Source organism: Nelumbo lutea, chromosome 1 (assembly GCF_056320005.1).
Source record: "Nelumbo lutea isolate HS-2025 chromosome 1, American lotus-T2T, whole genome shotgun sequence".
NCBI lineage: Eukaryota > Viridiplantae > Streptophyta > Magnoliopsida > Proteales > Nelumbonaceae > Nelumbo > Nelumbo lutea.
Window position 1 is genome coordinate 23,536,997 of NC_142684.1, and position 72,089 is coordinate 23,609,085.

The following is a 72,089-nucleotide window of genomic DNA, read 5'->3' on the forward strand; positions in this document are numbered from 1 at the left end:
GGGTCAAAACCTAGACATGTTGGGGCAGTCTGAGAATTCATCTGAGTGAGTGATCATAGTGACAGGATCAGCCTCTTTGTCAGACAATGGTAATGATCGGGAATGCACTCTCTCTGATGGAAGCCAAACTGCCGGCATTTGATTTCTATCGTTGGAATTTTGTTTTGCAAAATTAATATATATATATATATATATATATATATATATATGTATGTATGTATGTATGTATGTATATGTACGCTTCAAAAGATTTGCAAAAGGTTTTAATTCCCAGGATCCATGTGAGTAGAGAGTGCAGCACTGTTCCTTACAGCTGAGGGAGAGGTCTTCTCTTGTCGGGCAGTGCTTGATCATTAAGGGCTGAGAGGTTAAGTGCAAGACCATTTAGGATAATACCTGATGGGCTAATTTTGCACCTGCCCATAGTCCCTGGGTTTTTATAAGATGGCTTGGCCCAGGGACCACTTAATGTAAGTGTTGGGCCCATAGGGTCCATGTGATGGGCTCAAGGGGGTCACTGAGTTTTTCGGTGAATTTGGCTGGGCCTTGTAATAAAGGCTGGGCCGAACCCATGTGGCTGGTGTGTAGATCAATGCTTGGGTCGCACGCCATACAAAGAAGCCCAACTAGGCAACAAATTGGAAACTATTTAAACACTGAACACTTAATGGGCCAAAAGCCCATTTCGAACTGGGCTGATATGATCACCTATTCATGGGGCGAATCTGAGATTAATGTTAGTAAAAGAATTGGGTCTTTAACCTTATCTACTCTAGGAGACCAAATTCAAATTAGATTTGAATCTGGTAACCTCTTGATAAGATCAGGAGTGAGCTAACTTAATCTGTAGATAGGATTAAAATTATCCCCTATCCAAATACTGATTTGGATTGGGGTAACTCCCAATTATGAGGTTTATTAATCAAGAAGAAAGAGGAGAAACCCTAACAGAAATATCAGATTTTGAACTACGGTTGGTATGAAAGAGATACCTCCTGCGAATTGAGATTTGATCTCACACAGACTCTAGAGAGAAGAGACATAGTTCAGCCCTCTTCATCCCTGGATTTCTCCTCCAGCAGCCACCATTCCCTGTTGCAAGATTGGATCTTTGCAGCAATAGGAAGTCAAGAAGTCAGTTCTTGACAACAGTCTTGCAAGAAAGACAAAAAAGATTCGGTGTTCAAAGTTTCCAGAGGATTCTTGCGAAGGATCCAGTGTGTAGGATGCACCCTGTTGGTTCCGTTCCATCCACATCTGTATCATCTTCAGCAGGAGCGGATCTTGATTTCTTCTTTGGGCATGAACACCAACTTTGAGAGATATTGTTTCTCCGGATCAGGTATAATCCTTCATGTTTCCTTTTGGTTCAGATCTGGTTTGATTATAGTTCAAGTAGAATCCTTGAATATTGTATTCTAAATTTAGGGAATATGATTCCCAGTTGGAAGAAGGTAGAAAATTTTTTGAAATTCGCCTACCCATTCCACACCCTTCATGGCGTCCATTAGATGGATCCTACCCTTCTTTCACATGCTTATACAACAAATACATTTTTTATCTAAGGGAACATTTTCTTTGTTCTTTATTAAGTAGTTTATATATTATTTTAAATAAAAAAAGAAAAACTACATGGAGTCGGTTAAAGGATGAAAAAGATTGTGAGTTACTTAAACGTTGAATGCAACTTTTATAGATTTGGAATGTTTTCTTGTTTCTGATTTCGGTGTCTATTTCAGCAGTTAACAAACACCAGGAAAAGGAAAAAAAATGAAAAAAAGAAAAAAGAAAATACCACCTTACTTTAAAAGTCCTTTTGTGGCTTACAAAAGTTTCAATGTCTCTTTGTCCCCCTCCCCACCCGATCAGAGCTATCTGTCAATGGATATTGGATCCAATTACAATCCAATCCGAAATTATTGTTGGAAAATCTAATCCAATTCCTTATAATTTTGGATGTCCATTAATGGTTATTGGGTTATAAAATCCAATCCAATTAACATGATGAACTTAGGGTGCATTTGGTTTACAGTCGAAATCGTCAGAATCGGATCTATTCCCATAATCTGTTTGGTTCAGACAGGAATGGGAATGAAAATGAAAATCAGCAGGAATGGGATTTTATTCTCAAGAGAGGGGCAGGGAATCACCATTCCCTTGAATGAAGAAATGTCATTCCAATAGGAATGAAAATGAGATTCTGATTATGTCCCAAAAACAATTGAAATCGGAATAGCCCATTCCAATTCTGATTCCAAACCCCTATTCCTATGAACCAAACGGGGCCTCAATGAATTTGATCAAAATGTCCTTTCATCAACGCCTTCTGAAATTCAACTAAGAGAGCATCTAGATATTAAGAGCTGGCATGTTTCATTGTCTCATATAGCCTACTGGTAAGGAAACCTAAGGTTAGGAGGATCCATGAAATTTCTTGCGTGGCTCTAGTCTCACAATGAGTACTTCATTGGCTTTGTCTAGAGCATTCAATTAATTTGTCCGGCATGCTGGCAGCAACTGTTGAAGGAGGGAAGAAATGCATGCCCATGAAAGAGTGGTTGGTGCCAATAAATGCTAAAATAAAAAAAAAGGAAAATAAAAAGAAAATAAAAAAGCTTGAGAGGAAGCCTCAAATGAACAGTCTTAATTATCCGAGTAAATGCATAGTTGCCCTTTTAATTAGGTAACGGCATTTACCCATGTTTTTTTCTTTACCATATGTAAATAAGGTAATGATTATTTTTTGTCATAAAAATCCATTATTAAAAGATACATTTTTGTCACACTCAAATGTTAGCAACTTTCTTCTTACATGGAAAAATTATTTATCCACCTAGAAGATGGGCATCGCTTACCCGAGTAAGTGATACCCAAGAAAATAAACTTTCCCTGATCCCCATATAAATCTCAACAAGAACATGAGATTCATGGTCAATGGAAACCAAAATCCATCCCATTAATCAATTTTCCCCCCTCTCAAAATCCGAAAAAAGAATATCCCCCTAAGGTAATAATCAAACAACTGTTCCTTTTTCAATGCTTGTTTGCGAGTTCAAATCAGCCCCACACAAGATTTCCCCCCACAGCACATCCCCGTTGTGTATTAGGGACATCTCCCCATGATGGTATCATCATTTCTAGTATTATCATTGGGAGATGTTCCCAATATACGGCAGGGATGAGCTATGTGACGTTGTGGGGGGCAATCTTGTGGGGAGCTGATTTGATCTCCATGCTTGCTTGCTTGTAGAATTTTCACTAATAGCCTTGATTTCTTTGAATAAACTATCGAATTAAAATTATTTTTCCCCACCTGAATGGTAAAAAAGGAGAAATAACCAGAGGTGGGTTCATATGGTGGCTTCCCATATCCAAACCCGATTCAATTCATAGAAAACCCGACCAATAAAATTAAATAAATCCCTGGAAAATTCAGTTCCTTTTTTCCTAATTTGCTATTATCGAAAATTTCAGTTCCATGAAGCATTTTCTGATCCGACCCAAACCCATGCATGGACTTACCAACATACATGAATCTGGATGAATATGGGCGAGCCAATTGGTATAATGCAACTATTTATGTCTCTACTTTTGTTGCTTTCAAATGAAAGGGGAAAATCTTTGATGCGGAAAAGATATGGTATAAAAAGAGTTTTGATCAATCAAAATTCATGGATGAATTTTGATAAATAACACCTAATTGGTTACCACTTTTAGTTCTTTTCGGTTGAAAAGATTGATGGGCCCATCTTATCCAAAATCAGGATCTACTCCGTTAATCGTGTTTACAGTGAATCATCAGAATCTTCCAAGATTTCATGATGTTCTATTTAGGCCCACAATACGTAGGATGAAAATAACACTAAATTCCTCCTTTCACAACCATAGATTTTCTTCTGTAGGGTCCCTGGTTTGAAATTTTAAGACAGCTTTAACGTCATCATCAATGATAATAAATAACTTAATTAATTCACTAAATGTTGAAGGGCCGATAAACTTGCTTAGACCCACCAAGAAAGGGCCCAGTCTAGATCAGATGGGCCAAGAATCAGCTTGAGGAGATGCTATTCATTTGAGATAATTAACACCCAAAAGTCAACTAACCATGCTAATTTCTGACTTGGGCAGTTGGCTTTTTTTATTTTTAGGTGGAACTCGTTCAATGGTTAGTCCAATTCTTTGAACATGGGAATCTGGTGAATTTATGGGGGCCCATGTGTACGTCTGAGTGCTAGGTTCTAAATCCAAGATGCTTCCATGAAAGAAGCGGAGCCATAACAATACCAAGGACACAATATTTGGTGGTAACTTCCTTTTCTTTTTCTAAATTAAAGAAGTGAGGGTCATCTATCAATGGGAATGTGAAAAAATCATCTTTTGTTTCACCCTCTAAGGCTGTGTTTGGTTTAATAGAAAAACAGAGAGAAACATACCCTCAACATTCTGTTTCTTATTTTCTACCAAACCAAATATAACCTAATTGAAATACTTGTAAAACTACGGTTCAACCTCTTGGAATAAACTCATAAACCCAACTAACAAGCCATATCCTCTAAGCCAATTGGTTTTATAGTTAATAATCTATATATATATATATATATATATATATATATACTACTTATAAAAGTGTGAATGAGGAGGTATTGGTTTCTAACTTTTTTTTTACTAAAATACCCCTTCTCTTGAATTTAGTTCACCTCTATTAAAAGGTTAAAAATGTAATTAAAAGAATACCATTAAGTACATTTAGTTACCTCTCACTAAGTCTTACATTTAAGTCATTAAATAAATCACATTCTCTCTCATTGAATCAAATATTTATACTTTTGTTTATCATCATTAAATTTCACTAATAAATCCATACACAACAATTATTAATAGAATGAAATTTTATAATTTTAAAATAAACATAGAAATGAAATCATATTTTCATTTAGGTGGTGGGTAAGTAGCCATTTGGGTCAAATGGATAATTTCATGATGTCATAATTGAATAATACAAATTTAGAAATATAAAATATACTTTTGTTTATCATTATTGAATTCCACTAATAAATCCATACACAATAATTATTAATAGAATGAAATTTTATATTTTTAAAATAAACCTAGAAATGAAATCATATTTTCCATCTAGGTCATGGGTAAGTACTTCAACCATTTGGGTCAAATGGATAGTTTCATGATATCATAAATAAATAATGCAAATTTAGAAAATAAGAAATACAAAAAATATAGAAAAAAAAATTTGAAAAAAAAAATGGACACATTCTATTATCATATATTTTTCATATTAAAAAATAACTATGATCAAATAGACATAATTTTATTAATGATGGACATCAAATATACAATTTAAAACCGATGGGAAATTAAACCATCTTCTTATCTAGGGGTGGGTTAGTGGTTCAACCTTTCAGGTCAAATAGATTAACCCATGATGTATAATTAAAAATAATTTTTTTAAATAGAACAATACAAAAAATATGAAACAATTTTGGGCACATCTATAATATTATATACTAATAATATAAACAAACATAAGTATGAGAAATAATAATTATTTTATCAATGATATAAATGAAATGAAATTTTAAAACCAGATTGAAAATGAAACCATTTCCATATCTAGATGGTAGGTAGGCAATGATCTAACATTTTGGGTCAAATGGGTCAATCTCTAATGTCATAACTAAGTAACTGATATTAAATATATACATACATACATATTGTTGTTGCGCGGATTGGCCAAGGGCAATGAGGTAAATTTGCTCCTCAGGTTTCGAGTGTTAGCTGAGGACCTCGGGGCTTCAGAAGAGATTGAGTGAAGCCGAGGGCTGCAATCCGAGGTGAAGTATTCCTTTTGAGGACTATGGTAGCCAAGGATTGCAAGTCGAGGTGAAGTCCCTGGTGACCAAAGATACTGTAAGACAGGGAGTGTCAGAGGCCTCGGGATGGATACCCGAGGTAGTATGAGGTGTAAAGGGGGGGAGAGTGCAAAAGTGCTCTTGGAGAGAGTCCTCGGATGCACCAGATCTCCCAGAATTAAAGCTAAGTAAACAATGTAGGTGCAGGAAGTAAATGAGTGAGTGAATGTTGGAGTTACTCAGTTCCAAGCCCATCTAAGGGGCAGTTACCTCTTATTTATACTTGAGCATGCTGGGGGTAGGTCAAGATGAACACCCCAGATGAGATCCGTATGAGGTTAGGCTGCAGGTCCCTGTTGGGTATGCCAGACAGCTATGTGATTGGCTCCGTACAGAGGTAGCAGGGCTCCCTAATTGTTGTTGATGCTAGTTGGTGTTAGTGGGCTGGGCATCCTAGCCCTATAGGCTGGACCAAGATAACTCACATCACTTGCCCCCCACTCCCAAGACTAAGGCGAGGCCTTGGCTTTCGCCCGTAATGAGGGTAGTAATCGAAGTAAGGAAGGGCTCCAGTCATTGGGAGTAGTGGTCATTATGCCTTTGGATTCGTCAGCCGAGGGGTGTTCTGTAGTGGTGTCGTTTTCGTTGTTCGCATCGTTCCTCTTTGGTTTGGAGGCGTAAGCGATGTGGATGCCTCAGCTTGGTGGGGGTGTCCCGTATCACGCATGGGCAGGTCACGTTAGTGGGGCCGTCCCAGGAGTCCTGTGATGAACTTACAATTTATCTATAATTTTTGAGGACTTTAGCATGGATTTTTATGCCGGTTTTATTAATTTTTGCCTTAATTTAGCTTAATGCTAAGAATAGGTTCAGGGATAATCAATCCAAGAGAAGGAAGGAAAAAGGCAAGAAAAGAAGGTTCAAAAAGACCAATTTCAGTCCAGCCCGGTCGTGGAAGCAAGAGAGAGCACTTCGGCCCAAAAAGAGCAAGTGAATTCCTTGAGAAAACCCCAGAAAATAAAGCCTAGCTATGAGGAGAATTCGGCCCAGCAAGGAAGGCCCATTTTTAGCCCAAATAACAGCCTAGAGTGTAGCCCACATGAGCTCAAAAGCAAGCTAAGTTGTAGCCCAAATAGCAGCCCAAAGGGAGCTAGGGGCGGCAACTTCTAGGAGTTTCTTGAAGAGAAGGAGGGAGCACTCTAGAAGGTTCATGAGGGGTGTAATACACCCCATTCTAGAGGCTTCAAGAAGGGGCAAGAGCCCCCTTGAAAAACTATATAAGGAGGCCTCTAGGAGGGGAGAAAGTTGTTCAATTGCTTGAGAGAAAGGCTCTCCCACTCTTAGAGGTTCAGCCACCTTGAGAGAAGAGAAGAGAAGAAGGCTAGGCGCAAGGAAGAAGAAGAAGAAGGGCTGAAGGAAGTTCAAGACAAGCAAGCTAGAAGAAGAAGGTGAGTTCGAATTGAGGGATTGTGATTCAAAGATTTTTTGTAATAAATCATTTGTAGTTTCATTCTCTTTTGATTTGAATTCAGTTTCTTAGTTATATGTTCTTTCTTCTTTCTCCTTGTTTCCATTCTTCCTTGATGTATTTCAGCTTGTAAAATTTCAGTTCAGCAATCTAATTCTTTTTGATTCATTCAAATGATCATGCATTGTACTTGAAGTTTCTTGAATAAGGGTGTGATTGCAGATCAATTCGGCCAACTAACCTTCAAAACTCAGATCTGAATTCTCAGATCTGAGATTGCAAGATCTGAATTGCTTGAAAGAGAATTCAGATCTGCAAATTTCAGATTGGGCGAATTAATCTACAGCTTGGAATTCCTAGAGTGCTTGAGAGAGACTCTAGGAATTCAGATCTACTATTCAAGAACTGAATTGAGTGCAAGGTTAGAGATAACTTGCACAATTCAGTTGGTGATCAATTCAGATTTGAATTGATGCCTTAGAAGTGTTTGAAGAAATGCATGCATGGGGATTAGATTCTTGCTAGAGATAGAAGAACCGTCACTCATGCATAGGATGAACATGCGCTTGAGAGAGGCTGTTCATGACCTTGGGGTTTCACCAAACCAAGGCTCAATCATGATTCATTCGAATGATCCAAATTGATAGATTGCTGAATTCTGAGATTGACATTTACTGCTTACTCTTCTAACCTGAATTGAAGGCAATTGGACCAATGATTTAGATAGATTTTAATTTAGGATTTCTTAGCTTTCATTAGAGTTTTGATTTATTTGTTGATCAGATAAGAAATGTTCAATTTAGTATTGGTAATTGTTTTCTAAATCCTCGTGGGAACGATACTTCACTCACTACTTTATTACTTGAACGGCTAGTGCACTTGCTAGTGTCACAATGAGCCACACATCATCCTGTATTTGCCAGGTTGAACAGTTCATCTGATGGTCCATGATGAGTGGGCCTTTTTTTCCTTCCGAGGGCATGCACTAGAAGGTGCAATGAGACTAGTTCGCAGGAGTAGGGGGCTCCCACAAATGTTGGATTTGTGTCAATCTGAACCGTTGGATGAGTGGGCTTTGGATGTCATTTCATCTCCCGAGGGCCTACGCTAAGTGGCGCATCACAGTTGGATGGTGGGAGCGGATTGGTTTCAGTCATTGGTTTGTCCAGAAGCGTGTCGCTAACCACATCGGAACACTAGTTTATTATTTACAAAATTTTTCCGATTTTCAAACAAATACAAACGCAGTAAATGGGTGAGAACGGGTCATATCCACAAAGAAGCAAGGGATAAACCATTACGTACTTAGATCCGGGAAAGAGAATACAATTGGGAATTGTAGAAAATGATAAAATAAAATTTATTAATGCTGAACCGGTCATCGTCCTTTCTACGACCCTCAAACCCCTCGAGACACCTTAGCCATGAACTGAATGAATTCAAATCTACAAAACAGAGAAACGAACAAGAATTAAATCTAAAAGATTGCATAAATAAAAATAATAGAAAAGAAAATAAAGAGATAAAAGAATGGTTAATTAGATCCAGTGGCGGTAGTTGCAGAATGGTTGAACAGCTTGCAAGAACCCCTCCTAACAATATCTGGGCATCCTCCCCTTCTACAACCCTTGAACTCCTTAAGAAACCTTAGCCTTGTTAACTGGGTGAATTCACCAACCCCTTCTACAGGCCCTTAGGACCCTTTTTATAGAGAAGGGTGAACACCCTAGGGAGTAAGATGGGGGCGGCAGTTGGGATTTAGAAAAGTTAAGGACACCCTAGGGTTTCTAATGGATGGCTAAGATAGTTTTGGGGTAATCCAATGGCTGAGAATGGAAGGAGAGGGTGCCCAGAAGTGGAGGGTGTAGCTAAGAACATCTAGGGTTGAAGGGTTAAGATTAAAAGAATAGGTGACACACTAAATTGAATGGTTGGAATATAAGATGGAGGGAGTGGTTGAGATTTAATGGTAGGGGAACTGAATGGTGAGGATTAGTAGAATAGGTGGCACCCTAGGGTTTAAAAGCTACAAAGGAGAGCCCTGAAATGGATGGTGGATATTAGAAGGAGTGGATGGTGGAGATTACACAGTTGGGGCGGGTAGGGTTATTTAAGGAGGAAAAAAATTGGTTAAAAAGGCTCCCTAGGGTTTTCTAAGGAGAGGGGAGCATGGTAATACAATAGGATGGGTGCCAACTGGGTTTAGCACATAGGAGGTGCCCTCTTGTTCTCAGTTCTTTACAAAAACACCCCCTCTCTCAACTAGTCTTCACACCAGCTTTCCAAAAACTCCACTTCAGCCATGAAAACTTCCTACTTTTCTACATAATTTGCATAGATACCCTCAGTGATCACAACATTGCACTTAATTAGCAGTGATTTTCTTCTCCATTTGAACTTAGACACCCTTGTTCTCGAGTGAACGCAGCTCCCCAACTCTCAATTCTCTAGAACTTTTCTACTTCATCTCTTCTTCGGGACATGTCACTCTATCTTAGGTAATCAAAACATGTCATTTTCAGATTCTAGTCCTGAGTGCCATGAACTCCCGAACATCTTGGGAGGGAGCTCTCCTACAACCCCCTCTCCCCTACCTTTTCTAGGTTCTTTAGCTGTAGCCCCCCTTCGACGGGAGGTGGCCATTTTTAGGGAGAATTTAACCTCGTGGGGTGCCGAGGGCAATTACTGAGGAAATGACTCTCCCCATGAAAGCGTTGCCTCAGCATCACCGAGGGAGCTCGAGGGATCTCCTCTCTCCAAGGATGATGCCATGGAACTCATTGTCGGACCAATCGGAGGGAGTGTTGCCTGAAGGGTGGCTAACGCTGGTGTCCCGAAGGATGATACCACGGAACTCGTTACCTCGGTCTTATAGCCCGAGGGTCCCCGATGTGGGTGATAGGTCATAGACCCCCGAGCTGGGTGAAATATGTTTCTATCAACATTTTTTAGAGTCTAGCCTTAGGTTTCCCCTCCCAACCTTAATCTCCGAGCTGTTGGAGTGGTACAACATCACTATCAGCCAACTCATACCCAACGCCCTCAGGACTATCATGGCGATGATGGTATGGGCTCGGCTCAGGGGCATTGAGATGACATTAAGACTATTCCACACTATGCTCATGCCGAGGAAGCATGCTTTCAAGGCCAACATGTATTACTTCCACCCAAGGAGGGAGAATCCAGTGCATAACTCATCGTCTGTTCATGGGTGGAAGGATAAGTTCTATGTCTCCTGCTCCGAGGGCTGGCATTTCAGGTCCAACTGGGGGGAGGCCTACGTCATCATCGATAGATGTCCCCCACCACTCCAAGAAAAAAGATGCTGCAGCTATAGCTCACCTGCTTGTGATGGGGACATTCCAGGCGAAGCCATTGGTGGGGGAGGAGGTCCCCCTAGTCTTCACTAGGATAAGCCCAGCCCTCCTTGGTAGGAGAAGTTCTATGGTTAATGTGTCTTCCACATTATTTTCTTTTTCGCTAATGTACTGACTGCTTTCCTTTGCTGTTTCATAGAAGTGCCAATGGATGCCAAGCAACATTTGCTAGAGAAGGCCTAGGCGAAGCAAACTAGGAAGAAAGCCAGAGGACAAATGCCAAAAAGGCTCGGCGATGAAGCTGCCCCTGCCTTGGTGAAGGAGGGAGAGCCACAAGTTTCCACCAAGGGTAAGTTGTCGATGGTGGCATCGAAGAGGATGGTTGAGGCACCGAAGAAGCCCACCACCATGGGAGAGGCACCGAAGAGGCCCACGGAGGGGCTCGAGGCAGGTAGGAAGAGGCGCACTGGAGACACGCCAAGAGAGGAGACCCCACGGTAGCTTGGCAACACGAATATGTAGGTCGAGGAGGTGGTGCGGAGGTCCACGCCTGGGGAGCGCCCATCTAGGCCTTTGTCAGCCCCTCCATCAGAACAATGTGTCTCCGAGAGGACCGAAGGGGCTGGTAAGACCTTCCGCCGACAATGGCAGCTCCGAGAGGGTAATTCCATTCATGATAAGGGGGTCAGTCAAGAGCTGGTTAGCGGATCCATCATGCCGAGGGATCACTACCGCCTTTTGCAAAGCGATCCCAAGTCCATTTACGACGAGGGCCTATACCATTTAGGCCGAGGTAAGATGCTCTTCAATATTTCTGTTAGACAGTTTTGTATGCCCTTAGCTTCAATCAAAATGATGTACTTTATGAATTTATTGTAAATGAATAAAAGTGCATATTTGATTCATGTTCCCTTGGTATGTTTCTGTATAATACCCTTAAACTGGACACTTAATGAGACTCGTGTTAGTTTAGAATGTTCACAGCCAGTGGGTCGATCTTGGGAGACCTATCTTGACAAGGCTGACACTGTGGTGCCACCAAGTCGGTTGGGGTGGCTTGTCTCAGCTACCAAGGTGAGACCCTAGGCACACACAGTGTGGGATTAATTGAATCTTTGAACTAGACCAGATTTCCAGTATTGCCCTAGACCTTGGAGATTGATGAGCAAAACTGGAAAATTACACCCGACCCCTAGACTCGATTATGATACAGCACTAGGTGTCGGATTGGGCTATCTTTGATGTTCCAATCAGTGAGATCCTTAGTAGGGGTCAAAACCTAGGTATGTTGGGACAGTCTGAGAATTCATCTGAGTGGGTGATCATAGTGACAGGATCAGCCCCTTTGTCGGACAAAGGTAATGATCGGGGATGCACTCTCACTGATGGAAACCAAGACTGTCGGCAACCGATTTCAATCGTTGAGATTTGTTTTGCAAAATATATTTTATATGAGATATAAAAGTATATATATTATGGTTTTCGAAATGATTTGCAAAAGGTTTTAATTCCCGGGATCCATATAAGTAGAGAATGCAACACTGTTCCTTGCAACCGAGGGAGAGGTCCTCTCTTGTCGGGCAGTGTATGATCATTATGGGCTGAGAGGTTAAGTGTAATACCATTGAGGATAATACCTGATGGGCTAATCTTGCATCTGCCCACAGTCCCTAGGTGTTACAAGGTGGCTTGGCCCAGGGACCATTTAGGGTAAGTGTTGGGCCCATAGAACCCATTTGATGGGTTTCAGGGGGTGCACTATCCATAACAGTGTATTCGGCTAGGCCTTGTAACAAAGGTTGGGCTGAACCCATGTGGCTAATGTGTAGATCAGTGTTTGGGTCCCACGCCATACAAGGAAGCCCAACTGGGCAGCAGTTTGGAAGGCTAAATGAATACATAACCCTAAATGGGCCTTAAGCCCATTTCAAACTGGGCTAATTTGATTAGTCTTTAAGGGGCGAATTCTGAGATAAGATCAGCTGATAGGATTGGGCCCACACCCTATCTTAAAGGGACTTCTAATCCATATATGATTTGGGTTAGCAACTCCTAATGGGATTAGGAGCTAATCCCTTTAAGTCTATAAAAGGAAGAGGGGGCGGCAGCCTTTAGACACATCACAACAGACAACCAACAGTCTTGTTTTCAAAGCTGAGATCACAGAAGAGAGAATTCTGCACCCTGCAAATATTCTCTAGCCGCCTCCTTCCTATAGCCACCGCCTACAGCAGTTCGATCTCCATTCCTTGGGAGAAATCAAGATTGGATCTTGATTTCAATCTTTTGGAGAAAAGATTGGTAGGAGTTGTATTCACAAGCCATCCAGGTGATTCTTGGGAAGGATCAAGTTCTTAGGAAGAACACTGCTGATTCTGCTCCACCCTGCACTGCGCCATCTTCAGTGGGAGAAGTTTTGGATCCTACCTTGGGCATGAACACCTCCATTAAGAGATATTGTTTCTCTATATCAGGTATTATCTCTCCATACTTCTTTTGGTTCAGATCTGGTTCAGTTTATGATTCAAGAATGATCATTGAAAATATGATTTTCTAAATAGGGAATTCGATTCCCAGTTGAGGGAGAGAAAAATTTTTGAAATTCACCCCCCTTTTATTCCGCAATCTTGGGCGTCCATGTGATGGATTTCCTATCCCTTCAATTTCATCATGTATATATTTTTATATTTTATTTTTTGCTTATCAGCTTTGTGGCAGGCCTGTCTGCACTTCGTCGGTTTAGGGGACCGAACAAGACCGGCCATGGGTCTTGTCTACAAGGCAGAGAAGGGAGAAGCTCCAAAAAGCAACCCCTACCGCCGAGGAGAAGCACTAGAAATTCCAAAAGGCGCTTTTGCATGAACAATCACTTTAGGAGCGCCTTGAGGCTTAGTTGAAGGAGGCACGGAATGGACTCTCCAAAGAACAGATGGAGTGGGTGCGGTTGGAAAGCATTGTCTCAGAAGCAGAGAGACAAGTTATTGAGGCTAAAAAGAAGGCTATTGTGGCGAAGGCAAAGGTTTCCAAAGCCCTAGCTTCGGTAGAGGAATCAAAGAGGGCGGTGGCCGAGGCGGTGGAGGTGTATAAGAAGTCTTCTAACTACCTAGATGTGCTAGCGGAGTATGCTTCATCGTCTTACCTCGACAGTATTGAAGATATCAAGAAGGCACTCCTACTGGTGCTGCCAGATTTTGATGTCGAGGGACTACAAGTGATCCCTAAATCTCCTATCAAGGCTCACCCAACCGAAGATGTCATTCTCCCTCCTGCCAATGATGAGGTGCAGGTGTAGACTTTTTGCCCCTTTTTTGTTTTATTTGGGTTACTTTTTTGAAGGCAATACAAAATTTTGTAAAGGTTGTGCAAGACCAACACTGAATAGTAAATGAAGTCATTTTTTGTGTATAATGTGTTTCGTGCATGTTGTCTCTTCCCTTTTCTCTTTCTCCCTCTTTCTATTTTTTTTTTTGTGAGAGGTTGAAACCACAATACACAAGGCATACACAATTCAGTCGTAGTATTTATTTATTTGCACGCTCGTCTCATCTTGTCAAGATATGGAAGCCGAGGTGGAGTCATACGTCTGAGGCAGGGCTCGCCTGGCTTCAAAATCCCATGCTATCCCAGGTGAGGTCGAAGAGACATGATACCCTCGGCCAGGTCTCTTTGGCCTCGCCTAGGATAGCTCAAGATTTGGAAGCTAAGCGAGCCCCGCCTCGAACGTATGACTCCGCCTTGGCTCCCAATATCCCAACAAGCCGAGACGAGCGTGTAAATAAACTTATACTACGACTGAATCGTGTGTGCCTTGTGTATCGTGGTTTTGACCTCTCACAAAAAAAAAAAAAAAGAGAAAGAGGGATAAAGAGAAAAGGGAAGAGACAACATGCACGAAACATAGTATACACAAAAAATGGCTTCATTTACTATTCATTGTTGTTCTTTTATAACCTGTACAAAAATTTTGTATTGCCTTTAGAAAAAAAATAAAACAAAACAAAAAAGGGGGAAAAAGTCTACACCTGCACCTCATCATTGGTAGGAGGGAGAATGGCATCTTCGGTTAGGTGAGCCTCGGTAGGAGAATCAGGGATCACTTGCAGTCCCTCGACTAGGAGTGCCTTCTTGGTATCTTCAATACTGTCAAGGTAGGACGGTGAAGCATACTCCGCCAACGCATCCAGGTATTCGGAAGACTTCTTGTACACCTCCACTACCTTGGCCACTGCCTTCTTTGACTCCTTTGTCGAAGCCCTAGCTTCGGCAGCCTTTGCCTCCACTTCGGCAGCCTTCTTTTCAGCCTCGGCAACTCATCTCTCTGCTTCTGAGACTATGCTTTCCAGCCGCACCTGCTCCATTTGCTCTTTGGAGAACCCTTGACATGCCTCCTTTAGCTGAACGTCAAGGTGCTCCTGGAGTGATTGTTCATCTAGAAGCACCTTTCGGAATTTCTAGTGCTTCTCCTTGGTGGTGGCGGTTGCTTTTTGGAGTTTCTCCCTTTTCCTTCTGAAGCTTCTCCTCTGCGGCCTGCTTCTCCTTCTCTGCCTTTTCGACACAACCCATGGCCAGTCTTGTTTGGTCCCCCAAACAAACAAAGTGCAGATAGGCCTTCAACAAAACCGATAAGCAAAAAATAAAAAATAAAAACATATACATGATAAAAAAATATTGAAGAGCATCTTACCTTGACCAAATGGTACAGGCCCTCGTTGTAAATGGACTTGGGGTCACTTTGCAGAAAGCGGTACCGATCCCTCGGCAAGATGGATCCACTAACCAGCTCCTCGCTGACCCCCATGTCACGAATGGAGTCCCCCTCTCGGAGCTTCCATTGTGGGCAGAAGGTCTTACCGACCCCTTTGGTTCTCTCAGAGACATCCTTATCGAAGGAGGGGCTGATGAAGGTTTGGATGGGCACTCCCTTTGGTTCCTCTGGCTTTCTTCCCAGCCTGCTCCGCTCAGGCCTTCTCCAGTAAACATTGCTTGGCATCCATTGGCACTTCTACGAAACAGCAAAGGAAAGCAGTCAGTACATTAATGAAAAAGAAAAGAACATGGAAGATGCACTAACCACAGAACCTCTCCTATCGAGGGGGGTTGGGCTAATCCCAGCGAAGACTAAGGGGACCTCCTCCTCCACCACTGGCTTCGCCTGGAATGTTCCCATCACAAGCAGGTGAGCTACAGTTGTAGCCTCTTCGTCTTGGAGTGGTGGGGGACATCTCTTGAGGATGACGTAGGCCTCCCCCCAATCGGACTTGAAACACCAATTCTAAGAGTAGGAGACGTAGAAGAACTTATCCTTCCACACGTGAATGGACAAGGGGTTATGCACTAGCTTCCCCATCCTTGTGTGGAAGTAACACATGTTGGCCTTGGAAGCATGCTTCCTCGGCACAACACAAACATGGTGTGGAACAATCTCAATGTCAGCTCCACGCCCTTGAGCCGAGCCCACACCATCACCGCCACGATTGTCCTGAGGGCATTGTGTACGAGCTGGCTGATAGTGTTGTTGAACAACTCTAGTAGCTCAGAGATTAAGGTTGGGAGGGGAAACCTAAGGCTAGACTCTAAAAAATGCTTGTAGATATAGGTTTCCCCCTCCTCGGGGGTCTATGGCCTATCGCCCATGTCGAGGACCCTCAGGCTCTAAGACCGGGGTATATGGAACCTCTTTGCCAAGGATTTGACCTGGCACACGTCTAAGGAGTAGTCAAACTCCCAACGTGGGACACCAGCGTCAGCAACCCTTCGGTCAGCACTCCCTCCCACTGGTCCGGCAACGAGTTCCATGGCATCATCCTTGGAGAGAGGAGATTCCTCAGTCTCCCTCGATGATACCGAGGTGGTGCTTTCACGAGGGGAGTCATTTCCCCAGTGACTACCCTCAGCACCCTCCAAGGTTAACCTCTCCCTCAAAACGGCCACCTCTTGTCGAAGGGGGATAATAGCTAAAGAAGCGAGAGAAGACAGGGGAGAGGTGGTTGCAAGAGAGCTCCCTCTCGAGATGTTTGGGAGTTCATGGCACTCGGGACCAGAATCTGAAAATGACATGTTTTGATTACCTAAGAGAGGGCAAAATGTCCCAAAGAAGGGAAGAAGTAGAAAAGTTCTAGAGAGTTGAGAGTTGGGGAGCTATGTTCACTCGAGAGCAAGGGCGTTTGAGTTTAAATGGAGAAGAAAATCACTGCCAGGGCCCCTATTTAAAAGAAAATGGGTGGCCTGGATTTCTCCTGGAGAGAGTCCTCGGATGCCCCAGATCTCCCTGAATTAATGCTAGGTAAACAATGTAGGTGTAGGAAGTAAATGAGTGAGTGAATGTTGGAGTTACTCTATTCTAGCCCCTTCTAAGGGGCAGTTACCTCTTATTTATACTTGAGCATTCTGAGGGTAGGTCAAGATGAACGACCTAGATGAGATCCACACGAGGTCTATCTACAAGCCCCTAACGGGTACGCCAAACGACTATGTGATTGGCTCCATATGGAGGCAACAGAGCTCCCTAATACAGCTGACGCTAGCAGGTGTTAGTGGGCTAGGCCTCCCAGCCCTATGTGGGCTGGGCAAAGCTAACCCACATCACATACATACATATATATACCTATATAGATATATTAAAACAAGGAAGTCTAGAAATTTTCTCCATTTTCTGAATCTTTTGAATTTTTTTAATCCATGCCATTTTTAAACTACCAATTAAAAACTCTACTTTCCCCAAAAAATTCTTCCTAAAATCTCTCTCTCTCTCTCTCTCTCTCTCTCTCACACACACACACACACACACACACACACACACACACACACACGTTCCAATAACCTAAATAATCTAATATCCAAAAATTTCTCCTAGAAAACAACTCCCACTATCCCCAACTTTCTCCCAAGTTATATCTAATTTAGTAGAGAGTTTCTCTCCTAAATTATCTCTAATTCTTATTTATTTTTGCCCCCACTTTTTATCTACATCTATCTAAAGAAAGTTTGAATAAAAAATTAAATAATTATTTAAATATTCTAACAAAATTATATAATAAGTTTAAAATATTTATTAAAAAGAAAAAAACAATTATAATCAATTTATTAACATTCATATTATTAATAATTATATCTTTTTACAAAATTCATCACAAAATTTGTACAAACAATATAAATTATGATTTTTTGGATTATTCAATCTAAATGTTATTCAAATAATAAAATTCTGACATTAAAAATGAATTATTATTTAAATATTTCAATAACTAAAAATCTTAAATAACAAAATACTAAATTTAATATTTTAAAACAATTAATAGTATCTTTTAAATAGTTACTAAATAACTTTCAATTATAATAAATAGATTAAGATTTTAAATATTTAGTTAAATAACTAAAAATTCTAAATAACAAAACTAGATTTTAAAAATTTAAAATAAAAAGATTATGTATTAATAGTACTATAATTTTATGGATTATTAAATTCAATGAGCAATTAATATTTTAAAATTTAAATAATGATATTATTTCAATAAATAAATAATATTGTAAACAACTAATTTATTTATACCAATTAATAATTCTGGAAAATAACGTTCAAAAAACTAAATGTTTGTTAATAATAATTTTAAAAACTTAATTTATGTTTATTATATATTTATATATACTAAAATTAATATTTAATGTAATTCAGTAATTATTTATTGTTTTTTGTGATAAAAATATTTTCAATAATTATGTATAAATCTATAATTTTTTTGTTATTTAATAGAAATATTTTAATAATATTGGAGTTTAAACTATTGTTATTTATCTTTTTAAATTTAATTTATTGTGTATTTTTTCTATACTTTTAATAATTATTGGAGATTAAACTATTCTTCACGGGTTGGTTCGGTTCAGTTGTAGGTTGTTTGGCCAACCAAATTGACTTGGTCCAGTAGGGGAGTTGGTCACTCAAGTTATATCGGTTTGATTAGTCGGTTCAAAATATTTAAACTTAAAAAATTAAATTTTAAAATTAAGTTTAGATTTTAAAAAATTACAATGGCATTATTAAAAAATAAATTTAAAAATTAAATTTATGATATAAAATATTTTATCCTAAGAAATATTGGAAATTTCCCACTTTTCGTTATTAAAAAATATTTAAAATATAAAATATTAATATATATCTATGGTTAGGTCGTTCAATTTTAGTTAGTGTACAAATGACCAAAGTGAAACTAATCCAACCTAGTCGAGTTGTGAAATTGTTGAACCAAAGCCAACTGAAAATACTATAAGTCGGTTTGATCAATTTCATTAGTTTGATTAGGAATGACAACGGACGGGGTGGGGACGAGGAGCCTCTCCCCGTCCCCGTCCCCGCAAAAATCCCCATCACTGTCCTTGTCTCCATTCCCACTAGTGGGTGCAAAGTTATCTCCATCCCCGTCTCCACGGGGATCCCCATCCCCATGAGGATCCCCACTCCTTGTGATTCTTTATAATGTCAACCATTATGTTTTTTTTATTTTATTTAAAATATAAAAGTAAAATAATTAAAGTTTATAATCCTATTAGAAAAGAATCAAACATATTCAACCATAGTTTTAAAAATATTAACATATAGATGTATGTATACATATATACATATATAAATGTATGCGTATATATACACATATATTAGCAGAATTCCATGGGGTAGGGATCGGGGTCCTCGTGGGGCAGAGAGTGCTCTTTCCATTCCCGCCAATGTGAATGAAAATTTCCCCATCTCCATCATTGTGAGAGAAAATCACCCCCATTCCCGCCCTATTTGGGGTAGATCCCCATGGGATCAGGGAAATAGGGAAATTTCCCATCCCTAAGTTTGATAAACAATCCTATCTAAAATTAATTATTGTTATTTTTGTATTGTAAAAATTTATTAAAAATAGTATATAAAATATAAATGGTTATTAATTATTATATGAAACAATTTTATACTCTTACATGTTTCTATTGTTTCTCTTTACTTAACAAATATTGTGCATTGCACGGGTCCCCATTAGTATCTAAAAATGAATAATATTCTTTTGGAGAAAGCATTCAGTAACCCTTCTACTACTACAACAAATGGTAGTGCCTTGTCTGTTTTAGGCAACTTGGTTGAAACTATGTACACCCAATATAGGAGATCTATTAGAGAAAACAACAGCTTGATCAAATGCATTTAACCATCAAATAAATCATTTATTTATTTTACAACATTATCCTTATTTTTTACCAATAAAAAATATACAATCTTGCATGAACTTGATTAATTTGTTCAATTATTGGATTGAATTTCTTGGGTAAAAATCTTCAATCTATGGATTGCAAACTGTAACACCTCATACCAGAAAAAAATTATAATAGATGTTATAATTTTAATGTTGGCTTCTGAAGTATAGTAGTTCAGAAGCTACCAAATTAAATACAACTTAAAGAAATGAAAACAAAGATGTATTGAAAATTTTCTCATTCTACTAAATATTTATTTGGTCTATTTTTACATTATTGATCTAATATTCCTAATGAAATTTTCATTTCCCATTTTTACATTATTGATATAATATTCCTACTAAATATTTCATTGGTCATTATTAAATTGTATTGTTTATATTTTATTTAATGATATAGATTATTTATTTATATCATTTACTATTTATATTCCAGTTTATTATCCTTGAAACAAATATGAAATGTTGAAACTTAGAATTATGAATGTAAAGAAACAAGAAAGAATGAAAAATAAAAACCTTTGAAGAATACACGTGAAAAGCAACAAGTATTTTATGGGAATTTGATCCTTAATAATGCAAAAGGTGTTATAACAAAATTAATGAATAGGGTTTTTTAATGCATCATCTTAGCCTACCAATTCATGATATTGATTATTTACAGTCTTGATTTATATAGAGAGGGCACCTCATCAATATCATCGAAGTCTTGTCCTAGCTATATGAGGTCGGCTACATGAATCTTGATATGCCATTCCATTCTGTTTGGTATTATATCCCTTGCCAATTATGGGTGCATATAGAGATGAAGGCACTTATAATCAATACATTGGCTGCATTTCATGAGCTACCAAAATGCATCTAACTAAGCTAAATGAGTACTCATCAAAGAGAAAAAACATGGTATAAATGTCACATAGGTGCCATACCCATCATGAATCCAAGTTTGCATTAGACAAGTCAGTTCATAATGTGGCCAACCTAGCAGGATGGTCCTCCATCAATGGATGTTTAGGTTTATCACATCATTAATTAAAAAATATGGCATAAAATTTGGTAATTAAGAACAACTTTTTAATGGAAATGAAAGGAAGAAAGAGAATTCACATAAATGAAGATGGAAAAAGAAATCAATATGAACTATGGAGGATGTAGCACTGTTTCTCATGCATGTCTCTTCCAAGGCCAATGACCATCTATATATGTCTCCATAGCTTAATTCGTAGGGCAGTTGGGTCCTTGTTGTTGTGAGGAACCCCTAAAGAAGGTTTGGCAGGAAAAGCTTTGGAAAGTGATGCTGGAAACCAAGTTGAAATGGTCTTTCAAAGTTGAAACACATCACCGATACACAGGGAATGGCATGAGAATGCCAAAAAGGATTGTCGGGAGAAATTGTGAGGAATCACAACAAAAACAAGATAAATAGAAAAGAACTGTTTCGGCTTGCTTTTCTCATGGAAATGTCTCCTATAAAAATTATCTTACAGGGAAGAGTGGTTTTTATGTGTTCAGTCTTATGCAAAAATAACGGAGCCCCACTATATTATATATGGAGTACACGTTTTGAAGAAAATGCCTTTGTTATTTCTTTCTTTGAGTTCATGTATGCCTGCAACTTCATCCTGCCATTTACCTTGAGAGATTCTAGACCTGACCCATCAAACAATTAGTTCTGTTTGTTTGAATTAAAATGGGCAGAAAAATCTTTTCTGCTTGAATACTTAATTAAGCTACATTTCAACCACTATTACAATGAAAAATAAATTGTTTTCCTTTTTATTTCCATAGGCTCAGTTTGGAAGGAATACAAATATAAATATATACAGAACAATACAAAGTATAAGGTTTTGTATTTATACTTTTTCCAAACTGAGCTATAGCAACAAATTGAAATGGGGATAAAACAAGGTTGATTTAAACCGTAAAAGAGGCAGAAATAAAAGCTGAAATATTTCATACTGAAAAAATTTCCACCCATTTTATGAACAAATGCAACTATATTTTTCACTGCTCAAGTTCTCTAACTAGGTTTGAAGTTTGACCAATTCCTTACAGGTATTAAATCTATGGACCTGATCAATTGGACCCAGTTGTCATTGGATAAGATGTTTGTGGGCTCATACCCGATTTCACGTACCTACCCCTTGATTCCGATAAAAGCAGACCCAAAGCTGGTCATATACCCTGCAAAAAGGATAAAATATTTGAACTCCTCCCATATTTGATAATAAGGGCAAAGGATACTCTTGATTGTGGTGATATATATATATATATATATATATATATATATATATATATATATATATATATATATATATACCCCATTATCAAAACCAGGATGTGTCCAAATCACACACATTAAGAAAATGATAGCAAAATTACCAACTTGCCAAGTTTATACACACATTAAGAAAATGATAGCAAAATTATCAAAACTAGGATGTGTCCAAATCACACACATTAAGAAAATGATAGCAAAATTACCAACTTGCCAAGTTTATATATCTCTGCCAACCGATCGGGTTGGATCTTGGTTGGGCTAGATGGACCTGGACCAGCCCAGTAAAAAAATGTGCAGATCCAGTTCCGGGTCTGTAATCAAACCAAGTCTGACATGATAAAACCTGATTATAGTTGACTGGTAAGTATTTACTCTGTAATCTGATATAAAAACTACTTATTTATTAAACAGATCCATTTGGAAATCATATTATGATAATATTACAAATATATCATGAGAAATATAGATATTTTCTATGGTGTGGGAGAAAAATAGATATGAGATTGGGGGAGGTGAGGGGTATTCTCACCAAAGTGATAAGATGTGCCTTCTCCTACTCTCATTTCTTGCACATGTGCATATTTATTTTTAAATGAAATCATTAAACATATCACAAGGAAAAATTATTCTCTTATAAAATCTATATTTATTCTCTAATAATACCATTCTTCTCTCTCTCTCTCTCTCACCTTAATAGTCAGTGCTGATAACATCTTCCCTCCCCATCAAATCCCTATTTTCCTCTTAAATCTCTTTTAATCCCTTTTAATTCTATCTAATAAAGTAAGGGTGTTATTAGATGAATTATGTAGGTTAAAGGCCAACCTAAATATGAACCCTAGCTTTGACCCAAACCAATGTCAAAACCCAAATTTCCCCCCAATACATGGGGTGAACCAATTTGCTTCTTATATAAAAGTCTGAAGAAACAATTTCTCCTTTCCATGGGTTATTAGGTATTTTCTATTCTTTTATTAATTTAATGTGAATTTGTTTCATGGATTCTTCTGGTTCAAAAAAAAAAAAAAGCAGAACATGAGCCTTTGATTATTTTCTCCAGAATTCAATTTTGAAATTGTTTTTAACTTGATTGTTGATCTCATGTTAATAACATTTTTTGCTATAATTTGAAGCTCAATAACTAAAAAGGAAAAGAAACTATTTTTCTACTATTTTATATGCAAAGAACTAAAAAATATATAAAAACTTTGATAAATCACTATTACTTCAATTTTGAGTTGAAATCAAACCCTCACAAGATAATTTCCTACAACGTCCCACAGCATATCCCTGCCATGTACTGGGAACATCTGCAGATAATGCCTCATCATTTTTTATATTATCATCGGGAGATGTTCCCAATACACATGTGCTGTGGGATATTGTGGGGGGATGATTTGAACTCTTCAATTTTTCCCTTAAAAATGCATTTTTGAAAACAGCCTGTGCATCACATGGGACACCGCTAATATAAAAAAAAAAATCTATAATATCAGAAAGGTGTGATACTAGAAGGGCTTTAATCAATGAAAACATCCTGTGGATTTTGATAAATTCCACCACTATTGTGATACCAGTTGATGCCAATCAGCCCAGATCAGAATTCTCTAGCCCCAAAGTACAGGGGGAATGCATCCTGACTGTGAATTGATGCCAAATTCATGGGCAGGATGTGGTTTATAGGGGGCAGAGGGCTAGTAGTAGGGGTGGCTGGAATTCAGAATTCTGCATATACATAACGATATGTATAATAATTATACATAATGAGATCTATAATAATTATATATATGATTGATTAATTGTTTGGAGAGAATGAGAGAATCAAGAAATCATGATGATCAATTCTTAGGTCACAAGTGGGTTTGGAGAATTGAAAAAAACCTATAATGAATAGATTAATAAAATCAAAGATGTACTAACCTAGTATGGGCCTACATTCTACCTACCTGTTTGCCTTTTTAACAGTATATATGTCTAATGGTAATGAGATTGAGACCCATAGGATAGAGGCCCACTTTTGACAGGAGATGGGCCCATCAAAGAGAGTAGATGGGCCAACAATCAGACTGGACAGATGATGCAGCTGCATCCTTGCATTTTTCCGACCTTTTATTTCGGGTAAATTGTAGACTTCTATTCCGTACTCTAGGGGTAGTGAAAATTTGACAATTACCCCCACCCCCAAAGTATTGAGATTCCAACATTTTGCCCCGATATTAACGTGCTGTCAATTGATTTCATAAAAGATTCTCATCCTTGTCATGTGCATGTTTAAATATTTTTATATTATTTTATGATACCATATCCTTGAAATTCAATAAAACACAACAAAAAAACAGAAAAAAAAAATAGTGGGAAATTGAATAAAATACAAGAAATGAAAATAAAACAAAATGAAAACAGATAATTAAGGAAAATATAATGAATAAAAAGAGGAAAAGAACGAAAATACTAAGAATTACAGAAGTATGGGATTTATCACAAATTAACGGGGTTGGGGGCTAAATGTTGGTACCCCAAAAGGTTGGAATAGCACCATGACCATAAGCATTTTTTCATATATGAAATTACCAGTGTACCCTTTTGCATAAGTGTAAGAAATTCATAAAAATAATTTTAGGATACCCAAAACAATGAATTGGGTTTTAATTCTGTCATCCCGTCCTACCAATTAGTCAACTTTTTTTTTTATTTATTCTTCTTCTATATAATAATTGAATATGTGTTTCATAAATCACCAAAATACCCTTCGGTGGGATGCGCACCACATTCACATCAGAACCATGACAAAACCCAATGTGGGGTGTACTAGAATGGATCAAAATCATATTGGACAAATTACTTTTCCACGTGGCCAATTTCTAGAGTCCTCCATCAAATAGATGTTGAGGTTCACCACATCAATGTGCCAAGATACGGTTCAGACTTGGTAGGAACAACTTCTAAATGAGTGGAGGGACAGAATTTGCACAAATAGAGATGGAGTAGAAAGCAAGAAAGCAATATGGACAAAGATGTACTCTGTCCTGTCTTGTCCTTGGCCAAGAACCGTCCCAGTCTGGTCCTTGTGTGTGGAACCCCCAAATCATATCTAGGTGCAGAGTGGAAAAGTGGTGGAAACTGGAAAGTGATTCCAGAAATCAAAGTGGAAATTAGTTTTGATCCCTAAAATATTACCATGGTCCAAGCCAAAATAAGTGGAATGCCATGGAAACGTCAAAAGTAATTTTGAGTAGAAACTGCAAGGAAGGACAGAGGAAAAACAGTAACAAAAAGCAAAGGCCGCTTTTGAATTAACTACTCTGATGGAAACATCTGTTCTTTTTTCCATAAAACTAAGGAGATCTCAGAAGTGCTTTTCTGCTTTTTGTCATCTGCAATATAATAGTAAACTTACTTTTTCACCAAATTACCCCCTTTCTCTTTTCTTTTCTTTTATCTTGTTCTTTATAAAATTAAAGAATGTAAATATGATGGGAAAAGCAAAACCAAAAGCTTTTATTGGTCATCATCCATATGTGCCCTGGTCTTTTCATTTTTTGGGCCCTCTCCAGCATTTTCTTTAGGTGTTGAGTTAGTAGAATCAGTCATGCTTAAAAAATGGAGTGATCTCTACTGTCTTCATGGCTCATTGGCTAACAAATTTGAAATGTAACATAAATTTTAAGTGCTTTAATTTTTGGACCAATGAAAAGCAAAGACAGTAGGCTTACCATGGTTTGCTCAGAATGACCATTTTCCCACAAGATCATCACCCTTTTCTTTATTTGTCTTTGGATTTCACTTTGGACCAATTTCATGGATTCCAATTTTGCCTGTTTTAGGAATTTGAAGAATAGAAAATGTGGAATTGGAAGCCGAAAATATACTCATTCCTGAACCAAAAAAAAAAAAAAAAAGTGCTTTCTTGTGTTGTTTCATATGTAAAAGTGACCTAGCCCCACTATGTTAAGTGACATACTTTTTCACCACCTTTTTCTTCTTCTTTATTCTTATCTGAAACAGTTTCAGAAGAGTAGAAATAGAATGAAGAAATAGTGTTAGCTTTGGAAAATGCCAGAATATCACTTCATTACCCTTTTCCATATGCTATGTTTGTTCTTCATCTGGGTCCAATCCAGTAGATCTTATTTTGCTAGGTGTTCTAGCAATTAAAAGAACATTCATAATGTGTAATTGAAGCCTTAACATTTCCTAATTCCTGAATTCCACTGTTACTACATTGGATCTAAAGAGCAGAATTTGCAAAATAACATCAACTCCTTCACAAAAATGAATAAATAAGAATCCAGCTATGGTGTATTTGAAAATTTTACAGCACATTACATCAAAATTTCAGTCAATCACATTAAAGATAGGGCCGCAAATCAGGTCAGGTAAAGCCAGGTTGAGGCCAACCCTAATCCTAACCCTAACCCAACCTGACCTACCTAGCCCTAACCCTAACTAAATTTCTTCAACCCTAACCCAATCCAACCCAGCCCAACCCAGCCTTCTTCATATCCCTTAAAATCTCATAGAACTTCTCAATCTAAGATCTTAACTCAACTTTCACTACATACATTAATTCTATGTTTTATTAGTATTTGTTTGTTGATGTTTTTATTGATTCTTAGTATAAAATTCAGAAAATAAGTGTTTGAAGTGATTATAATTTATTATGACTTATGGCTCGATAGGTCTTTTATGGGCAGCAAACATTAGAGAGGGGATGAAGAAAATATTCAAAAAATAAAAAAATGTTATTAAAGTTTTAATCTTTTCAATTAGGATTAAGTGAAGTGATTGATTATCTTAAAAGAAAAGCATGATAATATGTGGGTGGGGCTTTACAACTATCATACATTTAAACAAATCAGTGTATGATATATTACATATATAACATATATTTATATATGATATGTACTGTAAAGTCAGATTTGGGTTACATCAGATTGTCCCAGAGGTCAACCCTAACAGAGCCCAAAATAAAGATGGATTCATAAATTTCAACCCTAACCCTAACCAGAGCATCATCCTGCCCTTCCGGTTGGGTTAGGGCCAACCCGGCCTAAGTTGCAGTCTTAGTTAAAATGTCACCTGATCTACCTATCTTTTATTTGTTTGTTGTATTTAACAGTAAAAATTTAATAACATTAATGATGTCACGGGAATTGGTTCACATCTGAATTACATTGTAGCAATGCAAAATCGTATCTACATTTTTTGTTTTTGCTCTGATCCAACAGTCCCCATATATTTTAGTGCTTGGTTATTTTAATTATTTTATGGTAGAGTAATGTTCTTTTGGAGGAATTGTCCCATTTCAGCAACATGGAGATATCCGAGATTCTGTACTCAAGGTCAATCACGTGGCAGATGCTGTTGGGTTGGAACGACATACTATGTCACCACCATTTTCAGTACAGCAGCTGCAGCTGTGGCGAAAAGAGAGAAATCCTTCCTTCTTGGCACTTCTGAAAGTGAAGAATTGAAACTGCAACCACGTACTAGTATTGATTGGGAAACAGTCCCAACACATTATGAGGTACAAAGTTGATGTGGACTTGGCATCCAACACTTCACAAATGACAAACCCAAAGAATCCATATCTCTCGAATGTACTGGCAAATCAAAAGGAACCTTGTCTGATGGTGTGTACACAAAGAATAAAAATGGATCTAAGGGTGCCAAGAAGTCAATCCAGGCTAGGGGTGATCATTTTCACTCCGGCCAAGCCCAGAAATTTCCTGGCTTGGGCTGGGCCTAATAGTTCAAGCCCAGTGCCGGCCTGGCTCAGCCCGCAACATATATTATATAATATGCCCCATTTATGTTTTATAATATATATATTTTATATAATTTTTTATATGTATTACATATGTTTGTTTAATGTCATACGCCCAAAGTCCAACCTAGACAATGGTCCCAAACACCCCTGGAAAGTGGACACTCTTAGAACCCAATAATGGATCAAACTTACATCAAAGGCCCACTAAGCTAATATTAATATACTCAAAGATGGGAACTGTATTGGGCCAAACCCAACCCAATAATGGAACAATCTTACATCAAAGGCCCAACAAGCTAAAATTAATACACTCAAAGCTGGGAAGTGAATTGGGCCAAACCCAACCCACAGGGAATTCTAGGCGAGCCCCAGCCCCAGGTAAGACTGGTCATCAGTTCTGTCAGTCAAGTCAAGACCAAAAATCATATAAAGCAATATTGACAGATATATGAGCATATATGGGTGGCTCAACATAGATAGACACCAGAAACCAGATATGAATATGGACCACATTGTTGAACTGCTGAACCCTACCTATAACTGAATCTCTTTATGTTTGTTTTACTTCATCTATGAAGTCCATTGTCTTCATTTGGTGGTTGAACCCTTCAATCAGAAGAGCTAGAACAAGACCTCGCTTACTGTGTATGAAGCCCTATATCTAGGGCTATATTCCTGACTCACAATTTGTGAGGATACAGCTTCAACATGTCCACAATTGCAACAGATCCAAGCGAGGAGAAAATTAAATGAAAATAAACAACAAACTAGGCAATGAAATTAGGGAAACAATTTTCTACTTGCTAATAATTCATTGTGTAAAATGGTAGTGCTATCCCTGGTTTTGCTTGAACATTTGAACTATTATCAATGTTCCCTCCTCTTTGTCTGGACTTGACTTAATGGCCCATAGAGAGCAAGAACTAATCTCCAACAAGGCCAAAACCTAGGTCTAACATGCTTCACCCCAGCCCCTATAAATGACCCTCTATATGGGTTACAGACACCTAACATAATCCACAATGATCCATTTAAATCTGGGCCATCTTAGGATCTGGGTTAGTAATTACCTCCAAAGCAAAACAAGCTATAGCTACAAGAGAAAATTTTATATTGTTTCTTTCATTCTTTTCCTTATTGAAAAGAAGAGAAGAACTACATATCACTATGACATCTTAGACGAATGCTATTGAGTTTTGAAAGGCTTGTAAGTCTTCACATCTGCTGCCAGGCCCTGAACTGATCCAACTGCAGCAACTATGGACACACTCAAGCAGGCCCAATTCAATATTTGGAGCAAAGCCCATCTGAAGGAAAACTTGGGTATCCTGGACTGTGCAATATACATCTCTATGGGGAAGAACACACACAAAGGCCAGTATGAGGCTGCTCCGATCAGACCCATGAAGTCGTTGAAGAATGGGAATATCATCGCGATTACAGTCATCAGTATTACATACATTGTTCTCCATACCAGTCGAAAAGAGTTTATGTAGTATTTTCCATATAATGGAACACTAACAGCACGTTCTTTGCCTATGAATCCATTGTTTGGCCATTGCTTTCTGCACCATTTTTCCACAAAAGCAAAGAAGATTTGACAAAATACCTGCATGTTGAAAATTTGCTAGATTAAAAATATCAGCCCCCTCCCCTAAAAAGAGGAGAAAACAAAAGGAGTAATTTTGTTAAAATTTCTGGTTGTAGAGCTAGTAAGATCTTACTCTTTGAGAATTTCTTTTGATCAGCCATGATAAACAGTTTCCAAAGCTAAAGACTAAGGTTGGGGTGCAACTAGGGTGGGCTCGGGTTGAAGATTGAAAAGACCATCCCAGAAACCTGGGCCCAGTGCATTGTAAAATTTTCAAATCGGGTACCCAATTTACACACCTAGACTAAAGGGTCTTCCATAGTGTTGTGTGAGAGGTTTGGTGTATTTGAGTCTACTGGGGGGCTATTGTGGTGTGGTTGAAATTACATAGTTTGAGTCGCACTACACTCTAATTCTATAAGGTGTTATTGTGGCATGGATGGAACCACAAGATTTTACTGTGGATGGAAGCAAGCGGTATTTTATGACCAAAATTAAACCATTTATGGATGGCAAGGAAGGAAAAATCTATGATGCCCGAAAACTGGTAAAGCTTTGAGCATTTTGTTCAAAACCCATGTGATTAGTTACCACTTTTATGATGCTGGTTGATTGTTTATAAAATTTTTCGCAAAACTGATTTATCATTCAAGAAGAAGAAGAAGAAGAAGAAAAAGAATTTATATTTGTTTGCAGGTAACCTGGTATGCTCCGACAAGATGAACAACAATGCATGCATTACTGAAGTCAATGAGCCAAAAGGGTTCATAGAATCCAAATCCAGTAAGAAAGTTTCCCGGTGCATCATTACCAAATGCCGCATAACCAATACAACCACACAGAACATAGAACATGGATGTGATCAACACCCCGATAAAAGAAGCTTTCTTCATTACTTCGTTCTCTGGAGGATTTGATTTTAGTGTATCCTGCAGTTCATGAATCACCATCAGGGCTTCGAAAAGTATATAGTGAAGGCATTGAACTGATAATTGTTTTTTTTTCTTCAGAAACTTGAAGAAATAGAAACAATTCCAAGTTAATTACTTAGTTGATTTTAAGAGAAACATAGAAAGATTGATTTGATTTAAATGTTGATGTGATTATCAGGGACTACTACTCTTTTCTATATGATATTTGTATGTATGTACTTATGCATTATCTAGCAATATTTGTAGTTCTAGTTTTATTATATTTCATAGTTGGATTACAGAGTGTGCAAAGAGTGAGCAAAGAGAGTTTCAAGCCCAACCATGGTTTGGACTTTGAATTGTAATAGGGTTTAACTTGGGCTCAAAGCCCAGGTAGCTTAGTAGTATCCTGGGTTGGCCCATATTAAACACAGCCCAGCCCACCCTAGATAGAACCTGGAACCTAATCTCTCCTCGTGGGACATGCTTGCCTGGTTGAGTTTGCTTTTAGTTAAGCTGCTTTGAAGAAACTGCCAAAAGAAACTTCAGAAAAGAGCTGCATAAGTAGTGAAAGGTAGTCAATTTTGGGCTACAGCTACATCCATTTTATTGATTATTTGCTTTTAACGACCAACTTGGTCTGAGCCCGTTCCAACCCATCAAATAGTGAAGAAACCATAATGAAATTATGCTGTTATTTCATCATGAACATCTATAAGCAGAGAAGGAGCTCACTCACTAGGAAATAGAATAAATCATTCATTTCAGATGAATTACACTTGGCTTGCCTGTATCTCAACGAGGACGGGAGCGAAGGTGTAGGCAAAGGCAGCGTCTCCGATGGCCTGAAAGACCCTCCACATCTTCTCAGTTGCAGTGACATCCAATCCAACGTCGACCCCTCTCAAACTAGTCCTTACATTATGGTTTTTCTCTGCAAAATGAAACCTATTCAAGAAAAATGAATCATCCTTTTTGGGTATCTATCCATTTAAGAATGTTGTTTCAGAGTTTTTATGAATCAGTTGCTAAAAACCTGCAACTTTGGCTACGGAGAGACCGATTCCTATTAGAGAATAAGAAAATGACATAATAGCTGCTATGATGGATAGCCAAGAGAGCTTGTGAAAATTGGGTATTTGAGACAGAATTATCTGAATGCACGCAAAGATGATCATAAAGGGATAGTGTGATGCGTCGCACTTGGCATGATGGCCATTCTTGTGGAAGCAGTTGGACATTTGAACTGCCCTGATTAAGAAAAGCAATATGAAATCAAAACCAGACATTATCTACAAACAATTAAAGCCAAAATTGAATGAAAAGAAGTTAAGAACAGCATTTAAAGCTTAGAGGGCACCGGATTAAATTACTTACGCCATACTGATAGATGCAGTGATGGTGTATCCGATGGTAGCCCCTACAAAGCTACCATATTGAGCTAATCCACAGAGCTGAATCATGATTCCTCCTGGGAAATAAAAGGGAAAATCAGAAACCCCATTAGGATTCCAGACATTTAAGAGAGACCCACTCGGTTTATCAATGTTTTGAACTTGAATTTTGAAGGGTTTGTTTAATTTCTCTTAAAAATTTCACCAAGAACAGACTGGTTTTAGGGACATTTTCCCTTTTTTTTAACCTAGATTGGCTTTCACTGCATCCATGTAAGTGTAGTTTCTCTTCCCTGTAACAGGGTCAGGAGACCTATAACAGTCGGCAAGTAGAACAGATGTGAACCAAGTGATGACAGCGAAGAGTATGAGAACAACAGGCCCGGCTATCCAACCCAACTGAGCTACAACCCAAGCTAGGGAGAGAACTCCAGATCCAATAACAGTAGTAAATATGTGAGCACTTGCAGTCATCAATGTCCCTTCATATCAAAACGAATCACAACTAAATAAATATATTTAACGAATTTTTCAATAAGAATCTCAGAGCTGTTTTAACAACTGGAAACAATTACCAGTCCTTTTTATGCGTCCGTCGTCGTCCAAATCCTTATTGTCGATACTTATCTCCATGATCTCTAAAGCTTCTTGGTTGTAGAAGTCGACCTTCTACAGATTTTACAGGGGGCGGGGGGGAGGGGAGAAACAAGTGTAATTAGGAATGCGCTTTTGACTGAGTTTTTATGTTTGAAAGTCAAAAATGCTGAAACAAAAACAAGCGAAGCAAATGGCTTGTAGGGTGGCATATTGACCGTGTGATGTGGAGCGTGTGTTACCGCTATTGCGGCAAAAAAAAATGTTGTGCGTGTGTTATGGGATATGTAAGAGTAAAATCAGTTAGAAGTCTATTATTCATAGAAAATTTTAATTCCATAATGAGAGTAATCTATATCTATATATATATTAAAGTGTAAAATACAAAAACCTCCCTGAAGTTTCTGACAATCATAAACATTTCATTTTAGCAAAAACTTCCTCTCTATTTTTGAAAATTTCAACAAATACCTCCCTTCTGTCAATGATCAAAACGAAAAACGTTAAAGAGATGATCAATTTTTTCAAAATACCTATTTTCTTCAACATTCATCAGCGCCTGTCCTCCGTCAAATCCAACCGTCCATTCTCTTGAAGCACCTTTATAATCTAGGCCCCCTTCCTCCTCGCCCTTGCGCTGCACACTCCCTGCAGCGCTAGCACCACCCCTCTTCCTGCCATCTTCGTTACCATCTCTACAACCACTCCTGCCTCTGTGCTGATCTCGTTACCATCTCATTACATCTCTTCTGCTGATCCTTCTAGCTTCGCCATTGTCTTCACCACCTCTGCAACCACTCCCACTTCTGTCGCCGATCCTTCTAGCTTTGCCACTGTCTCCACAACCTCTACAACCACTCTCACCTCTACTGCTGATCCTTCTAGCTTTGCCACTATCTCCACCACTCTGCAACCGCTCCCGCCTCCACGACCACGTTGCCATTGCATAATGCCAGCAAAACTTTTGTTGCAAGCTTGGCACCTGCTGGATCTTTTAGAAATCCTACCACCCCACTCATTACTAACGGCGGGCAGGTGGGATCTCGATTTCCATCAACAGGCGGATTCGGCACAATAGAACATTCAAGCAGGTGAAGAGTTGAAAGCCAAGCACTATTAGAGTTGGCACAAGAGAACGTTGAAGCAAAGAGTCAGAGACTACAGATCCGCTAAAGCTCTTCATCATTTCCATCTCTAAAAATAATAGAGAGAGAAGAGATAAGAGAAACCCTGGGAGGCAAAGAACTCTGGTTTGACGAGAAGGGTCTCCAAGGGTTTTAAAGATAAAGGGATGACCTTTTATGCTACTTTTCCATGAGAAGAACCTGCAAATTTCTCGTGCGAGACTCCATGAATGCTTTAATGGCGAAGCAGTTGAAGAAGATAAACAGTGTTTGAGCGGATTATGGAGTGCACCGCTATTCTGTCGCTGGATGTCGTAAGGAAGAAGATGAGTAGTGTTTGAGCTGAGACAGGGCTATTTTAGTAGAACCAAATGCACATTAATTCGTAAAAGGGTAAAATAGGTATTTTGAAAAAAATGATAATTTCTTTAACCGTATTCTGTCTTGGTCATTGGTGGAAGGGAGTTGTGTTAAAATTCCCCATCATCCACCAAGGAGAACAAAGGAAAATAAGAACTCAAGACCTTATATTAATCATGCATTATTATCTTGATGAATACTACCACGCAATTGAAAGCACAACACAATGCACCATCATTGGATTTATCAAGTGTTTCATCGAAATTTTCGAACATAGACTGCTCTTACATGGAAGTATGTCTATTGCCTGACCAAAGAGTAGTTACGCTATATTAACTATGAGATCTTTGTCACGTTTTGAAAATGTTTTACTATACCTTTTAAGATATTTTCTAAAGAATATTTGCATTTGCTTTTTCGATTGTGCTTTGCGATAAGCTTAAATATCCTGTTTCAAGTTTCTTTCAATGTTGTGTTTTACTTGCTTTGTGTGGTTTCTTTGTGACAAATGTATCCTGATTCCATAAATTTTTTTATACTTAGGAGTGGTCACATTGCAAAGAGTAAATTGTTTTCACACTATAAGCTTCTTTTGTTGTTTTTCTTTATGGAAAATTTACCATGATTCCAAGGTTCTTAATAATTAACGAATAGTCACTTTGCCAATGATAAAATGGCATGTACATGATGGAACGATGCAACACGGGAACCTTTCTCCTTCACAACAATTCACCTATGGCATGTACATGATGGAACGATGCAACACGGGAACCTTTCTCCTTCACAACAATTCACCTTCCTTATCTTTTCTTTTTCTCACCCTTCTTCCAAGCTTACCCTTTGCAAAAATCCTTGTGTTTCTTTTGTCTTTGTTGTTTCCTAGTTTCTTACCTCATAACAAATAGGGGTAGTTGTTAGAACCCGATTTTTGCTCGGCTCACCACCTGAACCTCCATTTTCCCCAAACACCCAATCAAACTCTTTTGATCCCTTTGAAATGCCCAAAAACCCAAATCTCAACCCCCAAATCCATAAACTCCATTGTTGAACCCACATAATACCCTTAAAGCCTAAAAACACCCCTTTTCTCTAAATTCCCAAAATACCCTTAACCAAATTACCAAAATACCCTTGATTAAATTATCAAAATATCCCTTGCTTAGATTCCAAAATAACCCTTAGTTAAATCACCTAAATACCCCCTTCTTCGAAATTACCAAAATACCCCTCACCCAAATTACCAAATCATCCCCAGTACCAAATTCCCAAAGTGCCCCCATGCCAAATTACCAAAATACTCTTCATGTTGAATACCTAAAAATACCCTCTTTTCAATTCAACAAAACTACCTCTCATGCCAAACGACCAAAATGCCCTCCATTCCAAATCCCTAACAATACTCCTAATCTCCCAAATTCCAAAAATGCCCCTTATCCCCTAATTTCCCAAAATACCCTTAACCAAATTTTCTAAAATACCCCTTCCTACAAATTTTTAAAATACTCCTTGACCAAATTATCAAAATACCCCTTCCTCTAAATTCTTAAAATACCCCTTGACCAAAACACCAAAATCCCCCTCCCTCTAAATTGCCAAAATACCCCTCAAACCAAACTCCCAAAGTACTTTCCATTCCAAAATATTAAAATACCCTTCATTCTCCAAATACCCCTCTAAACCTTTTTGTTCAAACCCTAGATTTCCCCAATCACCCTCATGATACCTAATTTACCAAATTCCCCTTCTAAATCCCAATTTACCAAATTTCCCTTCACCCAAAAATTTCCAAGTATTCTCCATCCCAAATTTCCAAAATACCCTTCAGACCTTAAATTATCAAAATACCCTTTTTGAACCTGAATCAGCTAAACACCACCTCTAGCTTGTATCACCCCCCCTCCAAAACCTAATTTACCAAATCAGCTTCCCTCTTTTTGCTATAAGTTTATTAGCCTCCCTTTCCTCCCATTATAAGAAGAGGCTCGGTAGATGAGGGGAGGGGGGAGCTCTCTCATTGTTTTCCTTTTGAAGGGTTGTCGAGCTAAGAATTCAGAGAGAGGGAGGGAGAGTTAAGATGAGAAGGGGTGGAAAGAGGTCGGATAGGTGGAGTTTGAAGAGGAGGTAAGATGAGAGAAGATTTGAGAGGGAGAGTAAGCGAAGAAAAGAAGTCTAGAAAGGAATCGTTGAGCTAGAGGGGTTTAGCAAGAGAAACAAATCGAGGCTGGCTCGAGGGAGAAGAAAACCCTGGTCAATGGTTCAGTCTTTGCTTTCTTGTCAAATTCCAGAAAAAGATCTCGTCGATTGAAAGGTTTAGCAAGAGAAGGAATCATTCTCTTCTCCATTTTTTTTCTTTGCAATATATCTGGCCATCGATGGTCTCGTGGTATGGAGTCACTAATTTCTAAAATATTTCACAAATCCAATTTCAGGAGGCCCATCACTCCCGGTTAGTTGTTTTGATGGGTTGTGACTCCTTCTGACTAGCCATGAAGTGAACTGCCGGTATTTTCCCAACGTTCACAATGATGTACAATATTAAAGACAATTTTACATCAGTTCATTAGAACACTTGCGTTTGCATGGTTGGAATGCAATTTTATTTGCACTAGTACAAATGCATGGAAGTGCAAATGACAAATGCAAATTTTCGTTTAATTTTGTTTTGTATTTACTTCATTCTGTTTCATGTATTAATTTACTTCATCTGTACCGCATCAAACAAAATAAGCTAAAATGTAAAACAAAAATAGGTCAGAATTTACACTCAAATCATTTGTAATGCAATAGTTTTGCACTAGTACAAATTTATTTGTATTGCAACCAAGCCTCAAAGAAGATGTGCTTTCATTGGGGATTGCAAGGAACTGCTGCCACCACAGTCACGCACCCGTAGCAGATGTGCTTTCAGTCCATTCATATATGACCCAATCATAAATAAATGGAACTCAGGCTGCAGTGCTATGGATAAGATTCGAATTTCAATTTGGAAAAACGGATACATATTTGAATTCCTACCTTAGAGAAGTTTAGCAGAAAACAGTTTCTAACCAACCACACATGAACTTTGTTATCCTGTTTCTGTAACTCTCTTCCCAGAAACACAAAAGTTCAAATAAACACACTGTATGGAAAGATTATTGCTTATATTGTTATTTAAAAGAAAATAGTGGTACATGCATTTCACTTCTGCTATCTAGTCTTGAAAGGCTTATAAGTCTTCAGATCTGCAGCAAGCCCCTGAACAGATCCAACTGCAGCAACAATTGACACAACCAAGCAGGCGAAGCTCAACATTTTGAGCCATGTCCATGTAAAGGAAAATCTGGGTATCCTGGACTGTGCAATGTATATCTCTACGGGGAAGTATACACTCAATGGCCAGTAAGAGAATGCTCCAATCAGGCCCAGAAAGTCGTTGAAGGATGGGAATATCATCGCAACTATTGCTGTTGCTATCACATACACCGTTCTCCATACCAGTCGGAAGAAGTTAATATGGTATGTGCCATGTAAAGGAATATTAACAGGATGTTCTTTAGTTATGAATCCATTATCCGGCCAATGGTTTCTGCAGAAGTTTTCTACATACGCGAACAAGATTTGTGAAAGAAGCTGCATGTGGTTGATAAGCTAAGTTAAATCATGAATGAATGTAGAGCTGATCAAATTTAAAGGCTATTACCTAAGGTCGGATGGACTGGATACAAACCTAACCCTTTGTTTTTTTTTTTTTTTTCTTTTTCTTTCTATATACATAGTAGCTATTCTCAGACTTGAACCCATGTTTTGGCTGTCCACGTTCAATAGTCTCTGTTTTGTACAGGAGTAAACAGCAAGATTTTTCCATGTTTTCAAGTTTGACAGTCCAAGATTTTACCATTTTAGAGCAAACTAATTCAGGGGGGGATATCAGTAAGAACCAGACAGCAAATTAAATCACATTTCAACCCCGAGAAAGAATGTTTTTTTTTTCTTTTTTTCTAGGATAAATTGATAAAACCTCCTCTGAAGTTTGATCATTGCTGAAGCCTTCCTAGAAGTTTGGTAATTGCAATCACCTCCTCTAAATTACTGAAACAGTTGCAAGTAGATACCTTATGTTAGAACATAGAATCTTCCAACAATAGGCATAAAAAAGCCCAAAATACCCATGCAGTTACTCAGTTACTATTAAGGTTGGTTTCTAGGAAAAAGGTGATACAAATTTTATGAACAACCAAAAAACAGAGTTTTAAGTTGCAGCTTTACCTGAGTGATTGATATGAAGGGGAAATTGAAAAAATAAATCAAATTTGTAGAAGAGATTGGAAGGGCTTCAGGTAGCGACTGATTGATATGAAGAGAAAACTTAGAAAATAAATATTTTGGTAAAAATAATTACATGAGTATTTTGGACTTTTCCATGCTTCTTGTTAGAGGATTTTAAGAGAATGAATCTACTTACAACTGTATTATAAAGTTTAGAAGTGATTGAAATTACAAAAAATTAGAGGATGTTTCTGCAATGGTTAGAAACTTCATGGGAGGTTTCATCAATTTACCCTTTTTTTTTTTAAGGAAAGGGATCTTTACTTTTAATGCACGTTAAATCATTTGGAAAAATTTTCCACTTGGGCTATGCTTGTTTAAGGTGTAAATTCAAATTTTTCAGTTATTGATGGAAATTGAAACTGGCTGCTTTTGAATATTTATACCAATCTGTTTGATTGTTTAAGGTGTAAATTTTGATGATTTTTTTTTTCGGAATTTGGAATACACGTCAGTGTAAATATAGCCTATAACCTGCTACAATATGTAGCTTTAGCTTATAGTCGATAGACTGTAGCTTTAGTCTACTACAACCAACCTGTAGCTTGTAGCAGACACATCATTGCTCACCGGCTCTTTACTCCATGCTTCTCTTCACAATTTGCTCTACTACAACACCAAATGAGAGAGAGTGAGAGAGAGAGTAACGGAACGAAGAACCACTGGAGAAAATGGTGGAGGAGTACAGGATGAGATAGGAGGACGTGAAGGCTGCCAGGGCAGAGGCGTCTAAGAGGTCGTTGGGGCAGCAAGGAGGAGGCGTGACCCACCCATGGTGCGTTTTACCCTTCTCTCCGACAACCATGGCTGCTGGGCAATTTATTTTAGTGGCTGCCATCACTTACTTCACCTTGCATGCGAAAAACAAGCCTGAAGCTTCCCCTTGTCGATGTGGCCAACGTCGCCACTGGGAAGGCCGACTTTGCCACCACCCAAGTGAGAAAGATCTGAGAATGGTGCCGACGAGAGTGAAACCACGAGCAAGATGGAGGTTGTTGAGACAGAGCAGACAGATAAATGGAAAAGAGAGACGTTAGAGTAAAAAGAAATTTACTGTAGAAAAGGTAAATTTTACATAAATAATTTTGATGTATTTTTTACATCAATTATAGGTGTAAAAATATTTTAAAATGGAATATGACACTGATTTATGATGTAAATATACACTCTATCCAAATCCTTGCAAAATTGAACCAGGGTGTATAATTTACCCCGATTTGATTTTACACATCAAACAAATGCGGCGTTGGAAAAAGTTATGGTACATTGGTCCTCTCTAAAAGCTAGGTTATATTGAAAGTCATGAGCCCATAGACAAAAGACAAAAAAAAAAAGACAAGGGTGGGGTGGTAGAACTTGAGTCCAGAGACATTTACATTATAGATTTGGAGCATCATGGAGGGTGATTTGGCCCGACCTCATAATAAGGGGACACGTGGACATGACTCTATATAAGTGATAGCACAGCATAACGAGTTCAGTACAACTCAATGTAACGAAGCTCGCTAACCTAATCTGATAGCCCGCCTAAAGTTGCAGCTCGCTACAAAATGATACTTCGTTGCCCCGAGCTAAGACTTCCCCAAGTAAGAAGCACCCCGAACTAAGATTCTCCAAGTAGGGAGAATCCCGAACTGAAGGCACTTCGGGTTAAGCTCATCAGCTCCCTAGCATAAGCTCACTCCTGCATATTGCTACCTCAGGGACCCACCTCGGAGAAGCACCTCAGCACATCACCAGCAGCTCAGTATAAGGTAGCTCGCTACAGAGCAGCTCGGTGTAAGGTAGTTCGCTGCAGAGCAATTTGGCATATCATAGAAGATTTTATGTCTGACAACCGTACTTGCCAAACCTGGAGACTGCACCCACGTCTCTCCTTTGGCGGTGTCGTGCCTGCTAACCCTGGAGGCTGTCAAAACCATACTCTATAGCGGTCACCTTTGCTAGACAACTCATCTCTGACAAATAATGGCCAGCCACTCCAAGTCGTTATTTGACAGCAGATCGCCACAACAGAGACTTGGAGGCAGTTACACCTGATAAGTCAGAATACTAGTATCTAAAGACCCCGACTCCCAGAGGCGAAGGTATTGCATGATCAGCACTCTTAGTTCTTTAATTTCTCTACAACTCTCTCTCTCTCCTTTGCTCTCCCAGCTTACTAACTTAGCATCGGAGTGTTCCCGCGGGGTAAGCCCCCGGGATCCTTCATCTTCTTCCTTATAGGTGTCTCTCGTCCGTCGCCAGTTAGGAGCACAACCACTTCCAGCTAGGAGTGACCAGATCACGCACCATCAATTGGCGCCATCTATGGGAAATGCTTCGAAAAGCCTTCTTCCACCAAATCTTTCAAGTTCAGTTTCCATGGCTTCCTCCAGCAACGCCGGATGTAGTGCGGACATGAATGCCTCTGGGGAGAAACCTCAGATCCTGACGGTGTGCATTGGTCAGTTCACCCTACCACTCTCTATGGATGGAGTTCCTACTCTGAACGTGCCCCAGATCATGGCACCTGGGAACGCTCCACTCCCTTCCACGGCGGGTGCAACCTTCACCGAATCATCTGTTGTTCCCCCGGTGACCGGACAAAACCAACATGAAGACCTGGTACACTGCATGCGAGCTATGCAAGCTCAAATGCAACATGTCCAGCAATTCCAACTGTATCAGCAACAAGTTCTACACCAGGTTTATCAGCAGCAGTTTCCACTACTGCCTCAGAACCAGTAGTCGGTTCCACCTCAGTATCCGACCACACAACAAGCTAAGCCTCGTTGTCAGAATGAATACCCCCTTCATCGGTGAGAGACCTCCTGAATCCAGAACCTTCTTGGGAGTCGGGTCTCGTCCCATGGAAGAAGAGAGAGACGGGCTACTCCCCCCACCTCACAGCATGTGAACAGATCGGGGGATTCTCAACCTACCAGACCCGCCTCACCTCGGCTTTCAGAGTTTGAGATCCCGCTCGTAGAAAATCGGTTCGGGGTCCTGGCTATGGACTCCATAAAAGGTCCCTCGATCCATAGCCATCGCCAACAGTCCGAGCCACTCCCCGCGAGAACGGTGCCTGACAACACAGAGGCCAGCAACACCAATGCGGAGCCGACCAAGAAGCAACAAAGACGTTGCAGAGCTCACCGAGCTATAACCCAGAACTTGCCCGAACTGCCACCACTCCTCAAAGGAAAGGAAGAGACTAGCTCAGGAGCAGTGAAAGCCACTCCACTCCTCTCTGTGCCATCCCCCTTGTCTCTCGAACTCCTAGCCGTCCCGATGCCAAAAGATTTCAAGGTACCTCCCCTGGACAAGTATGATGGATCATTCGATCCAAATGATCATGTAGATTCTTTTCAATCACAGATGCATTTAGCTGGGGTAGGTGAGTCTTGCATGTGTGTAGCTTTCTCCACTACATTTAAGGGGGTAACTCGCACATGGTATAGAAACCTCACGCCCGGGACAATCAAGAGTTGGGCGCATTTCATGCAAATCTTCACCTCACACTTCATCACCAGCAATAGGTGTCCAAGGTCCCAAGAAAGCCTTCTCGGCATAGTCCAAAGGGAAGGGGAATCTATCTGCAGCTACATCAAGAGGTTTAATGATGCATGTCTGCAGATACCTGATCTAGACCCCGTAGTGAGGCTCACAGCAGCCAAAAGAGGCATAATGCATGAAGAGTTCAAGTGGCATGTGGTTGCCAACAAGCCCAAGGACGTGACCGAATTCCTCAAACTCGTGGACCAGTTCATCGAAATAGAGGAGGAGATGAACCAGAAGAATGAGAACCCACCGGAGAAGAGGAAAAGAGAAGGTGAGACCTCAACCAATAGGAACAACAAGAGGAAGAAAGAACCAGCTCGGGGAGGAAAGCCAGACCTGTCTTTCTGAGCTCCTCCAACTGAAAGGATGAACTACACGCCCTTGAACGCGAAGCGAGCAGAGATCCTCATGGCGATCAAGGACGCGTCTTATGTAAAGTGGCCACCTTGGATGAGAGGAGACCCGAATACTAGAAATAAAAATTTGTATTGTCATATTCATAGAGATCACGGTCATAGCACCGAAAATTGTAAAAACCTCCGCGATGAGATAGAAGAACTCATTCGTCACGGGTATTTAAGAAATTTTGTACAAAGTGATAATAAAATAGGATGGTAGGGGGAGCAAGGTATAGATGCTCCCGAGCCCAGCAATAGGCAGAATGAGCAACCGCAGAGGCAACCTCCCGAAGAGAGGCCAGTTCGGGGAACCATCCAAATGATCATCGGCAGATTGATCATCGCAGGCTGCACCTCAGCTGCGGCAAGGACCTCGGCTCGTGAGATCACGAGAGAAGAGCGGAAGTCCCCAAAGCGGCTAAGGGTAGAGGAACCCATTTTCTTCACTGAAGATGATGCGCGTAGAGTCTAGTACCCCCACAATGACGCGATCGTTGTAAAAATGAGAATCAATGATTTTGTGGTAAGGCGCATCCTTGTCGACTCCGATAGTTCGGTAGATATACTCTTCAAGGCCACATTTGGCAAACTTCAGCTTCGGTAAAGTGACCTCAAGCCCACGAACACTCCCTTGGTGGGATTTAGCGGAGAGGAAGTCAGACCCCTGGGGAGAGTTATAGTACCTATGGAGGTCGGCACATGGCCTAGTATTGTGAGATTCCACCACCCCTTTCTATTGGTCGTGACTCCCTCCCCGTACAATGCCATAATAGGCCGGCCAATCACCCACGCTTTACGCGCAGTGGTGTCCACCTATTACTTGGCTATGAAGTTCCCAACGGACTTCGGAGTAGGGGTAGTGCGGGGTGACCAGCTCGAGTCTCGCAAATTCTACATCGTCGCCCTGAAAGGGAAAGCCAAGGTGGCCAATAACCTTGAGTTGGAAAGACCTACGGAGCAGCATGAAGAGTGAGCTACGCCCAAAGAAGAGACGACTGCTATACCTACTTTGAAAGATGATCTAGCTCGGACTCTCCAGATCGACGCTTCAATTGAGGAGTCTCTATGATCTCAGCTGGTAAGTTTTCTACTTAAAAATTTAGATAATGGTCCATGACAGAGATGCCCGGCATAGACCCTGGAGTCATTACTCACAAATTGAACACTGATCCGGTAGTTAGGCCCGTTAAACAGAAGAAATGCAACCTATCCTCAGAGCGTTGGAGAGTAGTCAACGAGGAGGTTGGGAAGCTCCTCGCAACCAATTTCATCAGGGAGGTCCATTACCCGAGCTAGGTAGCCAGCCCCGTTTTGGTAAAAAATGCCAACGGTAAATGGCAAATGTGCGTTGATTATACTAACCTGAATCAAGCTTGCCCGAAGAACTGATTCCCACTTCCCAAGATAGATTGCTTGGTGGATACGACCTCAAGGCATGAGTTGTTGAGCTTCTTGGATGCTTACTCGGGCTATAATCAAATCAGAATGGACCCTGCCGATGAGGAAAAAATGGCCTTCATAACCGAGCTAGGCCTGTACTGCTACAAGGTCATGCCCTTTCGGCTAAAAAATGTCGGGGCTACTTTTCAAAGACTTGTAAACCGATTGTTTGAGCCGTTGATCAGAAAAAAAGTAGAGTGTTATGTAGACGACATGGTCGTCAAAACTCAATTTTCAAATGATTTAATAAAAGATCTACATTCTATTTTTGAATTTTTATGCAAGTTTAACATGAAATTAAACCCGAACAAGTGTGTTTTCGGTGTCACCTTGGGTAAATTCTTAGGTTACATCGTCAACCGACGTGGCATTGAGGCCAACCCTGAGAAAATTAAGGCCATCTTAGATATGAGACCGCCCCAAAAATTGAAGGAGGTTTAGAGGTTGAACGGCTGCATAGCCGCTTCATGTCTAAATCGGCAGATTATTGTATGCCTTTCTATAAGGCAATTAAAAGAAGCAAGGACGTCAAGTGGATCGAAGAGTGCCAGCTTGTGTTTGAAGAGCTCAAAAGGTACCTCGCTAGCATCCTAGTGTTAACCCGACCCGAGGAGGGAGATATTTTGGAGTTGTATCTCTCTGCAAGTGACAAGGTAGTCAGCTCGATACTGATAAAAGAAGTAGATCGGGTCCAACGACCCATCTATTATGTTAGTAAAGTGTTGTAGGAAGCAGAGACGAGGTATCTAGAGATCGAAAAGTTGGCGTACGCACTAGTTGATGCAACTCAGAAACTTTGACTGTACTTCCAAGCTCATACGATTGTCGTCCTCACCAATAAGCTTCTGAGGCAAGTCTTGCTCAAGCCCTAGGTCTCCGATAGGTTGAAGAAGTGGGCCATCGAACTCAGAGAGTACGACATCCAGTACAAGCCACTAACTGCTATCAAGGCCCAAGCCTTGGCTGACTTTGCCGCTGAATGCACTTTTAGTACTAAAGTCCGCAAATCAAATGAGTTCAAGCACAATGAGGAAGCCTCAACTAGCACGGCCTCTCTCCTGGTCAGACTGAACCCGACCTGGTATGAGGAGCCCTGGATCATCCATGTGGATGGCTCATCAAATCAGTAGGGTAGCGGGACTGGAATTGTTTTGTACGGGCCAAGCGGTGTGAAATCGGAGCATGTGCTACACTTCGAGTTCGCTGCATCCAACAATGAAGCGGAGAACAAGGCGTTGATAGCCAGGCTAGCCCTAGCAAATGAAGTGAAAGCTAAGCACATCGTCATCTGCAGTGACTCCTAGCTCGTGGTCAACCAGGTCACCGGTGAATATGAAGCTCGCGAGCCAACCATGGTCGCCTACTTAGCCAAAGTTAGAGAGGCTCTACTCAACTTCTAGTCCTACTTCATCAAGCAGATCCCGAGATCTGAGAACGTTGAGGCCGATGCCCTATGCCGATTAGCTAGCACAAGCGATAACACCATGAGAACTGTGTACATAGAGAACCTGCCTCAACCTAGCATTCTCGAGGGGGCAGAGGAGGTTGCTCCTATCGTACAAGCAAAGCCGAGATGGGTTGATCCTCTCGCGAGCTACCTGCTACACAGGACCCTCCCTGCAGATCGTAATGCTGCCAGAAGGGTAAAGCGTCAGGCAGCCAAATACGTCATAATAGACGGACGACTGTACCGAAGATCCTACACGCTCCCTTATCTGCACTGCTTACGACCTTCTGAAGCCGAGCTCGTGCTCCGCGACACTCATGAGGGTTGTGCGACAGACACATGGGGGATAGGGTTCTCGCCTAGAAGGTGCTACGACAGGGATATTATTGGCCAACGATGAAGGCAGATGCGATTGAGTTCGTTAGAAGGTGTGACAAGTGTTAGAAGCACGCCAACATCCACCACTAGCCCGCTGCCGACCTCAAGTACTTCACTAGCCCCTGGCCCTTTGCACAATGGGGGATCAATATGCTCAGACCGTGTTAGTGGTGGCAATTGATTATTTTACCAAGTGGTTGGAGGTTGAACCTCTCGCAACAATCACGGTGCGAAGTGTGCAAAATTTCTTCTAGAAGAATATAGTTTGTCATTTCGGATTACTCCGAGTGCTCATCTCTGTTAATGACAAACAATTCGAGGACATTAAGTTCCAAAACTGGTGAAAAGACATGGGAATACAACAAAATTTCACCTCGTTGGCACACCCTCAAGTGAACGGTCAAGCAGAGGTAACAAATAGAGCCATTCTCTGCGAACTAAAGGCACGTCTAGCCCAGGTTAAGGGACTGTGGGTAGACGAGCTGCCCAACGTACTATGGGTGAAACCCCTTTCAACCTCATTACAGTGCGGAGGTAGTGATCCTACCCGAGATTGAGGTCCCTACACTACGCCTGGAAGCATACGATGACGAAGCAAACAAGGATGAACTACGCACCAACCTCGACCTACTTGACGAGGTACGGGACCTTGCATACATTAGGACCGTGGCCTACCAATAGAGAGTAGCTCGGTACTATAACGCCAGGGTCAAGAAGCGGAACCTCTGCGTCGGAGACCTGATTCTTCATAAAGTCATGGTACCTGAGTCTGGGGTTGGTAAGCTCGGGCCAAATTGGAAAGGACCTTACCGAGTAAAGTGGGTACTTGGGGAAGGAACGTATGAGCTCAAAACCCTAGAAGAGAAGCAGGTACCTCGGGCATGGAATATTGTCAACCTAAAGCAATATTACCTGTAATTACCAAACTCTAGAAGTTAGTGGACCACAAGTCGCTCCTCAAGCCTATGGGCCAAAGTGCCGCGCTAAACCTTGGCACCATACAAGACCCAGTCGCCTCCTTGGCATGGGCGAACTCTAGAAGTGAGTGGACCACAAGTCGCTCCTCAAGCCTAAGGGCCAAAGTGCCGATCTAAACCTTAGCACCATACAAGACCCAGTCACCTCCTTGTAATGGGCGAACTCCAGAAGTGAGTGGACCACAAGTCGCTCCTCAAAGCTAAACCTCGGCACCATACAAGACCCAGTCACCTCCTTGGCATGGACGAACTCCAGAAGTGAGTGGACCACAAGTCGCTCCTCAAGCCTAAGGGCCAAAGTGCCCAGTTAAGCCTTGGCACCATACAAGGCCCAGTCACCTCCTTGTAATGGGCGAACTCCAGAAGTGAGTGGACCACAAGTCACTCCTCAAAGCTAAACCTCAACACCATACAAGACCCAGTCGCCTCCTTGGCATGGGCGAACTCCAGAAGTGAGTGGACCACAAGTCGCTCCTTAAGCCTAAGGGCCAAAGTGCCAAGCTAAACCTCAACACCATACAAGACTCAGTCGTCCACTTGGCATGGGCGAACTCCAGAAGTGAGTGGACCACAAGTCGCTCCCTAAGCCTAAGGGCCAAAGTGCCAAGCTAAACCTCAACACCATACAAGACTCAGTCGTCCACTTGGCATGGGCGAACTCTAGAAGTGAGTGGACCACAAGTCGCTCCTCAAGCCTAAGGGCCAAAGTGCCGAGCTAAACCTCGGCACCATACAAGACCTAGTCACCTCCTTGGCATGGGCAAACTCTAGAAGTGAGTGGATGACAAGTCGCTCCTTAAGCCTAAGGGCCAAAGTGCCGAGCTAAATCTCGACACCATACAAGACCCAGTCGCCTCCTTGGCATGGGCGAACTCTAGAAGTGAGTGGACCACAAGTCGCACCTTAAGCCTAAGGGCCAAAGTGTTGAGCTAAACTTTAGCACCATACAAGACCCAGTCGCCTCCTTGGCATGGGCGAACTCCAGAAGTGAGTGGACCACAAGTCACTCCTTAAGCCTAAGGGCCAAACGCCTTCTTGACATGGGCGAACTCCAGAAGTGAGTGGACCACAAGTCGCTCCTTAAGCCTAAGGGCCAATTTGCTGAGCTAAACCTCGGCACCATACAAGACCTAGTCGCCTCCTTGGCATGGGCGAACTCCAGAAGTGAGTGGACCACAAGTCGCTCCTCGAACCTAAGGGTCAAAGTGTCGAGCTAATAAAAGAACCTCGGCACCATATAAGACCTAGTCGCCTCCTTGGCATGGGCGAACTCCAGAAGAGAGTGGACTTAAGTCACTCCCCCAGCCTAAGGGCTAAGACGCCAAGCTAACAAAAGACCTCGGCACCACCAAAGACCTAGTCGCCAGTTCGAGATAGGCAAAGTACTCTAAAAATGCCTAAGGTATAGGTAACTCAGGTATGAGCACCTATGATAGCTTGGGCATACTAGGTAGTTCAACATAGGTGAAGTAACTAGTGTGCAGACAGGTCAGGCATGCACCCTACAATGTCACTCACTTTGGCGTACACCTTGTGAAGTTTCCTCTAAGCACTGAGTGAGTTTAGGACAACAACTAAGGAACCCCCACTTCAGTCGTCTAGCTCGATGGCTTAACAGTTTGGAGAATGGTCTCCTCCATGGACTTAAGAAAGATTTCAAACCGCTCCTTACCATCCACCTCGAGGTTCTCTACCCAGCGCTCTAGAGTTCTTCTATCCGTCTCAATGTTTTCCACCTTGCGCAGCAGGTCTTCCTTCTTCGACATCAACACCTTGATTAACTCTTTCTGAGCTAGCACATCACCCTCTAGCCGGTGGATCTGGCCATGAGCTAATTTTAACTCAGTATGGGCCTCACAGGACAAACTCTTGACAGCCAGAGCCCGCTTCAGGTGCGCCTCGAATTGGAGAGTCAGGGAGTGCACGGCATTGTTCACCTGCCAAGAGTGCCAGTTAGCACCAGTAAGGCTACAAATGCAAAAACTAAAGTTTAAATAAGACTTACCACCATGCAGTGGGTAGCTGCTCGAGCTCCGAGCTGAGCAGACGATAGTTCGGCCCAATTGGAGACCTCCTCGGAACACATAGCCCCTTTGCTCTTGTGAAGGCTATGTTGCAGGTTTAGAATACTCTGGGCTGATCCCCCACTCCCCGAAGTAGTAACAATTGTCTCAGGAGTGGGTCCCGTGGTTGTCTCGGGCTCTTGAGGTGGGACCTTCTCCGGTTCCTCTAAATCGACCACCAGAGCGCCAGAAGGTTGTTCAGGCTCAGGAGTAGGAGGCCATGGAGACTTGACGTGAGCTCTTTTGAAAACTTGCTTCTTCTTTCCCTTCATTTTCCCGAAGAGCCTGTCTGCGCTAAGCTGCTCCATGGGGCCTGCAACAAAGCTCGACATTAGCAAACACTATCAAAAGAGATGACAACTATTAAGGTAAGATACCAACTCTAGACCAAAATGACCTACCAAGGCTCAAGCCAGATTGTATGAGCTTATCCTCGGTGATATAGTCCTTGTAGTCAAACTCGAGATCCGCTCAAGATTAGAGCATCTCTCTTGTTTTCAGGTCCAGCCTAATACCAGAGTTCTGAATAGCCGCCCTCTAATGAGTAGGAAAGGGCCACCCCGTGGAATTGCGGACTATGAAATAATCTTGTTTCCAGGCCGGGATTTAACTAGGAAGCCTGTGCAACAACTTATAGTCTGGGAGAGGGGACAGGTAATAGGCCCGCCTATGCTCGAGGAGAACACTAGAGGCATTCTTCTTTATGGATAAAATGGAGCAGAAAGTGCCGAGATCGAGGGGTAGGGCGTAGTCGAAGCAGAGAGAAATTGTCCCGACCAAATTCCGAATGGAGTTCGGGTGATGTTGGTCTATGGTGACGTTAAAAAACTTCAAGACCTCTATGATTAGGGGGTGCAAAGGAAGACAGAGTCCAGTCACGAGTTGTTCTCCGAAAATCATGATCTCGTCACGACCGTGTTCCCAAGGGAAGTTGCCTATGGGAAGGTTATATGTATATTCCCTTGGAAGGTTATACTGACGTATTAGGTTCCTAAGTCTATCTATAGTCATAGTTGAGGGACCGAACTTGTCCGGTAGCCGAACTCGATGAGAGGTGGACGCTGGGTTATCCGAGGCCTCCCGCACCTCATAGGTTGATTGTGCCTCAGAGACACCTACTTGAGCTGAGGTACCCACCTTAGGCTCATCTAGAAGACTATTGAAGCTTTGGTTTGACATAACTACGAACTGAAACGAATTGAAAAAAAAGGGAAGGAGCCAGGGAAAGTCACCAAGGGAAAACAACTGAACTAGGAAGCTGACGAACTAGAGAACCCGAGTTGAGGAGTTTAAGCGCGACCTCAGAGTAAACGCTAGTGAACTTATGGCGGAGAAAATGACTCGGGTCCCCCCTATTTATAGCTGCTATATCCTGGAATCAACGGTCAAGATCAGGACGATCCAATGACTCTCAAGAAAACCGGCTGTGTGACCCCCGAGGTGAAATCATTTTAGCATATTTTTTGGCATCCGCAGAACCTATAGATCGCGTGACGTTTGCACGTGAACTGTACTTAACCTGGGTTTTCCTTGATTGAGACAAGCAGCGAACTGTTCTGACCAGCGAACTGTCTGACTAGACGACCTAGACTTCGAGCCAAATCCACTCGTCGCATCATGAACTCCCCACACTAGGTCAGGACCCCTGGCCCGAAGAGTGAGGGGTAATTGATGGAGGGTGATTTGGCCCAACGTCATAATAAGGGGACACGTGGACATGACTCGACATAAGTGATAGCTCAGCATAACGAGTTCGACACAACTCAGCGTAACGAAGATCACTGACCCAGTATGACAGCCGGCCTAAAGTGGCAACTCGCAACAAGATGATACTCCGTTGCCCCAAGTAAGAAGCACCCCGAGCTAAGATTCTCCAAGTAGGGAGAATCCTGAACTGAAGGCGCTTCGGGTTAAGCTCGTCAGCTCCCTAGCATAAGCTTGCTCCTGTCTAAGGCTACCTCAGGGACCCGCCTCGGAGAAGCACCTCGGTGCATCACCAGCAACTCGGTGTAAGGTAGCTCGCTGCAGAGTATGGTTTTGACAACCGTACCTGCCAAACTTGGAGACTGTACCCACATCTCTCGTCTGGTGGCGTCGTGCCTGCCAACCCTAGCGGTTGTCAAAACCATACTCTACAGCGGTCACCTTTGCCAGACAACTCAGCTCTAACAAATAACGGTTAGCCACTCAAAGTCGTTATTTGACAGCAGATTGCCGCAACAAAGATTTGGAGGCAGTTACACCTGACAAGTCAGAATACCAGTATATAAAGACTCCGACCCCCAGGGGCGAAGGTATTGCGTGATCAACAATCTTAGCTCTTTAATTTCTCTACAACTCTCTCTCTCCTTTGCTCTCCTAACTTACTAACTTAAGCATTGGAGTGTTCCCACCGGGTGAGCCCCCGAGATCTTTCATCTTCTTCCTTATAGGTGTCTCTCGTCTATCACCAGTTAGGAGCACAACCACTTCCAGGTAGGAGTAACCGGATCATGCACCATCAGAGCAAATATGGATTTTTTTGCAACATCAAAATATCAGTGTTTTGTGTTGCAAGGAACAATAGTATGAATTAATAAGATGATTTGGGTCTTATATATGTCGACTTTCAATACATTAACCAAATTCTTGGAGAAGAAGAGGATTAAGGTGGTGAGAAGAGAAAAACTCATTCAAGTAGTTTACCTTTCATTATTTGATGCACTTCCTCCTTATTATGGCAATTTTCCCTTGTTTTTTTTTTCTTTTCTCTAAAAATTTAATGTTTTTGAGCCAAGATGGTCTTCCTTTTCAAGAATTCCATTCTGCCTTTGCCCATCGAAGTTGGCAGTTTATACATTTAGGCCGAGATTGACCAGCCCATCATGGCCCACCATGTCAAATCCTATGATAAATCTGCTGCATGAACAGCTTTTTGCTGAAAATTTTGTATTTTAGAATTTAGATGAAGACGAGAATTCTAGATTAGTTATTATGGTGGTAGCCTATTTATTTTGTTCTCTCTTGTAAGTGCTTGTGGTCTGTTGACGAGTAAGATAAGAATAAATGAGCAAACCTGATATACTCCAATGAGATGGATGGCAATGCAAACATTGGCAAAGTCAATAAGCCAAAAGTGTTCATAAAATCCAAAACCAGTAAGAAAGTTTCCTGGTGCATCATTCCCAAACGCAGCATAGCCAATGCATCCACATGGTATGTAGAACATGGCTGTGGTGGAGACCCCAATAAACGAAGCCCTCTTCATCACTTTGTTCTCAGGGGGACTTGATTTTAGTGTGTCCTGCAATTCATAGTTTGCCTTCAAGACGTCAAATGTAGTATATATATATATATATATATATATATAGAAAGTGAAAAACATAGCAATGATGGCTTGTTCAGAAACTCTTGCAGGCATGGTTTTCAAAACCAGACCGGACTGGATGGATCGGAAAAACCGGGAATAAGTCAGGTGACCGATTTCTTTTTTCCCTGAAACTGAGATTTCTCAAAAAACTGTTGATTTTGGCAATAAACCACTGACCCAGGCAGTTAATCACTCAAATCATTCGTATTGTTTTGATCATTTTTTATTTTTCATTTATTTTTTATTTTTTTGTCAGAACAGGCCGATTGTTCAGTTTGAACGGTCAGACCGTTGGACCCGATAACCGGACCCATGACCGGTTCAGTCTCCAGGTCGATTTTAAAAACCATGCTTGCAGATATAGAAATTGCATATGGTTTATTTGAAGAGGGAAAAACATGATTGGTTTAATTTAATTTAGCAACCACGGTTTTATGAATTAATCAAAAAGAACTAAACAACAGTTGGGGATTAAGCTGAACCATCTTAGTCATTGGTTGACAAATGATTCAAAGAATTGTCAGTATATTTAAGTACTACCCACTGCCTTAAATTTTAGGAATTTTTTGCAACTACTTGATTATATTTTTCTGATCAAATAAACATAATTCCTCTGATGCTTTCCTCCAACCTGAGAAAATTAGGGATCCAATGGAGCATCTTAAGAACAGTGAACGATGCATGAGGTTGTGTACCAAGTTCAAGCACATGTGCCGAATCTAAGACTGTAAGATTGTAATTTGAGTGGACCCAACATGATACTGGCCCAACCCAATCTCATCTTTTGCAAGGGTAAGTCCATAGTCTTTGATGTTTGGCCTATGGGCAGGAACTTGGTCAGCACCTAGAAATTCGAGTTTGTCTCTCGATGTAGGGCTGTAAATAAATTGGATCAGATCTCATCTCGTAAGAGCTGGATTCGGATGTCCCTTATTCCTAACAAAGGGGCGGGACCTACTCTTCACAAATGGACACCTCACAGACATATCCACCGTGCATTAAAAACATCTCCCATGAAAAATAACAACAAATATGAGATATATTTCCAATACATAATAGGAGGTGTGAAGAGAAGATCCAGTTTCCCTAACAAATTGGATTGAACCGATTAATAGCCCAAGGCCCTCAAACCTAATCGATTGGGCTGCCCATTGCCCCTTTTCTTCCTTTCCTCATTTGGTCCCCTACTCCTCTACCCGCTAAGGCTGCAAAATATAAGTCTTCTCCTCTATCTCTCTCCCTCTCTCTCCCTGTAGTTATGAGGCTAAAATCGGATATCTGTTAAGCTATCGAATCCGAATCATGAATTGTAAAATCCGACAGTTTAATGTTGCATTCAAATCCCCGGAAATTTTGTCGAATCGAATGGGATAGACCCTTTACCGAATTCAATTTGATCTGTTTGCCGCCCTATCTCGATGAAGTTACCGTATAATGCTCATACTAATCTCTTGACAACGATCACCATCCTAAAAAATTTTAGCCCATTCTCATTGTCTTTTCTCTTCTATTTTGTTTTCTTTTTATTTTTATATATCTCACATTTAAATGTCTTTTTTCTTGATTTGTTAAATAGATCACTATTTTTGGTTTTACTTGCGTAGGGTTTGATAATGCTAAAATAAGGTTTGATTTAGGAACGTTTTCAAATGATTGAGATGGCTCATGACTAAAATGTATTCATCTTTTTAATATTACAAGAACACTTGAAAAGAAGAAAAGCAGATTGCTATGATTATATTATATAGATTTGTAAAATGAGCCTTTATGCTTTCACTTTATGAGATGGTATTTAATACCATATTGCATAGTAACCAATGTTTTAAAAACCGATATGGAGGTTGAACTATTTTTGCCTCTGGGTCATGGGTCATTGGTTTGATCGGTTAGGTTGAATAGTTTAGACCGTTAAGTATATATATATATAGCTTGTGAAAGGCTCGACTCATGGTCACCCCTAACGATGAAACTGCTAGAGTCTCTAAGAACAAAGAACGTGAGGGCTATAGAATTTTTTATTTATAAAAAAATTATTATTTATCAAGTTTTTATTTAAAAAATGTTGTTATCAATCATAAAGCTTCAACCGGTTGCAAGTCATGGCTAGTTGAGCACCGATTCACGTGCCAAAATTTTAGTGGACTTGAAGAGGAAATCCCTTAGAGTCCAAAAGCATTGGATTCAGAGTCTCTCTAGTGGTGGGTACACATTCAACCATTTGGATTGAATAGGTCAACCCATGATGCCATAATTAAATAATAAAAATCTAAAAAATATGAAAATACAAAAGAATTATAGGTGGTTAGTCAATGGTTCAAGTAATAGGGTTAAATGAGTCAATCTATGATATCATAATTAAATAATAAAAATTAAAAAACACATAAAAATACAAAATAGTTATAAATATAATGAAAACTTATGAAAAGTTTGTGCACACCTCTAGTATTATATATTCATTATATTAAAAAAGTAATATAATAAGAATTATATTATTTTGTTAAATATGGAATAAAATAAAGGGAAAATTCCACTTTAGTACTTTGAACTTTGGGGGTAGTGTCAAGTTAGTAACCGAACTTTCAAACGTGTTGCTATGGTACCTAAACTTTCAAAAGGTGTCAAGTTGGTCTCTATCATTAACTAACCATTAGTTATTTGATAAAAATGTTAAAACTACCTTCAAAAGAAGAAATTGTTCATTGTTTTTTACTTCGCTAACCAAGTCAAATGGTTCAATGGCTCAATTAGATATAACACAATGTTGTTGACCAAGTCAATGATTTTTATATAACCAAGCAATTTGATGATAAACAGATCTAGAATCATACTTAATAGGTCAATCGGTCTAATAAGTTGATCTGACTATAGCCTAAAAGACACCGATAAAAAAACAATGTTTTCAAAATAAATTAGATATGCATTTCCCTTCTAATCAAGCAAAATCATCCACTTGTGATGTCATAAATTAAATAATAAAATATAAAATATTTTATACTTTATAAAAAGTCTAAACATGTGCTTACCTTAATATTATATAATTGTCATGTTAAGCAAAAGTATATATAAAAATGAGAATTATCGTCATAAAATACATAAGTTAGAAAAGGATAATCATTGTCTTACCTATGGCCCATTGACCTAGTCAAATACTATAGTTGTTCGGCCAACAAGGTCACTTGGTGTAGACCAAAGTCAATAGTGTTTTGCAACAAGGCAGTTTATGCTGAGAGTCTGAGACATTAACAGGTTAATCAATTTGGTTCAACCACAAACTTAAAATAATGACACGAATTCATATTTGTTTAATTACTAGTATTTGTGACATGAATCCTAATAAGAAAATTGAAATTATATCTTCATCACCACCACCAATTGAAATTGTCCATGACAATAACTAAGTGAGGGTAGATTTAAGAGAATATTAGATAAGTGTCTCATAGTATAATCTTGTACATGTAAATAGGGGTGCAATTGAACCAAGCTGATTTGAACTTCGGCATGTCTTAGCTCAATTTGACTAAAATACTACTATTTTCAAGTTTGAGATTGATTCAAATTCTATTTTTCAATTAAATATTGGTTTGAAATCTCAAAAAAAAACTAATATGTTTTTATATTTTATAATATATATTATAAAAACTATAATATATATCCATATACCTATATATAAAATTGTCAATTATATAATTTTGGTTTTTCCAATTTTATCTTTACAAATTTCTAATAAGACAAAAGTAATCATTACACTTTTTCACTTTCATATTTGTCATTAAATTTTTTTTAATTATTTACAATTATACCACCATTTAAAAGAAAATTAATGAATTTCATCTCTTTCTTTCCTCCCCTAATTCTTTTCCTCTCTCTCTTGCCTAATATTTAGTATTTTCAATAGGTTTGGCCTGGTTCAGAATTGCTTGTACCAGTCCCATTCCAATAAACTTTATTTATTCATTTATTTATTTTACTAAGTTAAATCAATTATTATACATAAAATTTTATTTATTTATTTAACTATTTATTTATTTAGAAATAATTTACTAACAAATTATTATTAGTTCAATATTTGGGGCTATCAATCCCCTCCCAATAAATTTTATTTATTCATTTATTTATTTTATTAAAACAAATAAATTATTATATATAAAATTTTATTTATTTAATTTACTAAATTATTTGTGTATTTAGAACTAATTTATTAACAAATTATTATTTGCCCAATATATAGGGTTATTAATGGGTCTGGTCTGGTTTGGGATAGCATGTACAAGTCCTATCCCAAAACTTTTATTTTTTCATTTATTTATTTTATTAAATGAAATAAATTATTATCCATAAAACTTTATTTATTTAATTTACTAAATTATTTATTTTTTAGGAATAATTTACAAATAAATAATTACCATATCCTCGTCCCTGCTAGCGGGGACAAGGTTATCCCAATCCCTGTCCCCACAAGGATCCTCACTCGTGCTTTTTCTATGGTGTCAACCAATAAAAATCAAAATAGTTAAAATTTACAATCTCCTATGAAAAATTTTCTAAATATACTTTAACATATTTAAATATATTTTTGAAAATATTAATATACATATATATGTAGATACATGCTTACATATATACACATATTAGCAAGGATCCCCAAGGGCGGAGCTTATATAGGGGCCTTAGGGAAAATTGCCATCTCTAATATTCGTTGCTATATTGTTAATTTTATAGAGAAACAATGCTTTTTATTTCCTCATTGTATATATTGCTATTCTTATTTATTCTCAACTGACCCCATTTGTACCTTTGTAGCTGCCAAGGGAAAACTCTACCAGATAATAAAAAGTAAAAGACAAATAATATTGTTTAGAATAATTATCATACAATCAATTATTCTTCCAAGTTGTAATAATCTTTGTACATTATGGTTATAAAAAAAATCTAATAATATATTTTTTTTCTTGATTCTATTTTAAAAAAATATTTTTCATATTAAATAAATTTACTATTGTATATATATTTTTACATTAGATATACATGCATGGCACGTGCCCTTCATTTATACCACCTATACTTTGTGGGCATTAACACTTAACCCTCCTAAACATTCATTTGTGACAACACACCCTTCACACGCTTTTCAAATTCCAACACTTTGCTCCCTCTGTTAGCATTCCACCAGTTAATTTCAAAAGAGGTTCTCATGTGACTGTCATGTGTTGAGTTGAAATCAGGCCCCCACAAGATAGTTTCCCACAACGTCCCATAGCACATACCAATTGTGTATTGGGAACATCTTTTGATGATGTCTCATAATTTCTGGTACTTATCATCGGGAGATGTTCCTAATACACAGCGGGAATGTATTGTGAGATGTTGTGGGGGACTGATTTCAACTCTCATATGTTTGTTAAACATTTCTAAATCCCCAAATTACGCTTTCTTTAATGTGCTTTGCCTTTCTTAACTATTTTCATCACTATGAAAATGTATCTTGTTCGTATGAATCTTGAAAGGACATTTTAGTGAATTAACTTCTTCCATTAATCCAATTAATGCCAAGGAGGTAAAGTGTTAGAATCTAAAAGTGAGCTAAACATTTAATTGGTCACATTCAAATTCAAATAACTAGTTGAGATAACCTTAAAATTTGAACTCGAATTTAGATTAGAATGTGTAATTGTATTTGCACTAGTACAAATGCATGGGAGTGCAAAAGAATGCAAATTCTAGTGTAATTTTTTTTTTCAATTTCTTTTGCAGGGCTAGAGTAGCCCGTTCACCAACACATAACCCCCCCTTCCAACCAGCTGGTTGGGATTTGATCTCAAGTCTCCACTACGACCAATAGGAGACCTTACCAACCAGCTGGTTGGCACCTTGCAATTTTTTGCTTGAGGTCTTATTTTTATTTCATTCGCATATTGCCATCAAACAAAAAATTTAAAACAAAAGTATATCAGAATTTGCATTCAAATCATTTACACTACCATAGTTTTGCATCACTGCAAATAAATTTGTCCTACAACCAAAAGCAGCAAGCTCGATTCAATTACAACCCTACTTGCAATTGAATCCCTTTTTGGCAATTCTGCCCTCAAGGTTTTGCTAAGAGCATGATATTACATACCACCAAAAAAGAGGAGCATCAACTGCATCGATCAAATAGATATGGCTACTTATTGCAGCAATATTGCAGCCCTTTCTTTTTGGGCTCCATTTGTTTGCGATACAAACATCGAACGGGGGTATTTATGTACCCCGGTTCGCATTTGTGAACCTTTATTTGAAACATAAAAAAGTAATGATTATCAGAGCAAAAATGTATTTTCTAATACCTTTGTAGAAGATAGCATTATAGTAGCTATTTTTTGATACAATTTTGTTCTCTTTTGATAATTAATTTTTTGACCAAAATTAATGCATTGGAGCATAAGATAGTTGGAGCATTTAATGATGGGCCCACAGTTTTGCACCCATTTCAAACAAACAAGATGAATGCAAAAAGGATTTAAAATGTGAATGGTGCTTGCATTCATGCACCAAAAAATGGATAAATATGTAGTGTATATATTTGCGTTTGCATTGCAACTAAACGCAGCCCAAGTATCAATCATGCTCCGCTGCATCTCTGTTACCAAATTTCTATTTTAAGAAAATGAATATGGCATAAGATTGGCTTGCCTGTATCTCAACGAGGACGGGAGCGAAGCTGTAAGAAAAGGCAATATCTCCAATGGCCTGGAAGATCCTCCACACCTTCTCAGTCTCTGTGACATCCACTCCAACTTCGACCCCTCTCCAACTGGTCCTTACTTCATGGCTTCTCTCTGCAAATATACCAAATAGCAGGGAGCACCTTACTTGAGCAAAACGAATTACACCATGCATGCATTCAACAAAGAAGAATCATATCCCCCTTACTGTATCCCATATCGATCTATGTTTCAGTGTTTTTTGAATTAGTTGCTAATTACCAACCTGCAATTTTAGCTGCAGCGAGATCGATGCCTATAAGAGAATAAGAAAATGACATCAGAGCTGCGACGATAGAGAGCCAAGAGAGCTTGTGAATGTTTGGAATTTGGGACAGAACTATCTGAATGCCTGCGAAGATGATTGTGTAGGGATAGTTTGATACTTTGCAGTTCGCATGGTGGCCGTTCATGTGGAAGCAGTTGGACCTTTTAACTGCCCTGGTCGAGATAAAAATGAAAGAAGAAATCGATCACCAGCCATTCTAACAGCATTTACAAATACACATGCAATCAGCTAAAGCTCATGAATGAAAAGAACAAATTTTCAAGCTTTGATGGAGCATGATTACATATGCCATACTGAGAGATGCGGTGATGGTGAATCCAATGGTAGCCCCTGCAAAACTTCCATATTGAGCTATTCCACAAAGCTGAACCTTGATTCCACCTGAAGAAAGTAAAAAAGAAGGAAGAAAAGCAATAAATAAAAGGAAATTAAAATCAGAAACCCATCAAAGATTTCAGACTTTTAAGGTCACCACCCTCTTGGCATATCAAGGTTTTGAATTTGAATTTTGAAGGGCTCGGCTCGCTTTTGTTTCTCATTGAATGTTGTGCTCTCAGAGCTAAATTTATTATCTAGATTGGCTCTCACAACGTCCATGTAGGTATAGTTTCTGTTGCCAGTAACAGGATCAGGAGACCTGTAACAGTCAGCGAGAAGAGAGGATGTGAAACAGGCGATGACTGAAAAGAGCACGAGAGCAGCAGGTCCAGCAACCCAACCCAACTGAGCTATAATCCAAGCTAGGGACAGCACTCCAGATCCAATAACAGTTGTAATTAAGTGAGCACTTGCGGTCATCAACGCCCCTTGAGATCAAAACAAAAACAAAACCCAATACAAGTAATTAAATTTAGAGAAGATTAAAGCTCAAAATAATGAATTTGATCGAGTCTGATCAGAACTAAATTTTGGTTATAGAAACAATACCAGTTCTCTTTACGCGCCCATCGTCGTCCAAATTCTTATTGTCGATACCCATTTCCATCGTCGCCATGTCGGAGCTATTCTACGATTCTTACAGCATTTAGTTTTGGAAGGAACGCAGCTTTGACTTGTTTGAGGATGGTATTTGCTCATTTTACAGGCGCCCCATATGAACTCTTGGTCTGACATCGGTAGCCCATACTTTATCAGCAACAGGAGTTTTGCTTTTCATCCAATTAATGTCATTAATAATTAACTACATTGGGTTGTGGAATTATAAGTTTGGCTTTGGGCAAGTCGCAGGCGTTGCTAGTGCTCCGAAGTCCAAACTCGAAGTCCAAACTCGAAGAACATGCAACAATTTAGAGAAGGTGAAGATAAAATGAGAATCCAACGCAACTCTTTCTCTTCACTGACCAGAAACCAGAGCTTGGATTGCGTGAAGCAGGTGATCACTGTTGTTGGTATACGTTTGTCGATATATTCGAAACTATGCTGCAGCTCCTTCATTCCTGGGGATTTGTGCCACCAAAGCCGTTGATAGTAGTTAATGCACCTATGCGTGGTGCTTGGGAGTTGGGACCGATACCAGTGTCTACGAAATCGGTACCACATCATCGATTCTTCGATTATTTAGCTGTTTGGTTTGAGAAATCTCCAAATTGATCAGAAATCTATAAAATCGGGAGAGGAATCATCATTTTCGATGATTTTTCTTTTGATGCTCGTTCTGATTTTTTTAGATGACTAGTAATTAAGAGCATGTGTAGAATTTTTTTCATCTTATTCACTTGAATTTTGGATATATCATATATTCATAGTTAAGATTGAAATTAAAAATTAATAAAAATAATATTATTAAAAATTTTAAAAACAATCATTCATTGTACTTTAATAAAAATAATATATTAATATTTATGATATATGAATATATTACGTTCATGATCGGTTGTAATATATAATCGAATTCGATTCGATAAATTAATCAGTAAAAATTTCTTATTCAAATTCAACTAGTAATAATATTCATATAATCCAAATTCGATTCAATTATGTCAAATCTCAAATTCCAACTTGGATTTTCAAATACCATTTACACCTTACTCTTGAATGCAAATAGAGTATTTTGGTAATTTAACACCTTTCATCAACTTAACAATTGGGGGGTCTTTGTCGCAACTTAAAATTAGTTTAGAGGGATCTGTCACAAATAAAAAACCAGAGTATCTGTCACAAACCCTATAGAATAGGTTTATCAGTGATGACGTCATCAAACAAAATCAGGTTTTTTTTATCAACTTAGCAAAATGGAGGCTGAAAGATTGCAAATGCATAAGGTTGTATTTTTAATTAATCTAAATGGGTGATGAGGTGGCTGGAAAAGTGTTATTTTTATTAATTTAAGGCTATTTGGCTGATACCAAATTTAAGATCTATTTATGAAGCTCAGGGTTTCATGTAAGATCTAGTTGGAAGATGAGGTATGGTAGATGGTTTGGAGTTTGAGAGGTATAATTTCTTATATAGTTTGATTGCAGATCTATCTAGGGTTTGTTAGTCAATAAAAGGCATTACAAATATGGGTATTAAGTGATTGTTCTTTGCCAAAATGTCAATTCTACTAAAGAGCTATTTGACTTACATCAGAAAGAGGTTGGAATGATAAATATTGGAGAAGCATTCGTTTTGATTTGCCATGGTGCTTGGGCTGGCCCTTGAGGTTGGCCATGAGACCATGACAGAAATGCTCATCTTATTGCAGAATATATCTTTGGACATTAGGCGAAGGCTTCTCTTGAAGTCATTTTTCTCATAGATGGCCCGCTTCAAGGGCGGAAATTTCTCCTAAGATTTGTTTGGTTGCAACCCACAAACAAGTACAAGAAACATATTTCTATTTCACTTTGGCTATTCTGTGGGGCTTTGCTAAGGCCTTTGGCATCTTCAAGTGGCCCCAACTCCTTGTGTAGGTATATAATGCTTGCTTAATCCCTCAGCACAAAGAACACTAGACTGATACTGCACGGACACTTGTGATCAGTCTAAACTCAGCCTTCCCTTTGTGATGGGCCTATAGCACATCATAGGTCTACTATAAAGCTATAGTACATTGCAGGTCTGCGATGAACCTACAACCCATCGCACACCCACGATGAACTCTCAAATGCTACGACATCCTGGTTCATTAAAGACTAAACCCAAGTGTCACCCGCATGTGCGACTTCGAAGGAACAACTGCGACAAGGCACCACGTAAGTCTAACAAAGCTTCACCCGCCAGTCAGTGACATCACTAGCGCCACGTCAATTAAGTAAGCCGCATAAAGGGCAGTAGCACACGTGGGCCATGGGGATCTCCGAGTGAAAGGAAAGCAAATCCTCAAAGAGATTCCCATGGGACACATGGCGAAACCCCAACGGTGCCCTTAATGATTGGCAGCAAATCCAATATTCCCTTTCTTAGTAGAAAACAAACACCTTTAACACCTTCCTTTTAGGATCTCGGGTCTCTCCCATAAATAGAGATCCTTCTCATAATGAAACACACACAATCATCTAGAATTCCCTCCACTGATCCTTTAACCCGCCACCCATTTTCCATGCCCTGGTCTCTCCGACTTGGTTCTCTAGTCCACAGTCTTTCTCTATCTTTCAAAGAGACTACCTCTCTAACCTAGCTGTCACCCTACCTACACCTTGTAAGCACACAAGTGTATATGAAGATTTGTATAATAGATCTCTTATTGCAGAAATCATAGAATGTGCTCTACTACTACAAGAAAAACGGTCAAAGCTAACGGATGTAGGACCATTGGCATAGCCCTTTAGATTGCTGCCTTAGATCTAAGGCAGCGTTCATGAGTCTGCCCCCTAAACCACTATCGGCATAGGTCAAGACCCCGAACATAGACAAAAAAGACCTTCGCCTTCGAGGTCCAGTCCGACACAGCTCAAGCTTTCCTAAACCGCCGGTATGTCAAAACCGTCGGTATGTCAGAATCGCCAGCTCAGAGTTAATAAAGGCAATGGTCTGGACTGTTGGCTTAGATCTCTTTGGACCGCCACCTTAGGTCTGTCAAAGTGTTTCTTTCGTTTTTAGGTGGTGGTTTGGACCGCCAGTTTAGATCTCTTTAGACCGCCGCCTTAGGTCTGCCGAAATGTTGCTTCTGTTTTTAGGCGGCGGGCTGGACCACCGGCTTATATCTCTTTGGACCGTCACCTTAGGTCAATCAAACTGTTGTTTCTGTTTTTAGGTGGCAGTCTGGACCATCGGCTTAGATTTCTTCAGATGGTCGCCTTAAGTCTTTTCTGTCTAAGACTACAGTTGTATGACCACTGACTTTGTTTTTCTTTTTTCATTATTTATATCAATTTGATTTCTACATTTTTTTATTACCTGTTTAATATGTATCTCATGGCAGATAATACATAAAAATCAATTTAAATGGAAAATTTTTAATTAAATTATTAATTATTATAATATCCAAAACAAATTACTTAAATACAATATCCATTTGACATATAAAATTGTACAAGGCATTTAAAAAAATCTTCTTGAATAATGTAACCCATCTTTAGATTTAACTCCAGCACCCACAGCTGTAGCAACAGTAGAGCTACCCTTCTCTGTTATCAGGTATTCTTTACCACTTTCTTCCACCTAACAACTTGAGCAAATCTCTTGGTCATCTGTTTTATGAAATCACTAGATAGTGAGACTGGATTCTGGTGCTCATTGCCACCAACAACAGGGACAGCCATTAAGCTGGCTTGCTGTTTCTTCCTTTTTCTTGAAAATGTTCAACATTTCAATTCCTTGTTCGAATTTGACCTGCAAAAAAATACTGGTATTAGATAGGAAAAGAAACAAAGGTTGACATGAAAACCCACATGAGCATTACATCAAAAGCAAACAAATAAAACACAACCAACAGTATATCATGCATGCATATATAATAAAATGGGCCAAGGAACCTACAAGGTATGATTTAGCTCTGCCCCTGGTTTTATAATGTATATCAATCATGCATAGTATTTTATGCAAGTATAGCTTTTTTTTTTTGTGAAGAATAAAGAGAAATTTTCATTAAAACAAGAAAAAAGGCATAAGTACAATATAGGCTGATAAGATATCACCACAAGTATGTTAGCATCCCCAATAAACCCCCAAAGGCTTAAGAAAACCACTACTTACACCCAAGGCATGTTATAGAAGGTGCAATGAAGGAGATTTTGGGAATGAGTAGTTTGACAGCTTAGAGAGAATATCCAAAGTCAAATCTAAAAGAGGTTCTGACACAAAAAATTTCCATGAGAAATTTGAAACTACTACAAGGGCTAAAGCTGGAGGTTCATCTCAACCACCAATCTCCATGAGGTTGAATATATTTAATCATTTATCTTGTCTAGTATTGTCAATCAAGGTGTATTCTTATCAGAATACAAGAATTATCAATGGTATTTCCATTAACCATAAAACCACCAACAGGTGAATAGCCAATACTCATTGTGGATATCAAACTTGAATAAGAAATCAAAGGGATAAGGCAACAAGAAAAGTCATACTTAATCAAACAATGTCTCCCAAAAAATAAAAGCAAATCAATCAAATCAAAAAGTTAAATCTATAGTTGTAACAAAAGAAATCCATAGAGGCACGTATTGTCCAATGGCCATAGATATGATGTAATATGAAAAACCCTAAATATTTAGCATGAAGGGATGAGATATTCATCGTATGGATAGCTAAATCCCGTAGGAAGGTTGGGTAAAATTTCAAAAATTTCTCTCTCCCATCTGGGATTCGCATTCCCTATTTTAGAAAATTACATTTTCAATGATCAATCTTAAATCAAACCGGACTAGATCTGAAACCAAAAGGGAGGAGAGGGATATACCTAATACGGAGTAACAGTAATTCCCAATGAAGGTGTTCACGCCCAAGGAAAAAACCAAAAACTGCTTCTATCAAATATGACACAGAGGGATATACCTAATACGGAGTAACAGTAATTCCCAATGAAGGTGTTCACGCCCAAGGAAAAAACCAAAAACTGCTTCTATCAAATATGACACAGTGAGAGGTGAAGCAAAATTAGCAGGACGACTCTTCAGCAAGAATGGGGCAGAGGGCTGGTGAGCATGACTTCAGATTGCTTCTTCTACCAAGAAGCAATATCAAAAACAATTCTTGATCACTCCCACAATTAGAGATCGAACTGAGTAGGGGCGACAAGAACAGGGAAGAACTCTGCAGACTGCTGTAGTGTCTGTTGTGTATTTTGCATGTCCACCCTGTTCTCTTATTTATAGCCTTAAAGAGACAACCACCTAATCTGATTAGGAGTTTCCTAATCCAAATCTTTATTTGGATATAGACTCTTTAAGTGATAAGGATAATCCCTTATCTTATCTGCAGTTTAAGATCAGTTTGATCTTAATCAAATTAGGAGTTTCCTTATCCAAATTTTTATTTGGATCTGGACTCTTTAAGTGGATACCTCTTATCTTTATTTGCTAATTCAAACCCAGATTTTCCCCTATTTAATTAATCTAATTAACCCAATTCAAATTGGGCTTTAGGCCCATTAAGTTTATGTACTCACTTAACCTCTTAATCTGCTGCCCAATTGGCTCTCCTTGTATGGGACGGGACCCAAACATTGATCTCCACATCAGGCACATGGGTTCAGCCCAGCTTTGACACAAGGCTTGGCCGAATTCACTATAAGAGATAGTGAACCCCTGAGTCCATCACCATGGGCTCTTAATGGGCTCAACATTTACACTAAATGATCCTTGGGTCCAGCCACCTTATGAAAACTCAATGACTGTGGGCAGATGCAAGATTAGCCCATAAGGTATTACCCTCAATGGTCTTACACTTAACCTCTCAGCCCATAATGATCAAACACTGCCCGACAAGAGAAGACCTCTCCCTCGGCTGCAAGGTACAGTGCTGCACTCTCTACGCACATGGATCCCAGGAATTAAAACAATTTGCAAACATTTTGAAACCATAATATATATATGTATGTTTTTATATAAATATATTTTACAAAAACAAATTTCAACGGTTGAAATCAACTGTCGGCAGTTTAGGTTTCCATCAGAGAGAGTGCATCCCCGATCATTCACTTTGTCCGACAAAGGGATTGATCCTGTCACTATGATCACCCACTCAGATGAATTCTCGGACTGTCCCGACACCTAGTGCAGTACCACAATTGAGTCTAGGGGTTAGGTGTAACATTTCAATTTTGACCATCTATCTCCAAGGTCCAGGGAAATACTAAAATTTCGGTCCGGTTTAGGGTTTCAAGAAAACCCACACTACATGTACCTCAAGTCTCACCCTGGCAGCTGAGACAAACCACCCCAACCAACTTGGTGGTACATTAGTGTCAGCCTTAGCAGGATAAATCTTCTCATATTTATCCAACGGCTGTGAAGATTCTAAACTAACACAAGTCTCATAAGTGTCCAATTTAAGGGTATTATACAGAAACACATTACAATGACATAAATTAATTATGTACTTTATTCATTTACAATAAATGTCAAAAGGTACATCAATCTGATAGGAGCTAAGGGCATAACTGTCTAACATAGCATGCACTATAACTTACTGTTAACTTCAAATCTCAGTTTTCATGAATTTTTATACAAGAAATTCCTCAAAAAATCGATGTTAGCTTCAAAGAGAAGTAAATTCACATCAAACTTTGCATTCAATTGAAATAACTTGCCGGTAACTCCATATTTGAATTTTCATGAATCTCTATACTAGAAGTTCCTTAAAGCTTCAATCTTCAACCATCATCAAACTGTCCCTAAATTACTTCTCTACTAGAATCTAGAGTTTAGGTCTGCCACTATTCACCTTATCCATGCAGCTGCTATATAAACAATGATTTTAGCAGATTCCATGGTCAATCAGCATGTGTTTTCTATTCTTCGATAGCCCTGAGAAGGGAGAAAAGAAAGGAGAAATAAAGATAGAGAGGGTGAGAGAGAGTAGAAGGAATAATTGAGTTGGCTAATCATGCCCTGAGTATGAATTACAAGTGATGTGTGAAGAGTGCCCTTTTTACACAATTACACCACTCCTTATATTTCTACAATAAACGAGCATTATAAATGAAAAAAGAAAATGAAAAGCTTATAAAAAATTCAACCCAATTTAATGAAACATTAAAAGCCTCACTAAATTGTTCTCCATTGCATTCAAAAGTAAAGAAACTAGCAACAGTGTTCAGGCTACTACCAAGATGGTGGTTAAATGGTAGGAAAAACTATACATGAAAAGAGGAATAGAGCTTGGTGACTGAGCTCGATTCATTAATATGTGCAACCATCAGTCCTGCAACATAGCAATAAATTAATGTTAGTTGAAGTAATTTAATTTGTATTAGTGTGGAAGCAATGGAAACCAGAATTGGCTATGCAAGCACCAGGCGTTTGCTAGCACCTAGCGAATAACACCAATTACTCTAGGAGAGAGAAAAGGTGGAAAAAACTAAAAGAAGAGAACTCAAGAAAATCTGGAAAATAGGAAGTATGAATGGATTCATAACTCTGTAAAATAACAGTATTCATAGTACATTGAGAAATTGTAAAATAATTAGGAAAGAAAAACTATAGTTGATCTAAACATCTCAAACACATAGCTGGATCGAACTCTTCTTGATCTTGGTCTTAATAGGATCGAACTCTCTTGGAATTCTTGGGCTTGATCTTCCACCATTGGATCTTCTTGAATCTAATCCATGAATCTTGGAAGTTTGGGATTATCTTGATCTCTAGGATTCTTGATTATCTTGAATTCTTGATAATTCTTGATTATCTTGAATTCTTGATAATTCTTGAATTATCTTGAATTATCTTGGATTATCTTGAATTCTTGATAATTCTTATCCTAGAGCTGCCGCTCCTAGGGGTGAGATGGGCTTTCTTGTGATGGACCTCCATCATTCTCACCCACTTGGAGAGAACTTGACCTCGAGTCGTGATTATGATAGGCAAATGTGATCTCTGGCAAGTACCAGTGAAGGTCAGCAACATTGAAGGTCTTGGATATACCCATCTAATCTGGTAGGTCCACTACATAGGCATTATCATTGATCTTCTTCACGATCTTGTATGGGCCATACTTCCGGGGCTTCAACTTGTTGTAAGTACCCGCGGGAATTCTTTCTTTCCTTAAGAAGACCATAACCTCATCACCTACATCAAACACTTGAGACCGGCGGTTCTTGTTTGCGGCCATCTTGAATTTGGCGTTGGTTTTCTCTAGCTTCTGCTTCACGGCCTCTTGAACGGACCGGATCTGTTCTGCCATCTGCTCTGCTGAGATACTGGCGCTAGGTACTTTGGGTAGCTTCACTAAATCCAGTGCATGGTTAGGGACTTTCATGTATACGATGGAGAATGGGGATCTGCCTGTAGAACTGTGCACTGCATTGTTATAGGCGAACTCAACCTGGGCAATGGCGAAGTCCCTCTGTTCTGGTCTCTCCCGACATATGCTGCAAATTAAGTTCCCTAAGGTTCGGTTTACCACTTCTATCTATCCATCTATCTGCGGATGGGCTGTACTACTGAAATTAAGTGATGAATCAAACAACCTCCATAGAGTCATCCAAAAGTGACTGAGGAACCGTGTGTCACGATCTGAAGTGATGGTCTTGGGTACACCATGCAAGTGGACAATCTCCCTAAAAAACAATTTGGTTGTTGCGGATGCATCTGTTGTTTTCTTGCGTGGGAAGAAGTGAGCCATTTTTGAGAATCTGTAAACCACCACGAAAACGGAGTCCATGTTCCTCTAGGTCTTTGGCAAGCCTAGCACAAAATCCATGGACAAGTCTTCCCATATAGCAGTAGGAACGGGTAGGGGCATGTAGAGACCTGTGTTCTGGCTTTGTCCCTTAGCTGTCTAACAAACATAACACCTGCTTACAATGGTAGACACGTCCCTTTTTAATTTCGGCCAGTAATATCACCCCTTAACTACTTCTACTATTTTGTCCCTTCCCAAATGTCTTAATAATCCACCCCCATGCAAATCCCTGATGATCTTTTCACGGAGGAAAGTGCAAGGGATACATAGTTGTTCCCCTTTCATAAGGAACCCATCATAAATAAAGAAGTCTTTTGTTGGCTGCTTGTTCACGCATTTCTCCCATACCTGTTGGAAGTCTTCATCCTGGTTCATCAGCCTCATAAAAGTGCTAGGTGCATTGGTTAGTCCAAAGGGCATGACTAATCACTCGAATAGGCCATCTCTAGTCTTGAAGGCTGTTTTCCGTTCATCTCCGGGACGGATCCTGATTTGATGATATCCACTCCTGAGATCTATTTTTGAGAAAACTACAGCTCCGCTTAGTTGGTCCAACATGTTGTCCAGCCTAGGAATGGAAAATTTGTACCCAATACTAATCTTATTAATGGCCCTGCTGTCGACACACATTCTCCAACTGCCATCCTTCTTAGGTGTAAGTATAGCACAAGGACTCATGCTGACTTAAATGTGTCACTTTTTCAATAATTCTTCTACCTTTTCCCATAAGATTTCATTCTCCTTAGGACTCATCCTGTAATGTGGGAGGTTAGGTAGACTAGCACCTGGAACAAAATCAATATGGTGCTGTATATCTTTCATGGGGGTGAGTTCATTTGGTAACTCCTCTGGAACTACATCATTAAATTCATCCAGTAGTCCCTATATTTCAGCTGGAATTTTATTTTCATCATTAACATCTTCTCATTTTACTACTAACAAATGTATTTCATGAGTATCCTTACATTCTTTAACAAATTCAGCATGATGATGGGTGATGGTAAGGAAATTCTTCTCATGTGCCTTTGGAGTATTTGTAATATTTTTTTTTTTGCTATGGGTAACAAAGTATAATGTGAACCCTCTTTTTCAAGTTGGTAGGTATTCTTCCTACCCATGTGCCTTGCATCTGTATCAAATTGCTAAGGCCTCCTTAACAAAATTTGGCAAACATCCATATCAACAATATCACAATATACTTCATCATGGTACTTACCAATTGAAAAAGGTACTTGTAGCGTTCTTCCACTCGTACGTCGCCCCCTTCCTTGATCCACCCAATTGTGTATGGGTTGGGATGTTTTTCAGGAATCAAATGTAATTGTTAGATGACATTGTTTCAAATAATATTTTCCTAACTACCACTATCAATAATTAAATTAAATAATTTTCCCTTGACAGTACATTTGGTACGAAATAATCTGTGCCTTTGAGAAGTATCCTTATTTTTCTGGGACAACATTAATTTTCTTACCACACAAGTATACTCTTCATGTTCATATGGACCCTCTTCATCCTCCCCATCAGGTTCACAGTATGCTTCCTCCTTAATATCTTCTTCTTCCTCCGTTTCTACCATATTAACTGCCTTCCTCCTAGGACAGTCACTGGATCTATGACCCACCTCATTACATTTAAAACATTTAATAGGAGCAGGCCTTGCATAAGGGTTACTGGGTTTAGGAGGGTTGGAAGGATTACCTCGCGTATATCCTCCTATAGTAGCCTTACTAGCATTACTTGTACTTGCCGGGTGAGAAGGTTGTACTGCCATGACTAATTTGTTCCTGTCGACAATTGCCGGTCTGTTGTCGCTTCCGTTGTACCGGTGGTAATTATCACCACGTGCCTTGTCTTGGAACATTAACTCTGCTTTCAAGGCTATGTTCCATGCTTCTTGCACATTGAGAACCATCTATACACCAATTTTATCTCTGATGGACGATCTCAAACCGCTTAGATAACGGGTTGCCTGCTGGTTAACACTTTCAAATAATTGATTTCTCTCAGCTAATCTCAAAAATTCAGATGTATATTCATTAACACTACGAGAACCCTACGCACACCTCTGATATGATTCAAACATATATTGTTCATAGTTAGGAGGTAAAAATCTACATCTGATTAATTGTTTCATGCGCCTCTAGGTTCGAATAGGACCCCTTCCTTCTCTCATCCAGGTCTCTCTCATTTGTTCCCACCAAACAGATGCGCCTCCCTTCAATCGGAAAGCTACTAGTTTTACCCATCGTTCCTCTGGTATCCCCATGTAATCGAAGAACATATCGACTTCTGTGATCCAATCCAGAAGTCCCTCTATACCAAGATCTCCACTAAAAGTAGGAATATCTACTTTGAGATTAAATTTATCATTATTCCTACGGGGATTGAACTTACCTTGATTGTGCCAATTTCTACCGTTTCTGTCGTTGCCGGGAAGAATTGGAGCACCACCAAATTCCAGATCATCATCAATGTCATTGTCCAGGACTGGTCGTCGTAACGCAGTATGGACGGGTGGTCTATCATGGTCGTCTCCCTCGATTTGTTGTGGATGTTCCCGGTTCCGTGGGGCAACCTCCTTTAACAAGGTTCACAGTTGTTCAACCATCTCTGCCAACTGCTGCTCAATGTTATGTGTGGCTGTACGCTGTTCTTCGATTGCTCTCTAAATAGTTGGAAACCCCTAATCTCCGTCACGGGGTGGGTTGCGACTGCTACTGTCTGGGTTGGCCATGACTGGGCGAACTCCCTGCTCTGATACCACCTGACGCAGCGTGGAAGCAATGGAAACCGGAGCTGGCTATGCAAGCACCGGGCGTTCGCTAGCACCTAGCGAATAACACGGATTTCTCTAGGAGAGAGAAAATGTGGCAAAAACTAAAAGAAGAGAACTCAAGAAAATCTGGAAAATAGGAAGTATGAATTGATTCATAACTCTGGGAAATAGTAGTATTTATAATACATTGAGAAATTGTAAAATAATTAGGAAAGAAAAACTGTAGTTGATCTAAACATCTCAAACACATAGCTGGATCGAACTCTTCTTGATCTTGGTCTTGATAGGATCGAACTCTCTTGGAATTCTTGGGCTTGATCTTCCACCGTTGGATCTTCTTGGATCTAATCCAAGAATCTTGAAAGTCTAGGATTATCTTGATCTCTAGGATTCTTGATTATCTTGAATTCTTGATAATTCTTGAATTATCTTGAATTATCTTGGATTATCTTGAATTCTTGATAATTCTTATCGTAGAGTTTCTGCCCCTAAGGGTGAGATGGGCTTTCTTTTGATGGGCCTCCATCAGTATCATGTTATAAAACCAAGGGTGGCAGAAGGAACTAAAATTCATTGACAACTATATCCCCCAATATGCCTAGTTTTGTGTGTTGTGGCACTAGCCTCAGACATCAAAGCTGCAAGTTCTCCCTTCCGGTATAGTATCAAAGTATCTGTGCAGTACAAAAAATTAAACATCAAGGATCAA

The 72,089-nt window shown here is 39.5% G+C and overlaps 2 protein-coding genes and 1 pseudogene across 9 annotated transcripts; all 3 read right to left on the minus strand.

The window, feature by feature from the left end:
- Nucleotides 1-8,631: 8,631 nt before the first annotated feature.
- LOC148873951 (amino acid permease 6-like) lies at nt 8,632-32,512 on the minus strand. Of its 7 annotated transcripts, none has more exons than XM_088964766.1 (8): nt 32,399-32,512; nt 32,072-32,305; nt 31,807-31,900; nt 31,466-31,675; nt 31,218-31,377; nt 30,330-30,447; nt 22,014-22,060; nt 8,632-8,780 (listed from the first exon to the last, which is right to left on the minus strand). In XM_088964766.1, the coding sequence occupies exons 1-7, from the start codon at nt 32,454-32,456 to the stop codon at nt 22,014-22,016; spliced, it is 921 nt and encodes a 306-aa protein (XP_088820892.1). In that variant the 5' UTR covers nt 32,457-32,512; the 3' UTR covers nt 8,632-8,780. The 7 variants fall into 7 exon arrangements, with proteins under 7 accessions (XP_088820892.1, XP_088820891.1, XP_088820890.1 ...); XM_088964765.1 differs by having other exon boundaries at nt 8,635-8,780; nt 22,018-22,060; XM_088964764.1 differs by lacking the exon at nt 8,632-8,780 and having other exon boundaries at nt 21,831-22,060; nt 30,220-30,447.
- A 4,578-nt stretch (nt 32,513-37,090) lies between these two features.
- LOC148873952 (amino acid permease 6 pseudogene) lies at nt 37,091-37,781 on the minus strand (annotated as a pseudogene).
- Nucleotides 37,782-58,119: 20,338 nt separating this feature from the next.
- Nucleotides 58,120-59,951, minus strand: LOC148873953 (amino acid permease 6-like). 2 transcript variants are annotated; one of them, XM_088981439.1, is made up of 5 exons: nt 59,764-59,951; nt 59,312-59,642; nt 59,131-59,217; nt 58,774-58,988; nt 58,120-58,622 (listed from the first exon to the last, which is right to left on the minus strand). In XM_088981439.1, the coding sequence occupies exons 1-5, from the start codon at nt 59,828-59,830 to the stop codon at nt 58,438-58,440; spliced, it is 885 nt and encodes a 294-aa protein (XP_088837565.1). In that variant the 5' UTR covers nt 59,831-59,951; the 3' UTR covers nt 58,120-58,437. The 2 variants fall into 2 exon arrangements, 1 of the variants encoding a protein (XP_088837565.1); XR_016110860.1 differs by lacking the exons at nt 59,312-59,642; nt 59,764-59,951 and having other exon boundaries at nt 58,305-58,622; nt 59,120-59,251.
- Nucleotides 59,952-72,089: the final 12,138 nt, after the last annotated feature.

Excerpts from the sequence above, each read along its gene's own strand:
- LOC148873951 (XM_088964760.1), bottom strand. The coding sequence starts at position 32,456 with ATGGAGATAAGTATCGACAATAAGGATTTGGACGACGACGGACGCATA. Across the intron at positions 32,306-32,398 it reads CGGACGCATAAAAAGGACTG|GGACATTGATGACTGCAAGT; the intron begins GTAATTGTTTCC and ends TTTGATATGAAG. Across the intron at positions 29,537-30,219 it reads ATCTTGTCGGAGCATACCAG|GTATTTTGTCAAATCTTCTT; the intron begins GTTACCTGCAAA and ends TTCAACATGCAG.
- LOC148873953 (XM_088981439.1), bottom strand. The coding sequence starts at position 59,830 with ATGGCGACGATGGAAATGGGTATCGACAATAAGAATTTGGACGACGAT. Across the intron at positions 59,643-59,763 it reads TGGGCGCGTAAAGAGAACTG|GGGCGTTGATGACCGCAAGT; the intron begins GTATTGTTTCTA and ends TTTGATCTCAAG. Across the intron at positions 58,623-58,773 it reads CGCTGCAGCTAAAATTGCAG|AGAGAAGCCATGAAGTAAGG; the intron begins GTTGGTAATTAG and ends GTATATTTGCAG.